At 39.5% G+C, this 72,089-nt stretch overlaps 1 protein-coding gene across 5 annotated transcripts; it reads left to right on the forward strand.

Annotated features, from left to right (window-relative positions):
- The first annotated feature begins 37,724 nt into the window (after positions 1–37,724).
- LOC130738171 (uncharacterized) lies at positions 37,725–40,032 on the forward strand. 5 transcript variants are annotated; one of them, XM_057590094.1, is made up of 4 exons: positions 37,725–37,853; positions 38,145–38,250; positions 38,326–38,445; positions 39,630–40,032. In XM_057590094.1, exons 2-4 carry the CDS (start codon positions 38,194–38,196, stop codon positions 39,891–39,893), a joined length of 441 nt encoding a protein of 146 aa, XP_057446077.1. In that variant the 5' UTR covers positions 37,725–37,853; positions 38,145–38,193; the 3' UTR covers positions 39,894–40,032. The 5 variants fall into 5 exon arrangements, with proteins under 5 accessions (XP_057446077.1, XP_057446080.1, XP_057446076.1 ...); XM_057590097.1 differs by having other exon boundaries at positions 37,726–37,853; positions 38,329–38,445; XM_057590093.1 differs by having other exon boundaries at positions 37,733–37,905.
- The last annotated feature ends 32,057 nt before the right edge of the window (positions 40,033–72,089 follow it).

Below are 72,089 nucleotides of genomic sequence, written 5' to 3' on the forward strand. Positions count from 1 at the left end.
ACAAATTTAGATTCACTATCAATAGAAGAAGTAAACGATATATCAGACATAGTTTCATTAGACGGTTCACTGCTGTCAAAACCCAGACCACTTTTATCATATAAGTCTCTACTGTTTCCACATAGTTTAACTAAGTTGTCATGCCCTATTGTGAAAGTAGATAAATCATCAATCAAAACTTTGATTCTTTTCTTTAAAGCAGATACTTCCATTGTGGAGTCTTGTTTCTTTAAAAACTCATTTTCATGAATAATGGAATCTTTTTCTTTTAAAACTTTCTCATGTTCTTTTTGCAACTTGGAAAACTGTTTCTTCAGGTTCTTGTATTTTTCAGATAAAGTGTAAGAATGTTCAAGCAGTTCATTAAACTCTTCTTCAAGGTTTTCAGATCTTACCTCATCATCTTCATCATCATCTGATCCATCTACTGAAGCCATGAGAGCGAATAGAGATTCTTCATCTTCTTCTTCCTCGTCATCTTCAGAGTTGTTTTCAGAATCATCCCAGCCAGTTACTAGAGCTTTCTTCTTCTTGTAGAATGGTTTCCTGACAGGCTTTTTTGCTAGTCTAGGACAGTCTGGTTTGATGTGACCTGGCTTTTTGCATTCGAAACATGTAATGTTGCTTTTGTCTGCAGTTGAGGTGCTTTCACCTCTGTGTGGAAAGGATTTCTTTTTCTGACTTGATTCTCTTTTGTTGTCCTTCTTCAGGCCTTTTCCTCTTTATTGTTTGATCCACGTCTTTTTGAACTTTCTGTTGAACAGTGCTTGCTCATCATCGGACAGTTCTTCTGAGGAATCTTCTTCATCAGACATTTCTTTCGTCTGGCTGTTCTTGGAGATGTTAGCTTTGAAGGCGATGCTTTTCTGCTTCTTTAGGCTTTCATCTTGAGAAAGTTCAATCTCATGAACCTTCAGAGATCCCAGGAGATCTTCAAGTTTTAGTGTGCTAAGATCTCTTGCTTCTTGGATAGCAGTAACTTTGGGTCTCCATCTTTTAGGAAGGCACCTCAGTATTTTTGTGATTTGATCAATGTGTGCGTATGTGCGATCGAGATTTCGAAGACCATTGATAATGGTTTGAAATCTTGCGAACATTTCATCAATGGTTTCATTTTCCTTCATTTTGAAGGTTTCATATTCAGCCACTAGTAAACTTACTTTGGCTTGACGTACATTTGATGTACCTTCATAGGCAAGCCCTAGAGCTTCCCATACTTCTTTGGCAGTTGCGAGTCCATCAACTTTGTCCAACTGAGCTTTGCTTAAGGCACATAAGAGAAATAGTTTTGCCTTTGAATTGAGTTGATAGTCTTTGTGTTGAGCTTCTGTCAGCTGATCTTTCTTGATGGGTTCACCAGCGTCATCTTTATAGACGATGTTGCCATTTTCAATGATATCCCACAACTTGTAGCTTGAGGATTCTATGAAAAGTTGCATGTGCGTCTTCCAGTAGGGATATTCGGTTCCATCAAAGAAAGGAGGCTTGTTGGTGGATGAGCCCGTAGCGATAGCTTGATCTTCTGCCATGGATCTTTACTCTACACCTGTTAAGATGTTAGTTCTAGAGCCTAAGCTCTGATGCCAATTGATATGTAAATAAGTAACACAAGAAATGGGGGTTTGAATTGTGTTCTTAAAAAATTACTTGTCAATAATTTAGTTTATGAAAAGAAGATAAGTTCTTAAGAAAACTGTTCTGGTGACTTTTCAAAAACCGTTTAGTGCAGCGGAAGTAAGTAAATAAAGCAGAACGATCAGCACACAGAAATTTATACTGGTTCACCCTAAACGATTGGGCTACATCCAGTACTTGGCCACCACCAAGATTTTCACTAGCAAGTATCAAGGACTTCTCCAATACAAGTATTAGACAGGACTTCTCCAAGTATTATCACGGACTTCTCCAAGTATTGTACAGGACTCCTCCTAGTATTATCACGGACTTCTCCAAGTATTGTACAGGACTCCTCCTACAATCAACAAGATTGTTTGGCTCTACAAGAAATCTCTTCTCAAAAGAGTTAGTGTAGACAATTTATGGCACTGGAACTCTCAAGTGTTTTGGGTTCTGAAAGGACGTTGGAACACACAAGAGTTCAGAATCTAAGAGAGAAGTAAGAGAAGAGATTTGACTCTTTTAAGGTTTGGTATTCTCTCTTGATTTAGCAGAGGTATGAGATCGAATTTGACTCTTAGGAAATCTGCTGTGAGCTTTTAATGCTTTGAAGAATGTTTGGAGTAATTGCTCTGAGTTCTTTCTTTTCTTGCAATAACTTTTTCTCTTCTCCTTTCTTCAATCTTCAGATATGTCCTTTATATATGATCTTGCTAGTTGTGTAGCCGTTGAGACACAAAATCTGGCCGTTGTTTGTAGCCGTTGTGAGTGTCATCTAACCGTTGATTCAAATCTCCGGTTGGTAGCTTCATTAAATGCATGCTGCTGTTCAAAGCTATCCTTTAGCCAAAAAGGTGTACTTTGTCAGCTAGTAGGTGGTGATAGCTTTGGGCTACTTTGCAGAAGAGAGACATTTTGGAAATGTGATGTTGACGTGTTGTCCTTTTTCCTTTTCATTGGTCAACGAGACTTCTCTCTTCAAAGGTAAATCAGTTTGCACGTGACCGGATTAGTTTCCTTCTGACTAAGCCATGGGGCAAATAGTTGAGATACAATTTTGACTTTCCCGCTCAAAGGCTTCTTCTGAAATTCTGAGGTATGACGTGGCATGAAACGATACAGAACAAGTGTCTTCCTCGTTTACTGGACGATGCGGTCATATCTTGCGTAAACTTCTTTTTCCTTATAAGGCTTAGACATATTCGTTGAAGCATGTGACCTTATAATATATATTTCCTGAAAAATGTCATTAACATCTGGAATTAGATTTTAGTAGAGAAAAGTATTTATAAAAATTGTTAGGATCAAAATAAGATTGAAACACGTTGTAACACGTTTGAACTTAACACTTATTACTTATTGCACAAGTAAAGATAGAAACCAATCTTTTAACAAAGATTGTTTCAACAAATAACAACCCATAAACAAAACCCTTCTGGAATAGCTACTTGACTCTCAAGTAACACGGAAAACATATCTTCAGATAATCTTCAGAGGGCCCACAACAAAAACTCAAGCTAAGGACTGATATCCTAGCCTCGCAGAATCAGATGCCACGACATCTGCTTCGACAATCGGTTGTTTTGACAAAATGCAAGACAACATGTACCAACAATCTCCCCCTTTGTCAAATTTTGTCTAAAACAACACACAACCACAGAGGATAAAAATAGAGAATCTCAATTCTCCCCCTTAAGTATAGCTCCCCTCAAATGATGCATCCATTCCAACAACTAGCATAGTTGGAACATAACACTTAGCAGCAGAAACACAAACAGAATTACTATCAGACTTTAGCATATGATGACTTCACAGTAGATCAGCTTGAATATCAACATACCAGAAATGCTATCAGAAGCTATAAGCTATCCACATAAAACCAGACGATGCAACTTGACACAAAACATAGCCATTGTCTTGAACTTGTCTTCAGACCAAAGCTAACACTTGCAAAACACACATAGTCTTCACAACAACTACATTCTTCACAGTAGCAGCACAAATTACTACAGACCATAGCAGATAGAATCTTCAAACTTCATACTACTCCCCCTTATGCACATGTCATGCAAAAGAACAACTATCGTGAACAATAAGCTTAATTCATATTCACATACAAGTCTCAAGTTAGGCATGCAACATGGCATCAAAACATAACATAGCATCATTGCATTATCATATCCTCAAAGCATCTTAGCATCATTGATAATCATCATGCATCATAGCTTAATCGTCACATATCTTAGCATAGATCACAAGCATCTCAACAGAACAATGTTATTGTAATATTTCAGCATAACATATCATCATCATGCAAATACACAAAGCATTAAACATAGCATGATCTCAAATAAAACATAGCACACGCCACACACAAGAGACGCTTTAAGACCGAAGTTCCCTCACCTTTATTTCTTTCCTTCCAAGTTCACGTTCTAAATGGGTGAATGGTCACTTTGGTCCCTAAAGTTGTAGGTGTCGGGCATATTAGTCCCTATTCTAAGGAAATGTCGCCCGTAGTCCCTGAAGTTGGCAAACGTCGATCACGTTGGTCCCTGCCTCTGCTCCCGTTAGTGAACGTTAACGGAGACGATGATTTGGCACGTTACGTGTGCATCTCTCCTAGCCACGTGGATTGGAACATTGGGGGAAACTTTGAAAATTCAATTTAGTCCTTTTTTTTTCCTTCTTCTTCGTTCCATTTTCTTTTTCCTGCAGAACAAAACCAACATCACCCACATTCCCTTCTCCCTTTCAATGAGCAGCACCTCACAATCCTCACCATAATTCCTTCTTCATCCTTAACAACAAAAGACCATCATCCTCACCTCCTCAACGTTGCAACAGCCACGCATACTCCCTCTCACCACCATCATTTTCTTCTACTTCCATCCACAACGCACCAGCCATCACCACCGTGACGCCTCTTCCTTGTCCAGTCCAGAGCCGCGAGCACCACCACCTTCAGGAGCGGCGAGAAGCTACATAGAACAGAGGAGAAACAAAACCCTAGCCGCCACCGGTGTCTTCTCCGGCGAGCTTCGTTCTGAAAATCAAGGGCAATTTCTTGAAGCTTTCGACCTCCTCTTCTCAAATCCGAGGCCAAACCACTGCTAAGAGGTGTTTCCTCTTGTCAATTTTGGATCTAATAGTCTAGGGTTTTTATGTTTTCTGATTTGGGTAAAAAGAATTTAATGGAGTTAAATTGATACTGATTGTTCTTTCTTGAATATGGTTGGTTTTATTCCAATTTGTTTTTTGATTCTGGGTAGGTGTGGGATTTATTGATTGGGTTTTCTGGAGTAGGAAGTTTTGATCTTGATTTTGGAGGTGAATTTATTGGGTTTGCTAGGCTTCCCAAACAAAATTGCATATACACTAGCATCCAGTTCCCTTTGCATATACACTAGCATCCATCATAACAAAATTGATGTTTCAATGTTCTAGGGTTCTAGGGTTCTTGTTCTTATAAGGAAGAAAGGGACTAAATTGATGTTTCAATGTTTCCCCCAACGTTCAGATCCACGTGGCAACGCCATTAGGGCACTTAACGTGCCAAATCATTATTTCTGTTAATGTTCACTAACGGGAAAACGGCCAAGGACCAACGTGGTCGACGTTTGCAAACATTAGGGACTACGGGAGACATTTCTGAAGAATAGGGACTAATATGCCCGACACCTACAACTTTAGGGACCAAAGTGACCATTCACCCCGTTCTAAATCCTTAAGATTCCCACTAACCGAAACCTTCAGTTATGCACAAGTAACTATGTTACTAAATTAAGCCATCTCACAAGACTAGATCTAAAGAATTCATACGAATAAGGCTTAACCAAAAAAAAGATAAGGATTTAAAACACTTGGAAAACACGACTAGATCCTTTTTTAAAAAAGAGTTCGCAACAAGTCCTTTAACTTTGGTACTCAAAGAACTTATTAATTACAAAAAGGTCCTTTATAAAACCATATTTAGAAAAGTATTATTTGTTTCCAAACTGAAACTTTTATGCTCTATATTTAGGCACCGAAAGAAGCTAATCAGAATTTAAAAGCACTACCATGTAACATAAGCAATTTGAGAAAACATGAATTATTAAAATAAAAGGCTACAAATTAACGAGTAAACAACCATTTTGGTCCCTGACTGTGTTCACTTATGACAGAAAATTCCTCATACTTTGGAAATTATCTTTTTTCATCCCTGAATGTTGTTGTCGTCGGTCAAGTTCGTCCTTGGTGTTGTTTTCCGTTCATCCATGAGACGGAAAATGCCAAATAGCTTATTATTTTCCCAAGTAAGCATCCTAGGTGGCAAGTTTTTTTTCCCTTCCAAAAAAATAGCTGAATTTCGTCCCTGGCTTCATCATCATCAATTCATCATCATATTATCTTCTCCAGACTTCATCACTATCAATCTTCATCTTCTTTATCATTTTACCCAGAAGAAGAAGAAAAATCATCTCCCACAGACCCAAGCTTTCCTACCAAAATCTCCAACCATAACCATTCAGGGACCAAGACCATCAGAGCCCAAATCCAAAACAAACAATGAGCAGAAAAGGGAACATACAGGGAGAGGGAGAATCTGGGTATTTATAAATATGTGATTTTTCATCGTCTTGGTTCGCACCCTTGTTGACGCACCGTTTTTTGCGCTGTTTCAGGATCTGGGTTTGAAGGAAATCGTTGTATTGATTCGAATAAATATGAGGAAATGAGAGAGGGAGAATCCTTGTGCGGTGTCTGGGAACTATCACAAATATGAAGAAGGGGAAGTGTGTGGGATTTGAAATTCTAATTTGCAAGCACATGAAGGGGATGGACAAGGAGACTAGTGTAACACCCCGATTTCCAGGTGCCACTTTAGTAACTCAAAAATAAACTTTACGCGGAAAACAGGTATATTTTTTTCTTTTTAATAAAGCGATAGAAAATTAAAGACATGACCCAGCAAACTAAACTAACCGATGTACAACATATATAAACATGTACAGCCTCAGCTGCACTCCCACGTCACGCGCACTTGCAGTGACTCCAAAGTAGTGTGCCCTTAGGCAAATATGTACAGATCCATAAGTGTGAGTACGAAAGTCATAATTACAATCCTCCAAGAGTAAGTCGGCCTCAAAATGGTCTAAGCAAAGACCCCTATGGTCCGAATGACTCACTGTGGTCCCTCCGTAAGAGAACCACACAAAAAGCCATGCGTCGGGAACCTACCCTGTCCCAAAACAAACGAATCAGAGCTCTATACAAAATATGGTGCCTGCCTAAACCTACCCTACCTGTACCGCTCAAAGCTCCTCCTCCTTCTTCTCCTCGTTGCTCCCGACGTAGTAGTCGACATCAGTGTCAGAGTCAGAGTCCAAGTCCACAGCGAACTGAAGTCGGCAAGTTGAAGCTCAGCTCCATGCGTCGTAGAACTCCCTTCGTCAGACTTCCACGCTCGTCAGTACGGTCCTCCATGACCCTTCCCCAATACGTCGCCCGATGATCCACAAGATCGATCACCCAAGCGGTGGGGGCATGTCGGTCAACCAGCTCAAACCTGATCCCCCCGAGGGAGAGACCATCGAAACCCAATCCGCCATCGACATCTGGCAGCAGGCCGACCGCCCAAACACAAACATGAAATCAAAGCCAAGGCGCTAGGGTCAACTCACGGAATAGAGTAATTATACAGACAACATGTGACTGGGGTATAGATATATATGTTCATGTATATATATATATATATATATATATGTATATATATATATATATATATATTCCTAGCATGTTATCGGCTCTAACAATAATTCGATAATTCAAACAGCACACAATTCCAGTCAGGGTGAATGTATGCGTGAAATGCAATTCAATATGATCCGGATAGTTGTTTGGGATGGGCACCACGAGTCTGCCCTACACCGGCCTAGTGTCGACAACTCTGCTCGGGTGTCGCTTACAAACTCATGCATAGTCAGATCAGTCCCAACCACCCTAGGTCGTACCACTCTGCCCGCTATGCCGAAGATACATCCAAGTGTTCTTCGATGAATGCCGTCCCAACCTTCGTGAAGCCGTCCCAACTTCATCGAGGCCCAATCTTTCGATCGTAAAAACCTCGAATGTATGCATGATGCAATATGGTTAGCCAAACATCGAATCGTCCTCACAACGCAAGTGTTTAGCTTAAAGAAGATCCCAATGTAAAAACCCAAGTGTTTAATGTCGACCAAGACGACATAAACCCCAATGAAAGAGTACCAGAGTACTCGGTGACCGCCTCTCTTCACCGTAGATCGCCTCTGTGGCTTCCACCAATTCCCAAATAGCTACAAGACTTGTTGACATTTCCCCCCGTCTTTCGCAATCATAACCCATTCAAGTTCCCTATGGTTTATTCGTTAATGAAAACATTTCAAATTGAATTCGTCAAGTTATGAGTTTAATTCTTGAAGTCTAAGTTTCTTAAAGTCTCTAGTTCCAAGATTCTATTCATTCTAAGTTTGCGAAAATCCCCCCAAATGTAACCCCCGGGGAAAGTCTAAGTATACAAACGATGGCTAGGTCTCAAACCTCGGGTTTGGACTTGCCTAGGGTTGTTCATCCAACCCGAAAGACCAAAATGAATCAGTTCAGTGATTCTTCGCTCCGAAATCGCGTCAAGGCGCACAATTTAATACAACATCAACAACACATGTTATGAAAACAACATAGCAATAATTCATCATCATATACAATATCAAAGTAATATACAAGTCAAATTTATCAACGCCTATCATGCAATATTAGCTAATAGGTAAGTTGCCCTAACCTCGAGTTGTTCCAGCCTCGCGGTATAGGTTCTCCTCACAAAGTTGCTCCGTAGTACCCAAAGTTCCTTCAACAGAACCTCGGAGAAAACAAAGCAGAAATCCATACAAAATGGATTAGCTCGATCACAACACAACCAATTAACGATATACAAAGCATTTAAAGCTTCAGAGTACAACAATCGAGCACGAGAGGACGAGTTATCGCAAAAATGAAAACCTCCCCCCCCCCCTCAAAACATGCTCTCGGCCACTATGGGAGAAAAGGGTTCCGGCGCTTTTTCTTCGATCTAATTTAATTCCTAGGTAGTTTTAGGGTAAAACTAAGGTAAAGAAACTGTCGGAAAAATTTTAGAATGACCGGGTCGAAATACGACTAGTTAGGGGCATTTTGGTCCAAAATTAAAGCTCAAAAACTCAAAGTTAAAACTTCGGAAAACAAATTTGATGGGAACGTTCACAACGACATTTGTAGCAACTAATCCTAAAGGCACTAAGTCGGATTGTGACTTTTCGACATAAAAGTTTCAATATGTGCGAAAAAGGGTTTTTATACAGTTTTTCAGATCCTCGGCGACTCGATCGAAATCGGCGCACAACGGCGAGTGTTCTAGGTTGTTGGGCAAGCATGGAAGGTATTTCAAAAGAAAAATCGGGAAAATCGGACAGTTTTACGAAAAGCTCGAAACTTTGAGCACAGAAAGAGATAAAGAAACGCGACAAAAAGAACGATCAAAGGTAAGAATCAAGCAAGTTACCTCGATGCCGTGAAATAGAGACAAACTGCTCGAAGATCGGTCAAGAAACGACAAAGTTCTTCTCCTCTCCTTGCTCCTCCAAACCCACGGCCTCCAATGGGTGAATGGGTAAGATATTTTGATTTTTCCACTATTTATAGGAGAGTGAAATCGCGGAAAAATGAATATTTCGCAATTCCGATTTTTGCAGCACGTTCATCGGTGAATTCTAAGCGAGATTCTGGCGACAGAATTCCAGAACTCAAAACAGGTTTCTTGAATTTGGGAAAAACGATCCAAAAGCGGTGTAAGTTAATTTGCCCCGAAAAACTACTTTTTGCTGTGAAGGTCAGACGACAAAACTTCGTTCTGAAGAAAGATTGGAAACGTCGAAAGCTCCGAAAAGAAAAAGTCTTCATTCAGTGATTGAATTTAGGGTTTTTAAAGCAAAGAAATTAGCGTCGTCGGACTTCCGAGAAGTGAATCCTATCGTGCGTACAGTTCAGGGTTCCGAAATGAAACACTGGTCGAAGGAAAAATAAAGAGAATGTAAGACCTGGATTTTCAGAACAAGCTAATTTCCGACTCACGCGTAGAATCAGTGTAAGCGTGACAGGAGTTTGATATTTGAGAAAGATTAATGAAGAAGAAAGTCCAGGAATTGCTTGAGGAATGTTGCGTAGTCGTTTTCGGAGTTAGTGCGAGTCGTCTGCACACCTGCCTTATGGCGAGCGTGTCCAGTATAGGCTATATCGCTTTTAGAGCAACGTTTTAAGTGAGATTTCGAACTCTTGGAAAATTTAAAGATTCTCTTTATTTTTCCTTCGACCAGCGTTTCATTTCGGAACTCTGGATTGTACGCACGATAGTATTCACTTTTCGGAAGTCCGCCGACGCTAATTTCGACGTTTCCAATCTTTCTTCAGTAGGAAGTTTTGTCGTTTGAGCATCACAGCAAAAAGTAGTTTTTCGGGACAGACTAACTTACACCGCTTTTGGGATTTTAGATATCATTTTTCCCAAATCTTAGGTGTTTGTTTTGAGTTCGGGAATTCTGACGCCAGAATCTCTCTTAGAATTCCTCGGTGAACGTGCTGCAAAAATCGGAATCGCGAAATTTTCATTTTCCCGCGATTTCACCCGCCTATAAATAGCTCGAAAAAGCAAAATCTTGCCATTTTCTTTCCTCCAAGGCCGCGAGTTCTAGGGAGCAAGGGAGAAGAAGATTTTTCGCGAAAACTTGACCAATCTTCGTGCAGTTCGTCCCTACTTCTAGGTATCGAGGTAACTAGCATGAATCCTACCTCTGATTAATGTTTCTGTTGCGTTTCTGAAGTCGTTTCTGTGCTCACAGTTTTGAGCTTTTTCTAAAACTGTCCGATTTCTCTGATTTCTTGGTTGGGTTATGTCCCTTACGTTCCCAAGAGTCTAAAACCTCTGTCAGTAATCGCCGATTGTGATCGAGCTGTCCAGGATCTGAAAAACTGTTTCAAAACCTTTTTGTCTCACATTTCGAAACTTTATGGTCGAAAAGTCATAATCTGACTTCGTGCCTTTAGGATTTGTTGTCACGGATGTCGTTAGGATCATTGCTGTCAAATTTGTTTTCCGAACTGATAACTTTGAGGTTTTGAGCTTTTATTTTGGACCAAAATGCCCCTGGATAGCCGTATTTCGACCCGATTGTCCGAAAATTGTTCCGACAGTTTCTTTGCCTTAGTTTTACCCTAAAACTACCTTGTGAATTGATTTGATCGAAGAAAAAGAGCCGGAGCTCTTTTTCCTTAAGGGTCGTGGGCTATTCCTTTAGGGGGGAGTTTTTCATTTTCGAAAACTTGTCTTTTCGTACCCGATGGTCGTATTCTGAAGCTTTAATGCTTTGTCTATCGTTTATGTGTTGTTTTGCAATCGAACTAATCGATTTTGGGTGGATTTTGCTTTGTTTTCTCCGAGGTTCAGTTGAAGGAACTTTGGAAGGTTCAGAGCACTTGAGTGAAGGAGCTTGTGATTTCGAAGCTGGATCAGCTCGAGGTTAGGGCAACTTACATATATTAGCTATGATTGCATGATAGGCGTCGATAAATTCGACTTATGCTTTATTTGATGTTGTTTATGATGATGATTTATTGTTATGATTGTTTTCATAACTTATGATATTGATGGTGTGTTGAATTGAGCATTTTGACGCAACTTCGGAGTGGAGATTCATTGATCTGGTGATCTTTGATATTTCGGGTTGGATGAACAACCCTAGGCAAGTTCAAACGAGGGGTTTGGGACTTAGCCATTTGTTGGTATTCGTTGGTTTACTTAGACTTTCCCCGGGAGACTTAGACTTTGAGAAATAAACTCATAATCTTTGGGACTTAGACTTATTCGTTGGTACTCAAATGATTAGAATTTTGAAAACTAGAGACTTTGGGAGACTTAGACTTTGAGAAATAAACTCATAATCTGACTAATCCAATTCGAAACGTTTTTACTAAACGAATAATCATAGGAGAACTAAAGGGGGAAATATTTACGAAAGACGGGGAAAAGTCGACTGTTGTTGTGGGTTTGGAGAGTTTTGGAATTGGGAAAGCCACTAAGGTGAGCTATGGTGATGATTGAAAGTCACCGAGTACTCTAGTACTCTTGGGAGTGATGTGGAGCCGTGTTGTATTGACCGACACTTAGCGCTCTTGTTGCTTGGGCTGTGTTGTATTGACCGACACTAGACCCTGGTGTACTCTTGTGGGTGGAGTTGTGTTGTATTGACCGACACTTACTCCGAGTTGTGTTGTATTGACCGACACTAACTCTTGGGTTGTTGAGATTGGGTTGTGAGCCAAACACTTTCGTGGTAAGGACGATTCGTTGTTTGGCTAACCATATTGCATCAATCGGGTGAATAACGGGAATGGTTCACCTGTGCATATCATGTTGAATAACGGGAATGGTTCACTTTGCATTTATGGTGAATAACGGGAATGGTTCACCAAGGATGAATAACGGGAATGGTTCATCCAGGATGAATAACGGGAATGGTTCATCCATAGTGAAGAACGAGAATGCTTCACTTGTGGCGAACGGGAACGCGTCACAAATCCGGATCATATTGTGCATTTCACGCATACATTCATTCTGACTTGAGTTGTGTGCTGTTTGTTTATTTAAGCATTGTTAGAGCCATAACATGCTAGGATTGTTTATATATGTATATATCAACATATATCTATACCCCCTATCACATGTTGAGTGTATATCTACTTATTTCCGTGAGTTGACCCTAGCGCCTTGGCTTTGGTTGCATGTTTGTGTTTGGGCGGTCGGCCTGCTGCCAGATGTCGATGGCCGACTGGTTTTCGATGGTCTCTCCCTCGGGGGGGGATCAGGTATGAGCTTGTGGACCGTGCTGCCCCCACCGCTTGGGTGATCGATGTTGTGGGTCATTGAGCGACGTACCGGGGAAGGGTCATGGAGGACCGGACTGACGAGCGTGGACACCTGACGAAAGGAGTTTTACGACGCATGGAGCTGAGCTTCAACTTGCCGTCTTCAGTTTGCCGAGGACTCGGTTATGTGAGCAGTTATGGGTTGGTAGAGTTAGGCAGGCGTCATATTTGTGTAGAGCTCTGATTCGTTTTACTTTTGGGACAGGGTAGGTTCCCGACGCATGGCTTTTGTGTGGTTCTCTTACTGAGGGATCACAGTGAGTCAGTCGGACCATAGGGGTCTTTGCTTAGGCCATTTTAGTGGGTTGTAATTATAAACTTTCTTACTCACACCTTTGGGTCTGTACATATTTGCCTACGGGCGTACTACTTTGGAGTCACTGCGAGTGCGCGTGACGTGGGAGTGCAGCTGAGGCTGTACATGTTTATATTTGATGTATGTTGGTTAGTTTAGTGGTTGGGTTATGTCTTTATTCTCTACTGCTTTAATTCAAAGGAATCAAACGAAAAAAAAATTACCTGTTTTTCCGCGTTAAGTTTATTTTTGGTTACTAAAGTGACACCCGGAAATCGGGGCGTTACATTGTGGTATCAGAGCTTAGTCGAGTCTTTCGGGAGTCTTTGGGGAATAGGCCTTCTGTGCTAGGTTGTGTGACTCTGCAAAGAGTGAAAATTGATTGTCTGCAGAGCGATTTTCGCTCTAATTGTTTGCGTTACTACTTAATCGGACTGAGTGGTTTGTCTAGTGCTACCGTATGGTTTGTACTAATCGGACGTTTGATGAGATATAGGATGGTGGACCTTAACCGGATGGCGGAGGCAATAGCTACACTGATCGAGGCAATGATGAACCAGGCTGCGGAAAACGCTTATATGCGCACTGAAGAGGTTGCACGTGAGCATCACCAACGACTGATGGCGACGGCGATGTATCAACAAAGAGGAATGAACCGAACAGGAGCTGGGGGACCAATGAGGTCAGGTTCCCAAGGCTACAACAGAAGAGAGAGTTACTATCAGTGGGGACCGTATCAGCGTCCCGAGAGAAGAGACCTTATCTCAAGAGCGTACGAACCAACAACTGCTGATACTGGAGGGAAGCCAGTTGGTGACAAAGGTGTGACATGTTTTCGATGCGGAAAGTTTGGGCATTTTGCTAACAAGTGCTCAGTGATTGGACGGAGATGCTTCAAGTGTAACCGAGAGGGGCATCTAGCTGTGAACTGCAAGACACTTCAGGGGGGGACGTCTGACAGTAAGATGAAAGGGAGTGATGCTACCGGAGGGACAGGAAACAAGACTTTGGGAAGAACAGTGACGTGTTACAGGTGCAGGGAAGTAGGGCACTATGCCAGTAAGTGCAAGATCAAGGGAAAACTATGCTTCAATTGCAACCAACCGGGACATTTCTCCAGAGATTGTAAGGCACCCAAGGGCGAATCATCAGGGAATGTTGGGAAAGGAAAACGACTTGCTACAGAGGAAAGGATTCATATCAAGGAAGGAGCAAGAGTTGAGGAGTTGAACGAGGAAGAACGTGGGAACGACGGTAATATTTTAACTGTTCTCTTATTCGAGAATAACTTACTCTTTTCTCTTCGAAGCGAGTGTGACGCGCCTAACTTGTATTTACTACTTAGACTATGATCTTATGATTATTATCCCTAGTAGGACCTTATTCGAAGTTGCTCGTGTTTTAACTATAGAAGTTACACGAGGTTGGGAATAGCACATTAAGTCTAGAAAGTAGTCTTCCACCGATGCGATTATGAGGAAGCTAGTAGCTGAAGAACGAATCTTAGGGACATTCCGTATGGGTAGTATACGCGATATGTTGAGGGTGTGTAGTTCCGTAGCGGGATCATTAAAGGATTTAGTATCAGGATATTTGTGACTACTGAAGGATAGGAACTCATTGACTGTTCCAGTGGGTTTTTCTAAATTTCCACCTTTGATGTATTAGGCCTGATCAACCTAATATTGAGGGGGTGATATTCGGAATCACAGCTGGTAATAGACCTTGATAGAAGGATGTGTAAGATGAATTTGAATTGATTGAGGATTAGTCGGATTTGGGAGGAAAGTTCGTGTTAAGCACTTGATTGTGAAAGATTAAGATTTAAATCTTTGAAAGTCGATGAGTGTCGTATAGACATTGATTGGTTAGTACGTGTGATTACTCCAAGTTGAGATAGACCAAGTCAAGAGATTTAGTGCTGGAAAAGTATTAAGTAGTTTCTCGGAAGTTGTGGAGTCGTAGGTTATGTGATTGCTGAGTGGAATTGTTAGAGACTAAATAAGTTGGATTTAATCAGGTTTTAGATGATAGCTTGATGGTAGCAAGAGTGAGAAGAATTAACTCTGAACTAGATTGTTATAGTCGAGTTCGAGGAATAAGTTTTGCTAAGCGTTTGATTAATATGTGGAGACATTATAGTCTTAAGAGATGAATTTTCATTTGAAAAGTGTTGAATTAATGATTAAGTTGGAGAAAGAAAGTTTTAGCATAAGTTGAATGCTTGAGGTTGTTGATATGGATTCCAAGGAAATATGCTAAGATTACTAAGTGAGATTTACTAAGTTGGTTTGAAATCTAAGGGTTAAGATTTATCTTGAGAGTCGAGGATCGCGTACGAGTAGGAGATCTTATGGTTGTAGGTGTGACAATAGGAGTTGAATCTTAGAAGATTGGAGATCTGAAGATGAGTTTCGGGTTAAATCCATTGAGGTATAATCTAAGAGTGATCTTGAAGTAAATGAACTTTGGGTGGTGTAGGGTGTTAAGGTTGGTTATAAGTTGGTGATCGATTGATGTTGATTATGAGGTTGCGGACATAATGACCATGTGATAAGATTTGAATGATGTTAGCATAATAAGTTATGATTATGGATAGCAGGATCAAGTGGTGAGTGTGGAAGCATGACGACACTTATCAGGTCGTTTGGGTAAGTGAAGGAGTTATAGTTTTAAGGAACGGATATTCATTTAAGAAGTATTGAAGGATTAAAGGTCATTAGAGGACCAAACTTGGTGAAGGTTTAGGTTTTAAATCTATGAATGTCTGTCTAAGGTGTGTAAGACTCGAAGTTTGTCAGAATTTGATTGAGAGATTAAGAAGTTGATTGATGAGATGGTGATTGAGTCACAAAAAGGAAGGTGTTAGTATTAAGATGAATACGTGAGGTTGTTATATTTTGACAAGTTTCTTAGAGCCTAAGAGTGAATGAAACTTTGTTATGGATTTTGATGGTGCATATTACGGGTAACAAGTGAATTTTACTAAAGTTGAATGAGAATCCTAGGGCTAAGGTTGACCTAGTGAGCTGAGATTCCTGTACACATAAGAGATTTGGTGGTGTTAGCGGTTACGATAAGAGTTAAATCACAGAATGTTGAAGGATCGGATGATAAGATGGCTAGTTAAGTCCCTTGAGGTATAGTTATGATTTAATCTTCTAGAGGATAAGTCTCGATTTGTGCGAATTGTTAGGGATTTCGGTAAGTGTAAATAGGTTTGAGTGAGGGAAGTTTTGAGGAAGAAGACGATAATAATGGATTGTTAGATATTAAGAGGAGGATTATCTTATAAGTTGTTGATAAATTGATGTTGAAGGGGATAAGATTAGTGAAGGACAAGAAATAAGGACATAAGTCGAGGTTTAATTCGAATGGTGACTAAGTAGAAGTTTGACTTCATGGTGCGAGTGATGATAGTTACGGAGTTGGGTGTGACGTTAATGGACTATTAGATTCCAACGCAATATTTCATCTAGGAGTTATCGAACGGACAAGTGGAGTTTTGGACTGTGGATGAAGATCACGAGGACGAGTTGAGTATTTACTTGGAGATGACAGAGAGGCACCGAGTTTAAGAAGAATTTCGGACGACCGAAAGTAAAGAAGTAAGTGGCTAAGATTGTGCGACTGCACGGAATGCCAACCGGTATCATTTCAAGCAAAGATCCGACGCAAGTGATCGAGCCAGACGACATGAAGTTGAATGATGGTTTGTCTTTTGAGACACCGACAGTTAGCAGTGGGGATAAAAGAGTGAAACAGTTAAGGGGAAAACAGCTTGCTTAAGTAAAGGTTATGAGGAACAATGACACGGGAAATGCTACATGGGAATTGGAAGATAAGATCAAGGAACTGTATCCCGTACTTTTCGCAGAACTCTGAGTTTCGAGGACGAAACTTTCTTTTTGGAGGGGAGTATTGTAAGACCTGGATTTTCAGAACAAGCTAATTTCCGACTCACGCGTAGAATCAGTGTAAGCGTGACAGGAGTTTGATATTTGAGAAAGATTAATGAAGAAGAAAGTCCAGGAAATGCTTGAGGAATGTTGCGTAGTCGTTTTCGGAGTTAGTGCGAGTCGTCTGCACACCTGCCTTATGGCGAGCGTGTCCAGTATAGGCTATATTGCTTTTAGAGCAACGTTTTAAGTGAGATTTCGAACTCTTGGAAAATTTAAAGATTCTCTTTATTTTTCCTTCGACCAGCGTTTCATTTCGGAACTCTGGACTGTACGCACGATAGTATTCACTTTTCGGAAGTCCGCCGACGCTAATTTCTTTGCTTCGGAACCCTAGATTCGAGCGATGGATGAAGACTTTTTCTATTCGGAACTTCTAACGAAGATTCCGTCCGCGATGCCAGATTTGTTTCGACGTTTCCAATCTTTCTTCAGTAGGAAGTTTTGTCGTTTGAGCATCACAGCAAAAAGTAGTTTTTCGGGACAGACTAACTTACACCGCTTTTGGGATTTTAGATATCGTTTTTCCCAAATCTTAGGTATTTGTTTTGAGTTCGGAAATTCTGATGCCAGAATCTCTCTTAGAATTCCTCGGTGAACGTGCTGCAAAAATCGGAATCGCGAAATTTTCATTTTCCCGCGATTTCACCCGCCTATAAATAGCTCGAAAAGCAAAATCTTGCCATTTTCTTTCCTCCAAGGCCGCGAGTTCTAGGGAGCAAGGGAGAAGAAGATTTTTCGCGAAAACTTGACCAATCTTCGTGCAGTTCGTCCCTACTTCTAGGTATCGAGGTAACTAGCATGAATCCTACCTCTGATTACTATTTCTGTTGCGTTTCTGAAGTCGTTTCTGTGCTCACAGTTTTGAGCTTTTTCTAAAACTGTCCGATTTCTCTGATTTCTTGGTTGGGTTATGTCCCTTACGTTCCCAAGAGTCTAAAACCTCTGTCAGTAATCGCCGATTGTGATCGAGCTGTCCAGGATCTGAAAAACTGTTTCAAAACCTTTTTGTCTCACATTTCGAAACTTTATGGTCGAAAAGTCATAATCTGACTTCGTGCCTTTAGGATTTGTTGTCACGGATGTCGTTAGGATCATTGCTGTCAAATTTGTTTTTCGAACTGATAACTTTGAGGTTTTGAGCTTTTATTTTGGACCAAAATGCCCCTGGATAGCCGTATTTCGACCCGATTGTCCGAAAATTGTTCCGACAGTTTCTTTGCCTTAGTTTTACCCTAAAACTACCTTGTGAATTGATTTGATCGAAGAAAAAGAGCCGGAGCTCTTTTTCCTTAAGGGTCGTGGGCTATTCCTTTAGGGGGGAGTTTTTCGTTTTCGAAAACTTGTCTTTTCGTACCCGATGGTCGTATTCTGAAGCTTTAATGCTTTGTCTATCGTTTATGTGTTGTTTTGCGATCGAACTAATCGATTTTGGGTGGATTCTGCTTTGTTTTCTCCGAGGTTCAGTTGAAGGAACTTTGGAAGGTTCAGAGCACTTGAGTGAAGGAGCTTGTGATTTCGAAGCTGGATCAGCTCGAGGTTAAGGCAACTTACATATATTAGCTATTATTGCATGATAGGCGTCGATAAATTCGACTTATGCTTTATTTGATGTTGTTTATGATGATGATTTATTGTTATGATTGTTTTCATAACTTATGATATTGATGGTGTGTTGAATTGAGCGTTTTGACGCAACTTCGGAGTGGAGATTCATTGATCTGGTGATCTTTGATATTTCGGGTTGGATGAACAACCCTAGGCAAGTTTAAACGAGGGGTTTGGGACTTAGCCATTTGTTGGTATTCGTTGGTTTACTTAGACTTTCCCCGGGAAACTTCTTTTGGGTGGTTAGTTTTCGGAAAACTTAGAATGATTAGAATTTTGAAAACTAGAGACTTTGGGAGACTTAGACTTTGAGAAATAAACTCATAATCTGACTAATCCAATTCGAAACGTTTTTACTAAACGAATAATCATAGGAGAACTAAAGGGGGAAATATTTACGAAAGACGGGGAAAAGTCGACTGTTGTTGTGGGTTTGGAGAGTTTTGGAATTGGGAAAGCCACTAAGGTGAGCTATGGTGATGATTGAAAGTCACCGAGTACTCTTGTAACACCCCGATTTCGGTGGCGTCACTTTAGTAACCAAAATAAACTTAATGCGGAAAAACATGAATATTTTTTTTTTATAATAATAACTAAGACAAGACGGAATTAAATAAAACCCAACAATAACAAAAATCAGAACTAATATACAATATATAAACAGCCCCCGCTGTAGTAGCAACCTCGTCACGAGTAACCTCCAGTGACGGAAAGAAAAGTGCAACGCCCGTAGGCAATATATACAAACCAAATGAAAAGGTGAAGTGCCCGCAACACTATCCCTCAAAACTGAGAATCAGCTGACCCAATGGCCTGAAATAAGACTTCCTAAGTCCAACCAACTCTCTGTGATTCCCGTAAGGAAACCACACAAAAAGCTATAGGCGGATCTACCCTGTCCCCTAAGTAACAGATGAAGCAAGACTGTCAGAGCTAAAACTCTACTCCTGCACTAATCCTAACTCGAGGAGCTCATACCAACACTCAAAACTATGTGCTAGCATGATCGTCGTCTGAATCAGAATCCAGAACGACCAAGTCTACTAACCCTATCCGTCCTCCCCTCGCAACCGCAGTGCGCTCCGATGCTGGACTCACGGGCTTAGGGCTCGAACCCTGATCATCGATGATCGCAACGGTGGGTGCACTAGACCCTGCCGAAGGCACTCCCACTGGAATCTCCTCTGAGGGATCCTCCTCGTCTGAAGACAATGGTGGTGGTGGTGGTCCTCCAAGTCCTGGTCCACAGTGAACGCCCGGTGGCAAGTTGAAGCTGATAGAGCATCGCCTCAACACTCCTGACCTCAGAAGTCCTCCGCTATCCACGTGATCCTCCATGATGCGCCCCGAATACGTCGCTCGATGGCTCGCGGGGTCAACCACCCACGACCCGGGGTCGTCCTGATCGATCATCTCATACCTAATCCCCCCCGAAGGGTGGACCATGGTGTACCAATCCGCAATATTCATCTGACAAAAGGCGTTGTCCGCCAAAACACACACAGAAGACGCGAGGGTCAACTCTAAAGAACTATGTAGATAATAAACCCAATAGGACAACAACAAACGCTGCTCCAACAGCACATCAACAACAGACTCAACACTTGGATCCGACGACACTTCTCGTTTTCCAAAACTATGATTTGCATCCAAGGCCTCCTTTCGAGATTTATACCATTACTTAAAGATTTAGAGGTTGTTTAATGTCTTATGAGTTTTCTTTACAAAATACTATCCTTTTAGTCTTATCGCAAATCCTATAAGTTCTCGGGATCTCCAAATCCCCAAATGACTCCAGAGAATGTCTCGATCCATAAACATCCTAACAAGGTCCGAATCTCATTCGTCCGATCAAACTTTCTTAAAACTCTCAAAATAAAATCGGCATGACCTGCCCGCTATTCTCACCATTCAGAATCTCAGATCTCATTGCATAAGTATAAATAACTCAGCACAACCAATCAACATGTCATATATCAATATATTAAGCAATAACCACATAGCACTTAGCATATAAGGCATGCACCACACATCCTAAATTACCCAATTAGCACTTAGCATGTCATTCACTCATCAAACCATTCAGTAGATGCATCATCTACATTGTCAGCCGAAGCCTCAGAAAACATTTTCCAATCACACACAATCCCAGTGCATAAACAGTAAACAATGTCGAAACATCGACCCTAAGCATTAACTAGAGATTCAGTGAGAAGCCCTCACCTGAAGGTTCTCCAGTAAGATCGTCAAGCGCTTCCTCGCACTCAAAGTGTTGTTCCTCAGAGAAATCCTCAAAAGCACCTTTACAACAAAATCACAGAATACTATAAGAATCTATCGAAAACTAAGCTATCGATACTTACTAAGGTTACTCGAAGTAATCTATACTCTAAGGTACGATAATCTAGCGCGAAAAGACAAGTTTTCGGAAAAGGAAATTTCTTCCTCCCCCTCTAATAGGCTCGGCCACTTTTCACAATTAAGGGGCTCGATTTTTCTTCGATCAAACTTGGTTCCTATGCTTTCATAAGCCGTAACTAAGGGTATTCTGAACTCGGAAAAATTATCGGATCAAAAACTGTCGCAGGGGTATTTTGGTCATGATTTTTAACTTAGGATTTTCAAAACTGAAATCCCAAAAATAAAATTTTGCAGGGACGTCACCAACGACGTTTATGACAACTAATCCTACTAGCACTAAGCTAAGGCGATAGTTTTCAGCCTAAAGGTTGAAGCTTTACTCCAAAAACTCCAAAATGGGTATTTTAGGCTAAAATTGATTCCGACGGAATTCCGGCGACATAACGGAAAATCTAATCCGGCAGAAGTGATCTTGGGCACATATAGAAGAGGTTTAGAATCAGAAATGAAAGATTCAGGATAGTTTTGCAAAAACCCATAAACTATCCACTCAGAAAACTCTACAGAAAAGCTATGGAAAAAGCAATCAGAGGTAAGGATTAGCGACTATACCTCGAAGCCTTGAAGTAGCAACTGATTGATCGACGATCAAGCAAACGATGAAGAAAATCTTCTCCTCCTTCTTCCTCTTTGTGGCCGCGGGTTTGGGTGGGGAAATGGGTAGTTTTTTTGGTTTTTTCTTCCTTTCTTTGCTATATATAGAAGTTGGCAAAACGCGGTAAAATGAAAGTTTCGCGAATCTGATTTTTCCGGCTTCATTCTCCATGAATTCTAAGATAGGTTTTGGCGAAAGAATTCCAAAACTAAAATGAGGTCTCCTTGTATTTTTGGCAACTAATGCATATGTAAGATCAAGTTTTGATCTAGTAGTACAACTCTATGTTTTGATGATTACAAGTTAACCTTTTGATATGAACAATTGTGGTACTCTAACGTGTTTTTCTGAGTGTGCTATTTACAGGCTCTGACCTCAACTCAATCTCACACAAATCAGAAGCACTGTGTATAAAGAGTGACCCAAGCAACGCTTTCGCATTCACCATGTTCAGTATGAACAGTGGAAAAGCTTCAGAAGTTCTGAAGCTATACAAACTCTGATGTGGACTCAGTCGCTAGAAGCTCTGAAGATCCAGAAGTTCTGATAACCAAGAAACACTGAAGGTTCAGATGTTCTGATGGTGTAGAAGACTCTGAAGATCCAGAAGCTGAATAGTGGAAACTCTGAAGTCCAGAAGCAAGAAACTCTGAAGGCCATGTTCTTCCCTCTGAGTTCAGAATCAGAAGATACAATGGTCAGAGGATCTGTGCTTTCCCTCTGACTCTGATCAACCGGCTTCACAAGTTCCAATATGAAGTATTCCCCTGATCAGAAGTCTCCTAGGTTAAAAGGTCAAGTCGCTATCCAAGTACAAAAGCAAGTGTACCTTCCTGACGACCTACCTAACGTTCTCAGCCACAGCAGAAGCTGGATTTTCCAGAACTGCCCTCCAACGGTAGCATTTCCCATGCAACGCTCAACCCTAATCCTTGGAGTATATATAAAGGCTGAAGATTGAAAGAAGCGGCGAAGAAACTAAGTAGAAGCAATACACACGCGCAAGACATATTCAAAATATTCTAAGCTTTCTTTCATCTTGAAATTCATTGTGTTTACTATAAGCTTTTTAGAAGCACTTTCTTTGTAAACAAGAACTTCATATACAGTTGTATAGTTTGCCTTTAGAAGATCAAGGTTGATCGGATCCTAGAGAAGACTAAGAGAGTGAATCTTAGTGTAAGCTAAGTCAGTGTAATTGTTAGTCACTTGTAGGTTTCAAGTGCAGTTGTAACTCTTACCTGATTAGTGGATTGCCTTCATTCTAAGAAGGAAGAAATCACCTTAACGGGTGGACTGGAGTAGCTTGAGTGATTTATCAAGTGAACCAGGATAAAATCCTTGTGTGCTTTTCTATCTCTTATCTTTAGCACTTAAGTTCTCGAAAGAATTGCCAAAATCTTTAAGGTGGAAGTCTTGTACTGAAAACGTTATTCAAACCCCCCCCCCCCTTTCTACCGTTTTTCATACCTTCAATTGGTATCAGAGCGCAAGTTCTGATTACCACACCTAACAGTGTTCAGTGATCCGGGCCGGTGTGAAAAACAATGGCTGCCACCACCAGTGAAACTCAAAGAGATGGTTACAACGCAAAGCCTCCTATGTTCGATGGTCAAAGGTTCGAATATTGGAAAGATAGACTGGAAAGTTTCTTTCTGGGTTTCGATGCAGATCTCTGGGATATTATTGTGGATGGCTATGAGCGTCCAGTTGATGCAGATGGCAAGAAGATCCCAAGGTCAGAGATGACTGCAGAACAAAAGAAGCTGTACTCACAACATCACAAAGCAAGAGCAATTCTTCTAAGTGCTATTTCCTATGAGGAGTACCAGAAGATTACCGATCGTGAGTTTGCTAAAGGCATTTTTGATTCTCTGAAGATGTCTCATGAAGGAAACAAGAAAGTCAAAGAATCAAAGGCATTGTCTTTGATCCAAAAGTATGAATCCTTCATCATGGAGCCAAATGAGTCCATTGAAGAAATGTTCTCCAGATTTCAATTGCTTGTAGCTGGCATACGACCTCTCAACAAGAGCTACACAACAAAAGATCATGTCATAAGGGTCATCAGGTGTCTTCCTGAAAGTTGGATGCCTTTGGTGACTTCAATAGAGCTCACGAGAGACGTTAAGAATATGAGTTTAGAAGAACTCATCAGCATTTTGAAATGCCATGAGCTGAAGCGCTCAGAGATGCAAGATCTGAGGAAAAAGTCCATAGCCTTGAAATCCAAATCTGAAAAGGCTAAGGTTGAGAAGTCAAAGGCTCTTCAAGCTGAAGAAGAAGAATCTGAAGAAGCATCAGAAGATTCTGATGAAGATGAGCTGACTCTGATCTCCAAGAGACTCAACCGCATCTGGAAGCATAGGCAGAGCAAGTTCAAAGGCTCTGGAAAGGCAAAAGGAAAGTATGAGTCCTCAGGCCAGAAGAAGTCTTCAATCAAGGAAGTCACATGTTTTGAGTGCAAAGAATCTGGGCACTACAAAAGTGATTGTCCAAAGTTGAAGAAAGACAAGAAGCCAAAGAAGCACTTCAAGACCAAGAAGAGTCTGATGGTGACATTCGATGAATCAGAGTCAGAAGATGTTGACTCTGATGGTGAAGTCCAAGGACTCATGGCCATTGTCAAAGACAAAGGAGCAGAGTCAAAGGAAGCTGTTGACTCTGACTCAGAATCAGAAGGAGATCCTAACTCAGACGATGAAAATGAGGTATTCGCTTCCTTCTCTACCTCTGAACTGAAACATGCTTTGTCTGATATCATGGATAAGTATAACTCTTTATTGTCTAAGCATAAAAAGTTGAAAAAGAACTTATCTGCTGTCTCTAAGACTCCTTCTGAACATGAGAAAATTATTTCTGATTTGAAAAATGAAAATCATGCTTTGGTAAATTCTAACTCTGTGCTTAAGAACCAGATTGCTAAGTTAGAAGAAATTGTTGCCTGTGATGCCTCTGATTGTAGAAATGAATCTAAGTATGAAAAGTCTTTTCAAAGATTCCTAGCTAAAAGCGTGGATAGAAGCTTATTGGCTTCAATGATCTATGGCGTAAGCAGAAATGGAATGCATGGCATTGGCTATTCTAAACCAATTAGAAATGAGCCTTCTGTGTCTAAAGCTAAATCCTTGTATGAATGCTTTGTTCCCTCTGGTACCATATTGCCTGATCCTGTACCTGCTAAAGTTGCTAAACATCCTCTTAAAAAGGGATCTTTCTCTATGACTAAATATCATGCAAATATTCCTTTAAAATATTATGTTGAGACACCCAAGGTGATCAGAACCTCTGGGGTAACTAACAAAAGAGGACCCAGAAAGTGGGTACCTAAGGACAAGATCATCTATGTTGCAGATATCCTTGATAGCTCCACTGAAACACCAATCATGGTATCTGGACAGTGGATGCTCGCGTCACATGACGGGAGAAAAGCGTATGTTCCGAGAGCTGAAACTTAAGCCTGGAGGCGAAGTTGGCTTCGGAGGAAATGAAAAGGGTAAAATTGTTGGTACTGGTACTATTTGTGTAGATAGTAGTCCATGCATTGATAATGTTTTATTGGTAGACGGCTTAACACATAACTTATTGTCTATAAGTCAATTAGCTGACAAGGGTTATGATGTTATATTCAATCAAAAGTCCTGCCGGGCTGTAAGTCAGATCGATGGCTCTGTTCTGTTTAACAGCAAGAGGAAGAACAACATTTATAAGATCAGATTATCTGAGTTGGAGACTCAGAATGTGAAGTGCCTTCTGTCTGTTAATGAAGAGCAGTGGGTATGGCATAGACGGTTAGGGCATGCCAGTATGAGAAAGATTTCTCAGCTGAGCAAGCTAAACCTTGTCAGGGGCTTACCCAATCTGAAGTTCGCTTCAGACGCTCTTTGTGAAGCATGTCAGAAAGGCAAATTCACAAAAGTCCCTTTCAAGGCAAAGAATGTTGTCTCAACCTCAAGGCCGTTGGAACTTCTGCATATCGACCTCTTTGGACCAGTGAAAACTGAGTCTATAGGTGGCAAGAGATATGGGATGGTTATCGTTGATGACTATAGCCGCTGGACATGGGTAAAGTTTCTAACCCGCAAGGATGAGTCTCATGCTGTGTTCTCTACCTTCATTGCTCAAGTGCAAAACGAGAAGGCTTGTAGGATTGTGCGTGTCAGAAGTGACCATGGTGGAGAGTTTGAGAATGACAAGTTTGAGAGTCTGTTTGATTCCTATGGAATTGCACATGATTTCTCTTGTCCCAGAACTCCTCAACAAAATGGTGTTGTTGAGAGGAAGAACAGAACTCTTCAGGAGATGGCTAGAACCATGCTCCAAGAAACTGGCATGGCTAAGCACTTTTGGGCAGAGGCAGTAAATACAGCATGTTACATTCAGAACGGAATCTCTGTGAGACCAATTCTGAATAAGACTCCTTATGAATTGTGGAAGAACATAAAACCCAACATTTCTTATTTTCATCCTTTTGGCTGTGTTTGTTATGTTCTCAATACTAAGGATAGATTGCATAAATTTGATGCTAAGTCTTCTAAGTGTCTATTACTTGGTTATTCTGATAGATCTAAAGGTTTTAGATTTTATAATACTGATGCTAAGACTATTGAAGAATCTATTCATGTTAGATTTGATGATAAGCTTGACTCTGACCAGTCAAAGCTAGTTGAAAAGTTTGCAGATTTAAGCATTAATGTTTCTGACAAAGGCAAAGCTCCAGAGGAAGTTGAGCCAGAGGAAGATGAACCAGAGGAAGAAGCTGGTCCCTCTAACTCACAAACTCTGAAGAAGAGCAGAATCACTGCAGCTCACCCTAAGGAATTGATTCTGGGCAACAAAGATGAACCAGTCAGAACCAGATCTGCCTTCAGACCCTCTGAAGAGACCTTGCTGAGTCTGAAAGGATTGGTGTCCTTAATTGAACCCAAGTCCATAGATGAAGCTCTTCAGGACAAGGATTGGATTCTGGCCATGGAAGAAGAACTGAATCAATTCTCCAAGAACGATGTTTGGAGCTTAGTGAAGAAGCCTGAGAGTGTCCATGTTATTGGAACGAAATGGGTATTCAGAAACAAGCTAAATGAGAAAGGAGAAGTAGTCAGAAACAAGGCAAGGCTAGTTGCTCAAGGCTACAGCCAGCAGGAAGGAATAGACTACACTGAAACATTTGCTCCGGTAGCAAGACTGGAGGCAATTAGACTGTTGATCTCCTTCTCAGTAAATCACAACATAGTTCTACATCAGATGGACGTAAAGAGTGCCTTCCTAAATGGTTATATCTCAGAGGAAGTCTATGTTCATCAACCCCCAGGTTTTGAAGATGAAAAGAAACCAGACCATGTGTTCAAATTGAAGAAATCACTCTACGGTCTGAAGCAAGCTCCCAGAGCATGGTATGAGAGACTTAGCTCATTCCTTCTGGAGAATGAGTTTGTAAGGGGTAAAGTAGATACAACTCTTTTTTGCAAGACTTATAAAGATGATATCTTAATTGTGCAAATTTATGTTGATGATATTATATTTGGTTCTGCTAATCAATCTCTATGCAAAGAATTTTCTGAGATGATGCAGGCTGAATTTGAGATGAGTATGATGGGAGAATTAAAGTACTTTCTGGGAATACAAGTTGATCAAACACCAGAAGGAACATATATCCATCAGAGCAAGTACACTAAAGAACTTCTGAAGAAGTTCAATATGCTGGAATCTACAGTGGCCAAGACTCCAATGCATCCTACATGCATTTTGGAGAAAGAAGATAAAAGTGGTAAAGTATGTCAGAAGCTCTATCGTGGAATGATAGGTTCACTTCTATACTTAACTGCATCTAGGCCAGACATATTATTTAGTGTTCACTTATGTGCTCGTTTCCAATCAGATCCAAGGGAAACCCACTTAACTGCTGTTAAGAGGATCCTAAGGTATCTGAAAGGCACCACTAACCTTGGCTTGATGTATAAGAAAACATCAGAGTATAAGCTTTCAGGTTATTGTGATGCTGATTATGCTGGAGATAGAACAGAGAGAAAAAGTACTTCTGGAAATTGTCAATTTCTGGGAAGCAATCTAGTCTCATGGGCAAGCAAGAGGCAATCAACCATTGCACTATCAACTGCAGAGGCAGAATATATCTCAGCAGCAATATGCAGCACTCAGATGCTCTGGATGAAACATCAGCTGGAGGATTATCAGATCCTTGAGAGCAATATCCCAATTTATTGTGATAACACTGCTGCAATCTCGTTGAGCAAGAATCTTATCTTGCATTCAAGGGCAAAGCACATTGAGGTAAAGTATCACTTCATTAGAGATTATGTGCAGAAGGGCGTACTTCTTCTGAAGTTTGTTGATACTGACCATCAATGGGCAGATATATTTACAAAGCCCTTAGCAGAGGATAGATTTAATTTTATTCTGAAAAATCTAAACATGGACTTTTGTCCAGAGTGAAGATGGATCAGAACCTCTGACTATGATACTTCTTGATCAGAAGATGTCTAGTCCAGAAGGTAACTCAATCAGAGTGTGTGTGCCCACTGGTACTGACTCTGAAGCTGAGACAACAACACGTGTGTCAGAATTTCTGATGCATAATTCCTTGTGCCCGTGTGACAGTCTGTTATGATTGCGTGTAGATATGCTTATCTCCCGTGTGTGATTGTGTATTTTACTGTTACTATCTATCTTTAATTTTCAACCGTTGATCTTACAGTGCTTTTTGAATCAACAACGGTTATTTGATAAAACCCACTATACACACACGTTCTCGTTCACTTCCGGTTTTCACTCTCGCACTCTCTGCTTTTCAAAACCGCCTCTTTCTTGATTTCTCTCTCGATCTCTCTTCATCCTTCAAACTTCATCTTCTACCTCAAACCTTCAACCTCTTCAAAATGGTGAGACAAACCAGAAGATCTACTGCAGATACACCTCAGTTCCCTCACATGGAAGTTGGTTTGGCAACGGGTCAAAGGGGCTCTGAGAACCCGGCACAAGAACAAGTTCAAGCTCAAGAGCAGATTGTTCCTATTGCAGAACGGGGCTGTGCCGTTCACTGCGTATTTGCTCCTGAGGAACTCCAAGTCCTGGCAGAATGGAGATTCAACCTCGACAACCTGGCTGCAAATGGGTTTGATCTTCGTCCTGAAGTCCAAGCTCAAGGTTGGGGAAACTATTTCAATCGACTTCGAGGACCGGTGTATGAGAAATTGGTAAAGGAATTCTGGAAGCACGCAGACTGCGATGACACTCAGGTGGTCTCTCACATTCTTGGCAGGAAGATCATTATCACTGAGAAGTCATTCGTGAATCTGCTAGGAGCAGAAACTGCTTATGGGTATCGGTTCCAACTGACGGAATCCAAGCTGAAACCCATCACCAAAGACAAAGTCAACAAGGCCCTGTACACCACCTTCAAACCGGGCAAGACGAGTTACAAGGTGATGGATCTTCACCCCAAACTCAGAATCTGGCACAAGATCCTGCTCAACTGCATCAATCAGAGACCGAAGGGCAGTTCCCCAGATTACATCAACTTCAACCAGAAGGCGATGTTGTTCTTCATTCAAGACAAGGAGAAGATCTGCCTTCCCTACTTCCTGTTCTCCTACTTAAAGGAATGCATCCGGAAGTCTCGCACCACCGCCTCCATCAAGTCTGCAATCAAATACATCCCTTTTGGGAGGCTGCTCTCAGACTTTCTCATTGAAAGCCACTTGGTGCAAGATTTGATCGATGCTGGTTGCACAGAGGATTTGAGCACAATTGTCAGTGATGTCTTCACTGCAAACTCCTTGAAGAAGATGGGCTTAATCCAGAAGAAGATTGCTCCTGCTCATGAAGACACATCTTCTGAGATCAGAGGAAGAAGAATGCCTCTGAATGACTACCCTCTGTGGACTCAAGCGGACAATCCTGACGCCATCAGATGCTATGTTGAAGATCTAAGGGCTCAAGGATTCGAAATTGACCTTGATGATTTCGTCAGCAGACTACCACCAGCTCCAGAGTTTCCTTCTCCTCCCAAGAGGAAAGCTCAGAGGAAGATGGTTCTGGACGAATCTTCTGAGGAATCTGATGTCCCTCTGGTCAAGAAGACGAAGAGAAAGCCTGATGATGGTGATGATGATGATAGTGAGGATGGTCCTCCAAAGAAGAAGCAGAAGAAGGTCCGAATCGTGGTGAAGCCTACTCGGGTGGAACCAGCTGCTGCAGTGGTCAGAAGGACTGAACCTCCTGCCAGAGTGACTCGATCATCAGCACATTCAAGTAAGCCTGCACTTGCTTCTGATGATGATTTGAATTTATTTGATGCACTCCCTATTTCTGCCTTGCTTCAACACTCCTCAAATCCCCTCACTCCTATTCCTGAATCCCAGCCAGCCGAACAAACCACCTCTCCACCACATTCCCCAAGATCTTCCTTCTTTCAACCTTCTCCTACTGAAGCACCTCTCTGGAATTTGCTTCAGAACCCAACCTCTAGGTCAGAAGAACCAACATCTCTCCTTACCATTCCGTACGACCCATTATCTTCTGAACCAATCGTCCAAGACCAACCCGAGCCCAACCAAACAGAACCACAACCCAGAACGTCTGATCACTCTGCTCTCAGAGCATCAGCACGTCCTGCTGCCAGAACCACGGATACAGACTCTTCAACAGCCTTCACACCTGTATCCTTCCCAACCAATGTTATTGACTCTCCTCCCTCCAATACCTCTGAATCAATTAGAAAATTCATGGAGGTTAGAAAAGAAAAGGTATCTGCCTTGGAAGAGTATTACCTTACTTGTCCAAGCCCTAGGAGATATCCTGACCCTAGACCTGAACGTCTAGTTGACCCAGATGAACCTATCTTGGCCAATCCTATCCAAGAGGCAGACCCCTTAGTTCAACAAGCTCACCCTGTCCCTGACCAACAAGAGCCCATTCAACCAGACCCTGAACCTGAACAATCAGTGTCTAACCAATCCTCGGTTAGATCACCTCACCCTCTGGTTGAAACTTCAGACCCTCACCTTGGAACCTCTGAACCCAATGCTCCCATGATTAACATTGGTTCTCCACAAGGTGCCTCTGAAGCCCATAGCAGCAATCACCCAGCCTCTCCTGAACCCAACCTCTCCATAATTCCCTATACTCACCGTCAACCCACATCTCTCTCTGAGTGCATCAATATCTTCTATCATGAAGCCTCTTTGAGGCTCCGCAATGTGCACGGTCAGACTGATCTCAGTGAGAATGCTGAAAATGTGGCTGATGAGTGGAACAATCTGAGCACTTGGCTAGTGGCTCAAGTTCCAATTATGATGCAGCTCCTGCATGCAGAGGGCAGTCAGAGCATTGAGGCTGCAAAGCAAAGGCTTGCTAGGAGGGTGACTCTTCACGAACTAGAACAGAGAAATAAGCTTCTTGAAGCTATTGAAGAAGCCAAGAGAAAGAAAGAACAAGCAGACGAAGTTGCACGTGAAGCAGCAGCTCAGGCTGAACAAGCCAGACTTGAGGCAGAGCGTCTTGAAGCTGAGGCTGAGGCAGAGCGACTTGCACCAGTTGTGTTTACTCCTGCTGCTTCTGCTTCCCTTCAAGAACCTCAAGCTGCTCAGAATGTTCCTTCCAGCTCTACTCAGACAAGTTCATCCAGACTCGACATCATGGAACAACGTCTTGACACTCATGAATCCATGCTGATTGAGATGAAGCAAATGATGATGGAACTTCTGAGACGCACTGACAAACCTTAGTTTTTAGGATCTCTTCTTTTTCTTCTTTTTCGTTAACTTTGTTTTCCTTTTGTTAAACTCTGTTTCTTTTTATTTATTTATTCTCTTTTATTCGTTTGTGATTATATATGCATATATATCTATATACTTATGTCACATATGTTTGCAAAAGTCTTTTTTATTCATTGTTCTATGTTTACATCATATTTCTTTACATCATATAATCTAGAATGGAGGATCCCTCCTCATTCTTCTGCACTCCTGGCGCTGCTCTGACCTATCCTTCTCCAGACGCTCCAGTACATGCTGGATGTTGTTGAGTCTGACCTTTAGCTCATCTTTCTCCAGAATCTCTTCTGAAGTCCTGAGCTTCTTTTCCAAGATTTCTTTTTCTTCCAGCAGCTTGAGTTCAAGCCGGCTGAGTTCTTGCACCTCCTCCACGAAGGCAAGAAATTCCTTCAGGTCTCTCTCCAACTCTGGACGCAGGTCCTCTTCCAGCAGTGTCCGTGTTAGCTCCGCGATGGTAGTTGCACCCTCTGGATGCCTGATGTTCAGGAACAAGTCCTCTTCAAAGGCCTTCTTCCTCAGCTCTTCTAGTGCTACGTTGTATGATGCCATTTTTTTCTTACTGAAAATTATTCGAGGTGTGAAGCTTACCTTTCTCTCCAACGCTTTTTATAGGCTTCACTTTCTCTCTGAAAGTTAATGCTATTACAGTTTCTCGAGGTTAAGTTCTTGGTAACTGACCCTTCTATTTACTCACTTGACCGGTGGTAAACGTTCATCCCTTGCATTAACTCTTCTATTTATTTTCGCCTAACTCTGATTCTTACATCGTTTTCATTTTCTTTAAACTTAGACCTTCTCTAAGGGGGAGTACCTTGTACTTCAAGCTAAGTTTTTCACACCCCAAGCTTTTTGCTTATGACAAAAAGGGGGAGTAAACCCAGTTTTTGATGTGTAAGATGTGTTAGTGTGATTTATTTTTCTTTTGGAGAATTTAAGAGTTCCACCTTCATGACCATAGATGTGTCACTGGGCAAATACAAGGAATACATTTCACTTCTTTTGAAGTGATTCTAAGTTGACTCTGATACCCAAGACACTGATACCTTGTCCATGACTCTGATCACTTATGCGCTCTGATTATTCGTTTTTCATCTATGTCATAAGCTTCTCACTCTGAACTCTTATATTTTTTAGCTCAGAATCTAGACTTTACTAACGTTTTCATCAAGTATTAGATTCAGGGGGAGCTAAGCTCAGAATCAAGCAGTGACTTGAATTCAGAATGAGCAAGATAAACTATTCACATCAGGATAAGTATTATTCTATATCTCTAAACTCTGAGTGAATTCAGTTTAATGTTTAAGAATTGTTCATCAAAAATCTTAGTTTTGTCATCATCAAAAAGGGGGAGATTGTAAGATCAAGTTTTGATCTAGTAGTACAACTCTATGTTTTGATGATTACAAGTTAACCTTTTGATATGAACAATTGTGGTACTCTAACGTGTTTTTCTGAGTGTGCTATTTACAGGCTCTAACCTCAACTCAATCTCACACAAATCAGAAGCACTGTTCAGTATGAACAGTGGAAAAGCTTCAGAAGTTCTGAAGCTATACAAACTCTGATGTGGACTCAGTCGCTAGAAGCTCTGAAGATCCAGAAGTTCTGATAACCAAGAAACACTGAAGGTTCAGATGTTCTGATGGTGTAGAAGACTCTGAAGATCCAGAAGCTGAATAGTGGAAACTCTGAAGTCCAGAAGCAAGAAACTCTGAAGGCCATGTTCTTCTCTCTGAGTTCAGAATCAGAAGATACAATGGTCAGAGGATCTGTGCTTTCCCTCTGACTCTGATCAACCGGCTTCACAAGTTCCAATATGAAGTATTCCCCTGATCAGAAGTCTCCTAGGTTAAAAGGTCAAGTCGCTATCCAAGTACAAAAGCAAGTGTACCTTCCTGACGACCTACCTAACGTTCTCAGCCACAGCAGAAGCTGGATTTTCCAGAACTGCCCTCCAACGGTAGCATTTCCCATGCAACGCTCAACCCTAATCCTTGGAGTATATATAAAGGCTGAAGATTGAAAGAAGCGGCGAAGAAACTAAGTAGAAGCAATACACACGCGCAAGACATATTCAAAATATTCTAAGCTTTCTTTCATCTTGAAATTCATTGTGTTTACTATAAGCTTTTTAGAAGCACTTTCTTTGTAAACAAGAACTTCATATACAGTTGTATAGTTTGCCTTTAGGAGATCAAGGTTGATCGGATCCTAGAGAAGACTAAGAGAGTGAATCTTAGTGTAAGCTAAGTCAGTGTAATTGTTAGTCACTTGTAGGTTTCAAGTGCAGTTGTAACTCTTACCTGATTAGTGGATTGCCTTCATTCTAAGAAGGAAGAAATCACCTTAACGGGTGGACTGGAGTAGCTTGAGTGATTTATCAAGTGAACCAGGATAAAATCCTTGTGTGCTTTTCTATCTCTTATCTTTAGCACTTAAGTTCTCGAAAGAATTGCCAAAATCTTTAAGGTGGAAGTCTTGTACTGAAAACGTTATTCAAACCCCCCCCCCTTTCTACCGTTTTTCATACCTTCAGCATAGTCGGTGTAAAACTATTTTACCCGATAAGTTGCTTTTTGCATCAAATGTCGGAATGGAAAACTTCCTTCTGAAGAAAGATTGAAATCATCAAGAGAAATGGGTGTACGCGTGTAGAATCTTCATTTGAAGCTCTGAATAGAAAAAGTCTTCATTGTCGGTTGATTCTAGGGTTTTGAAATACCAGGGATTCGGTTTCGGCAAACTTCCGATGATTGGAATCGGACGTTCGTAGATCCTAGAGTTTCGCCTCGAAACGATTGTGATATATGGAAAAAGAGAAGTTCTAACATTTCTCTGAAGATTTTTGGAATTAACTGCCATCGTGCCTAAAAGTGAAAATTAGCTATATACTAGGGTTTCTGACCTAGGTTTAAGCGTAAAACGTTCGTGCTATAACTTTTATCGATCATAATGAAATCCTTGAACTTTTCCTGAACTTTCTCCTTCATAAATATATTTCATTTAATAAACTTTCGTTCAGGTTTCCCTTCACATTACATCAAGCCTAATCGTGAATAAAAAGTTTATTCACTTAGCATGAACTTAAAAACTCGGGCCTTACAACTCTAGTACTCTTGGGAGTGATGTGGAGCCGTGTTGTATTGACCGACACTTAGCGCTCTTGTTGCTTGGGCTGTGTTGTATTGACCGACACTAGACCCTGGTGTACTCTTGTGGGTGGAGTTGTGTTGTATTGACCGACACTTACTCCGAGTTGTGTTGTATTGACCGACACTAACTCTTGGGTTGTTGAGATTGGGTTGTGAGCTAAAAACTTTCGTGGTAAGGACGATTCGTTGTTTGGCTAACCATATTGCATCAATCGGGTGAATAACGGGAATGGTTCACCTGTGCATATCATGGTGAATAACGGGAATGGTTCACTTTGCATTTATGGTGAATAACGGGAATGGTTCACCAAGGATGAATAACGGGAATGGTTCATCCAGGATGAATAACGGGAATGGTTCATCCATAGTGAAGAACGGGAATGCTTCACTTGTGGCGAACGGGAACGCGTCACAAATCCGGATCATATTGTGCATTTCACGCATACATTCATTCTGACTTGAGTTGTGTGATGTTTGTTTATTTAAGCATTGTTAGAGCCATAACATGCTAGGATTGTTTATATATGTATATATCAACATATATCTATACCCCCTATCACATGTTGAGTGTATATCTACTTATTTCCGTGAGTTGACCCTAGCGCCTTGGCTTTGGTTGCATTTTTGTGTTTGGGCGGTCGGCCAGCTGCCAGATGTCGATGGCCGACTGGTTTTCGATGGTCTCTCCCTCGGGGGGGATCAGGTATGAGCTTGTGGACCGTGCTGCCCCCACCGCTTGGGTGATCGATGTTGTGGGTCATCGAGCGACGTACCGGGGAAGGGTCATGGAGGACCGGACTGACGAGCGTGGACACCTGACGAAAAGAGTTTTACGACGCATGGAGCTGAGCTTCAACTTGCCGTCTTCAGTTCGCCGAGGATTCGGTTATGTGAGCAGTTATGGGTTGGTAGAGTTAGGCAGGCGTCATATTTGTGTAGAGCTCTGATTCGTTTTGCTTTTGGGACAGGGTAGGTTCCTGACGCATGGCTTTTGTGTGGTTCTCTTACTGAGGGATCACAGTGAGTCAGTCGGACCATAGGGGTCTTTGCTTAGGCCATTTTGAGGCCGACTTTCTCCTAGTGGGTTGTAATTATAAACTTTCTTACTCACACCTCTGGGTCTGTACATATTTGCCTACGGGCGTACTACTTTGGAGTCACTGCGAGTGCGCGTGACGTGGGAGTGCAACTGAGGCTGTACATGTTTATATTTGATGTATGTTGGTTAGTTTAGTGGTTGGGTTATGTCTTTATTTTCTACTGCTTTAATTCAAAGGAATCAAACGAAAAAAAATTACCTGTTTTTCCGCGTTAAGTTTATTTTTGGTTACTAAAGTGACACCCGGAAATCGGGGCGTTACAGAGAACTTCTTATTTTTCCAAGGATTTGAAATATCGCTTAAACATTGCTTTAAGAGCGGAATTAGCCTGTTCTGGACACTCTCACCATAAGGCGGGTGTGCAGACGACTCACACTAACTCCTAAAACGACTATGGTACTATCCTCAAGTAATTCCTGAACTTTCTTCTTCATTAAACTTTCCCAAACGGCAAACTCCTGTCACGCTTACACTGATTCTATGCGTGAGTCGGAAATTAAACTTTAAATCCAGTTCTGCAAATCCGGGTCTTACAACTAGCGGCGATGATAACATTGGGTCTTGTGTTTGAAAGAATCAATTCAGAGAGTTTTGATGCTTATTAGTTATTATGGGTTAAATACAATAGAAAGAATCATGTGGAAATGGAAATTGAAAGGGGGAAATTAAGATCTGAAAAATAAGAGAATAAATGGGAATTAAAAGGAGAGGATAAGATCTGATGGTGTTATTGGAGAAATTAAGATATGGAAAATATGGGTTTTTCAGGATTTTATTTAAGATGATGATGAAGATGTTTGAGGATGAAGACTCTATAATGATGAATATATTTGAAGATGAGGAATAAGGTTGGGTCTTGTGTTTGCATTAGGGTGGTTTCTGGGATGAGATGATGGTGAAGAAGAAGGAGGAGGAGGGAGAGAGAGAGAGAGAGGAAAAGTGAGGGATGATTTTGGTACCACGAAGGACGAAATTGACCTATTTTTTGGAAGGGAAAAAAAACTTGCCACGTAGGATGCTTACTTGGGAAAAAAAATAAGTCATTTGACATTTTTCGCCTTAGGGACGAACGGAAAACACAACCAAGGACAAACTTGATCGACGACAACACATTCAGGGACGAAAAAATACAATTTTCAAAGTATGAGAACTTATTCGTCATAAGTGGACACAGTCAGGTACCAAATTGCTTGTTTACTCCAAATTAACATTAACCCAACTCAAACATTATTCAAAAAAGTACTACTGATCGATTTATAGTTTAATAAATAATGATATCAAACTAGTAACTACACTAGATGTGTGAAAAAGTCTTTTTTTTTTTTTTTTGATAATGTGAGGGGCGAAAGCTCAGTGTGAAAAAGTCTTTGTCCTCGGTGCTGGTTCTTCAAGCATATACATGGGCCGGGTCAACCTAATGAAACCATCCAACTCAATCTGATCCAATGGTAAAAATGGGAGTTGGATTGGGCAAACGGGTCAATCGGATGGATTTTATTACGACCCAATCATCTTTGGATCGGATGTCGGATTCCATTATAATCCATCAAATCCAACCCGAAATCCAATCATATAATAATAATATACTATTAATATATATTTTTAATAATTTTAATTTTTACCTAACCTACCAGTAGGGTATATATGTGATTTATGGAGACTTTGAGTCCTACTACTAGAGTGATTTTTAGGAGATTTTGGAGACTAATTTGTTTGTAATTATTTGTCATATTTAAAAACTTAGAGGACTTGTTTAGTTATGTGTTGTTGTACGGATGTGTGTAGACGGTAGTTATGAATTTATGATGTAATTGCATGTTGGAGACTTGGAGTACTTGTTTTTTAATATTTTTTCATATTTCAGATTTATTTTTATTTTAATATAGCGATCCAATCAATTCATCCAAACCAACCCGAAGATTGTCGGATTGGTTTGGTTCGGGTTCGTAGGTGAAATTCATGAAATCCAACTCAACTCAACCCAAGCAATTTTGATTGGTTCGGATCTTAATTAGCCGAAAAATCCATCCAACCCAACCCATGTGCAGTTCTAAGTACTAATATGAAGCACGTTTATGTTTTATTATAATTAAGAGTACTACATATACATGATTTCATTTCTCATTTGATTAAAGTATTCTGAGAACGCGGTTTACAGCGAGTCATCTTGAACTATGAACAGTGATTCATATTCCTTTATATAGCAAGGTGGTGCCGTGTGCATTTCACTGCCAAGTTTTCAAGGGTTCTTCTTTCGCTCATATCAATTTATACTTTTACTATGTTTCTACTTAGCTAGCCTCTCATATTTTCAAGCCACTTTATTCGAAGCTTCAATATTGTACATATTTGCCACTTGGATTTGCAAGTTTTCCCATTTGGATTTTAATTAAGTAATCCATTACCTTGATTGTTGTACCAATTAAAATAATATTTGGTATTATTAAGCATAAGATAATGTATTAATTTTCCAAATCAATATTTCACCACATATTTCGTCTTATTTTAAAAAATGCTTATCTTGTTTTTTGGATATATAACATATGTTAGACATTAAATTTTGATGCAATGATAGATCTGATATTTTACTTGAATATTTTGCTTAATTTTAACTGGTACGCCCAATCTACAGCAAATTAAAAGGAGGACAATCGAGCGTTGAACAAAGATCCTTCGCCACCATGGAGGTTATTAGCAATGGAAAGCAGGAGGAGGGGACTTCAAAAGATCCTTCGCAAGTAATTATTAAAAGTTTCCTTCTATAAATGCTTTCTACCTTTTGGATTTTTATTTTTATTTTCATGGTTTTTTAGCAGGATAAAGTACTAGAGATAGCTGACAAGGTGTGCGAAATAGTAAAGAAGATACGAGAAGACTCTAGTAATGTTACGAAGGAGACAAACTTTGATGATTGTCTTGATGAAACAAAAATGGTAATAAGGCATTCTGTGAGCATTTTTTTTAAGGCAAAAGATGTACATATATAGAATAACAGAACTATAACCCAAATAATTTTATAAATCTATTAACTAGTTATATTGTATTAATGATAATTTTATAGGATCCCTCTACGGTAAACAAGAAAAAGCTTGTGCAAATGTTTTGCACAAGGGTGCAATTTTCAAATTTTTTAAATCATTTTCAATTTTCTAAATAATTAAAAAACATTTATTCTTAAACAAAAATCTCCTCTATCAAGTCTGATGCAGTCACGCTCCCACACATATCTAAGCTGCGTTTTTCCTGGGTTTGAAGAGACAGAGAAGTAGGAGGTAGGAGTGATATGGGTTTACTGTGTTGAAAAGCTTCAAGTTTCAACCTTCCTAATTAAATTTGGGTTGAAAAGTTTGAAACTTTTGTTCATAGGTTAATTTGAAGGAAAACAGAAGGAGAAGGTAGATGTGATGAACTTAATTTGCTGGGTTTGATGTAAAAGCTTGAAGCTTTTATTCAAGGTGCCTTTGAATAAAAAGAGAAGTGAGAAGGTAGAAAGAGTGATGGGTTTGTGGGTTTGCTGGATTTTAAAGCTTGAAGATTTTGTTCTGGGTTTAACGGTGGCACTGTGCTGAAGATGAAGATGAAGATGAAGATGAGGAAGTTTGATGAATGTGGCTAAAATGCTAAATATTAATCTAATTAAATTTAATTTTCAGAAAATATTATTTCAATTTTTATTTTTCAAAAAGAAAAAAAAACAGGTAACCCAACATAGCAGGTGAGATTCCCCATGTGTAACTTTACACAGTAAAAAATTGTGCATGGTAGGTAAACCCCTTGTATCTATTACATCACATTCTACTCACTTTTTTCTATCTATACATTAAGTTAATAATTTTTCTACGTTAATTTAATAATTTTTCTCTCCCTACCATATTTTATATTAACACCAACCACATCTCACTACTATTTATACGTTTTCTTTCTCGATGAAAATATTTATTATTTCTTACCAGAAAAATATAAATAAGGACATTTTAGTCAAATTACAGTATCATTAAATGTCATCTGACCATGTATCATAATATTAAACAAAAATATTTATTAAACGAAGATGATGCCATGAAGCCTACATCAATTATTGTGGATTTTAATTTAAATTATATTCCATGTGTTTTAGTTGGAGATCTACGACGCCATTGAGGAGCAATTTGGGATTAGTTTTAATGACTACCATCTTGACAAAGTTGTCACACTTTATGATATTGCAAAACTTATTGAAGACCCGAGCAAATATCGTCGTAATCGAAAGCAGAGAATAATGGGTGAAGGTTTGAAAATGGGAGAAGCACGTGGTTTTCAAATTACAGCTGCCAGAAGAAAATCGAAGAAGGCAGCTCCTGCAAAAAATGATGCGGGAAGTAGGTCTATCTCTTTCGAATAATATTTTAGAATTGTGAAATTCAGTCTTTTAATATGTCAGTCAATTTCTTATCATCATATTTTAAATATTTGAAATGTTTCTGTAATTTTCTTACAGTTTGCTTCCCATCATCAATAAATTGTATTTCTTTTTGTAATAACTCGAATAGTAGCTGAAGTGTAATAAGTTAGAGGATTGAAGGGGAGAGGTCAAGGGATTAATTGCCGCAGGGTGTAATCTTTTCGGTGTACCAAAAAATAATTATATTTCTACTTCTTGCCAACAAGTCGATCGGTAACTTCTAAATGTTAGATTTAAGACTATAGTTTTACATAATTCTTGATTGTCCCCGAATGATAGCTCAAGTGGTAAGCAAAAATAAAAGATTGAAAAAAAAGAAAAAATGGCAGTCCCATTTGCGCAAGCCAAGGCCTCAGACTCAGACGAAGGAGCACAAGTCCAAGGAACTCCAATGTTCCCGCTAGAGTACTAGCCCAGACAAAGAAAGTCGAAAGGCAGACTCAGACGAAGGAGCACAAGTCCGACGACCACTGATGTTCCCGCTGGAGTGCAAGGCATAGACAAAAAAAAATGGAGTCCCAATTGAGGGGGAGTAATAGAGATAATAAAGTGGTGGCTCAAAGAAGTCTCACATTACCTAGATTAGCGAGTGCACAAGTGCATATATAATAAAGAACACACACACTCATTGCCTTAAGCCTAAGGTTTTGTGGTGTTGTGTGGTTCTAACTTATGATTTCTAACAAACTATAACGGTTAGAAGATATTTTCTGTTTCAGTTTTTTGTTTTCAAATTAAAAAAAAAAAAAAATTGAAGTTGGAAAGCATCTTATTTAAACAAAATTTTCCTCGAAAAACTATTTTTAAAAACAGTTTCTTAAAACAATTTTTGATTCAAAAACTTCAATCTAGCAGGCTCTAAAAATACTCTACCATTCTTCTCTTGTTCGAGCATAATATTAGAGATAAAGCATGAGAGGAATTGTTGTGTGTCGCAATTAGAATTAGAGAGGGATGTTTTGCGTAGCTATTTCCATCCTCCGGACCATTAATTTCACATTTTATTACACCTCTATAACAGCTTCAGCACGAAACTGAGGTATACATGTGTATGAGCTCAATTACAACAGTTATGTGTCCAACTGTTGAAACTGAACAGCTTTGTTCTCACAATTCACTTTTAACCACAATAAATACGCAAAAACAATATTTTCTTAGGAAAAAACTTCTTGTTGATTTGGTGCTTTACGACAGGATTTTTCAGAGTAGTTGTAACAAGCATTTTGACAAGTGGTTTGAAGCGGTTCAAGGCGGTAGAGACGTGTATGAGTTGTGTCAGTTATTTAAGACATGTGTAAGGTCAAGAGTTTTTCACCGCGTTAGTTGACACTTTATATTTTTACTTATAAAAAGCCAAATTGTAATCTAATTTGGGGTTCGCAAACTTTTGCTCGAAATATTTCTATGAGAATGCTCAAAGACCAATAGAAATTCCTGAACTTTTGAGTATGTTCAATGCGAAAACACCTTTAAATTAATGCGAACTTCATCCTATATTTTACCCACCTTTAAATTAATGCGAACTTCATCCTATATTTTACCGTATGATTTTGTTCAAACTTGTTTCCATTACCTTTACAATGCCTTTATTTTGAGTTGAATCCTTTAACTTTAAATCACTTAAATTTTATATTTTGAGCAAAATAATTTCTGTTAAAGAACTCAATAAGGGGATTTAAATCAAGCCTCTTTGTCAAGATTTGAATTATTACAGTTTACCAAATTTGTAGGTAAACAAATTGGCACACCTGGTGGGACTTCTTTACCTGAAATCCTGATGTCCAATAAATGGTTATGGTTAAATAATTCGTCCACCATTGCATGATTTTGAGAAGTGGTAGACAATTGAGCATAACTAACGGATCAAGAAATAACCAGTCTTCTCAAAGATCAGTTCTTGGTCCTAATGGTAATAATCCCCAAGATCCACTGCCAGTTGTATGAATACTGGTCAAAATGTTTGTAGTATTGGGCAAGGGTAATATATATAACCGCCTAGGAGGCCTAAACTTCAAATCCTGGGACATCTGGACCAGTAGTGGTTCAAATTTCTGCCCCAATTTCAATACGATCGAATCAAGCTTCAATACCATCTAGGCCTATTTTGTTGAGAATTCCAGTGTAGAGTTGGAGTTCCCCAATGGTTGAGTATGGGTGATGGGGACTTTATAAAAGATGTACCCATAAACCTAATGCCTTAAGGTTTTGAATAAAATTGTGGCATTTACACTCATTTTCATAATAGCAGATCTCTCTACTCATGCCCTCTTGAGATTCTGCTGTAATGGATCCCTATTTGTGTGAAGGTTCCTTTCATGTGCTATTCATACTCTAACTATTAAATACATACGTGTGTGAATTGAATTTTCTTAGCTCCTAACTGCTGAATATTTTAATCTTCTATTCTAGGTCACTTCTCTGCCTATTGCATTGGTACATATAAAAAGTTATTTTATACTCATTTCTCTACTTATTGCTTTAAATTTAAAGGTTTTGTTTTTTTCTTCTCCCTCATCCAGCCATATATCCCTGTCCGGCTGTCCTCTACGTCATCATCATGACTCAACAACTCATTCACGCTGACGCAGGCATTCTTGTGCAACATTTTCTTAATACCAAATTGGTACCATGTTAAATAAAGTATAACACCGTTCATCATATCACATGCTTGCAAGCTGGAAAAGACATGTTTATTTTATTTAATCTCAAGTGGCTATTGTGTCTCTGAGGGTTAGCTCAAGTGGTAAGAGTTAGAGACATGAGGGTTGGGGAGGGGAAGGTTCAGGGTTCGAATCTTGGAAGGGATATTTGAAGAGATTTTCTGACTTACTAACAACTAACTACTAACATTTGCCTATAAAAAAAAAGTGGCTATTGTTGTAAGACCCAAGTTTTTCAGTTTATACCAAGTGAATAAATTCTATTCACGATTAGGGTTGATGTATCGTGAAAGGAAAACCTAAACGAGAGTTTGCTAAATGAAATAAATTTATGAAGGAGAAAGTTCAGGAAAAGTCTAAGGATTGTATCAAAATCGATAAAAGGGATAGCACGATCGATATACGCTTAAACCTAGGGCAGAAACCCTAGCAAATAGCTAGTTTACACTTAAAGTCACGTTGGAAATTAATTCCAAAAATCTTCAGAGAAATGTTAGAACTTCTCTTATTCCTTATACGACAATCGTTTCGAGGCGAAACCTTAGAATCTACGAACGTCCGATTCCAATCATCGGAAGTTTGCCGAAACTAAAACCCTGATAGTTCAAAAACCCTAAAATCAACCGACAATGAAGACTTTTTCTATTCGAAGCTTCAAATGAAGGTTCTACACGCGTACACCCATTTCTCTTGATGATTTCAATATTTCTTCAGAAGGAAGTTTTCTCTTCCGACATTCAATGCAAAAAGTAACTTATCGGGTAAAATAGTTTTACACCGACTTTGCATTAGTCACCTAAAATATAAGGAAACCTCTTTTGAGTTTTGGAATTATGTTGCCAAAACCTATCTTAGAATTCACGGAGAATGAAGCCGGAAAAATCTGAATCGCGAAACTTTCATTTTCCCGCGTTTTTTCCAACCTCTATATATAGCAAGAAAATGAGAAAAAATGGCAAAACTTCACCATTTTCTCTCCCAAAACCCGCGAGCTTCACAAGAGGAGGAGGAGAAGAGATTTTCTTCATTTCTTGCTTGATCGTTGATTCAACAGTTGCTACTTGAAGGTATCGAGGTATAGTCGCTAATCCTTACCTCTGATCGTCTTTTCCGTAGCTTTTCACTATGTCTTTCTGTGCTCATAGTTTTGAGGTTTTTGCAAAACTATCCTGATAATTCCATTTTTCTATCTAAACATCTTCCCTATGTACCCAAGAGCATGTTTAGCTAATAATACTCCGCCGATTCTCGAAAAACTACCGTCGAGTTTCAATTCTGCTTAAAATACCCATTTTGGGGCAAAGCTTCGTCCTTTGGGCTGAAAACTATCGCCTTAGCTTAGTGCTAGTAGGATTAGTTGTCATAAACGTCGTTGGTGACGTCCCCATCCAATTTGTTTTTTGAAATTTCAGTTTTGAATTTATGAGCTAAAAATATTGACCAAAATACCCCTGCGACAGTTTTTGATCCGATAATTTTTCCGAGTTTAGAATACCCTTAGTTACTACTAATAATGACCTAGGAACTAAGTTTGATCGAAGAAAAATCGACCCACCTAATTACCAATAGTGGCCGAGCACCCTAGGGGGGGAGGAAGAAAATTCTTGTTTCAAAAACTTGTCCTTTCGCGCTAGATTATCGTACCTCGGAGTATATGCTACTTCGTGTAATCTTAGTGAGTATTGATTGCTTAGTTTCTGATAGTTTTTGATAGAATTCTGTGGTTTTACTCTAAAGGTTCTTTTGAAGAATTTCCTGAAGAACTAGGAGCGGATTGTGAAGAACATTCGAGGAGAATCCTGGAGAATCTACAGGTGAGGGCTACTCACTGAATCCTTAATTAATGCTTAGGTGTCGATGCTTTCGACTTGATTTACTGTTTATGCACTTGTTTGTGTTTGACTGGAAAAATGTTTTCTGAGGCTTCGACTGACAATGTAGATGATTCATCTACTGAATGTTTTTGAGATTGAATTACATGGTACGTGCTAAGTGGGTAATCTAGGATGTGTGATGTATGCTTTAAATGCTAAGTGCTAAGTGGTTATGTTAGGATGTGTTGATATATATGACATGTTGGATGATTGTGCTGAATTAACTATGCCTTTTCATATATACTGTGGTTCTGAGGAGTGAGGATAGCGGGCAAGTCATGCCGATTTTATTTTGAGATTTTGAGGAAGTTGATAGGACGAACGAGGATTCGGGCCTTGTATGGTTTTTCATGGATCGAGACATTCTCTGGAGTCATTTGAGATTAGAAGATCCCGAGAACTTATAAGATTTGCGATAAGACAAAGTGGAAACTATTTTGTAAGAAAAAAACTCATAAGACATTAAACAACCTTTAAACCTTTTAATAATGATAATAATCTCGAAGGAAAGCTTAGGAGTCAAATCTTAGTTTTCGGAAAACGAGAAGTGTCGTCGGATCCAAGTGTTGAGAAAATTATAAAGTTTCGAGTATGTTGATACTCTTGTGCTCTGGGAGTAGTTGTGTTGTTGGGCTATCCGAGGGATAAGCCGGGAAACAGGTAGTTTCCGAGTATGTTGATACTCTTTGCTCGTTGAGCAGTTTTGACCATCGGATTGAGATGAGTCGGATGATTTGGAGATCATCATGAGTTATTGTGTTCTTGTAAAGAAGTGTCTTTTGTCGCAGAATCGACTTTACCTTAGGGTAAGCTTTTAGAGACATTAATTTAGCTAGAACACGTGGCGACGTGTCGAGTGAGGTCGGAGACGTTATTTGGCTAATCACTGCATTGCATGCACTCATTAAGTGGTTTAAACACGGTGAGATGCCGGACCACGGCGGATTCCAAAATGGTTATAAGACCCGGATTTCCGCGTAAGAGCGTTGTTAGGTGACTCTTAGTAGCAGACCGAAATGGCAGGCCTTCGGGTTTTATGCTGATCTGACTACCGTTGTTGTTGGAGTAAGAGGCACGCGGGCCGAAATGGTCCCACCATGGCTAATGCTAGGGCTGATCCGTTGATGTCCATCCGTTCCGGAATGCATTTGGTTAACTGGGTTAACCCGCATTGCATATCATGCAACATGCATACTAACTTAGTTGCTGAGTGTGATTGTTACTTGTTAATCCTACTTGGAGCATGCTAATTGTTATTACTGTTGTTTATATTCATTGTGGAATACACAACCCTAGGATGTTATCTCTAGCTATAAGCCTAAGTGGCTAATCTCTTATCTGTATCTATTGGTGATATTATTTACATAATTCTTTGGAGTTGACCCTCGCGTCTTCTGTGTGTGTTTTGGCGGACAACGCCCTTTGTCAGATGTCCATATCGGACTGGTTCACAATGGTCCACCCTTCGGGGGGGATTAGATACGAGATGATAGACCAGGATGACCCCGGTTCGTGGGTGGTTGACCCCGCTAGCCATCGAGCGACGTACTCGGGGCGGATCATGTAGATAGAGTAGGATACTTGACGGCAGGAGTGCTGCGGAGATGCACTGTCAGTTTCAACTTGCGACCCGGTGTGCATTGCGGACCAGGAGTGGGAGCACCACCACCACCGTCGTCTTCGGATGATGAGGACCCCTCAGAGGAGGAGCCTGTGGGAGGGACTTCTGCAGAGTCCAGTTCACCCACCGTTGCTGTTATAGATGATCATGGTTCGGGCCCTAAGCCCGAGAGACCAGCACCGGAGCGCATCGCGGTTGCGAGAGGAGGACGGGTATTGTACATAGACTTGGTCGTTCTGGATTCAGATTCAGACGGCGATCATGCTAGCATGTAGGTTTTAGTGCTGGTGTGAGCTCCTCGAGATAGGATTAGTGTAGGAGTAGAGTCTTAGCTCTGACTGTCATTTGTTTCCTTGGGGACAGGGTAGTTTCCCGCCTATAGCTTTTTGTGTGTTTTCTTTACGGGAATCACAGAGAGTTGGTTGGACTTAGGAGGTCTTCTTTTAGGCCGATTGGGCTAACTTATTCTCATTTTTGAGGTTTGTGTTGCGGACACTTAACCTTTACTTTTAGTCTGTACATATTGCCTACGGGCGTTACACTTTTCTACTTTCTGTCACTGGAGGTTACTCGTGACGAGGTTGCTAATTACAGCGGGGGCTGTAATTATTATTGTATATTAGTTCTGTTATCTTTCGCATTAGAGTTTTATTTATTTCAGTCTTGTTTATATTATCAAAAAAAAAATATTCACGTTTTTCCGCATTAAGTTTCGTTTTGGTTACTAAAGTGACGCCACCGAAATCGGGGTGTTACAATTGTATTTCATGTTGACTTCATTCTTGGTCTTTCTTTACTTTTCATGTTCACATGGTTCGTAATGAGAATTAAGGTTCCTAATTCCTAATAAATACTAGTTGGAGTTAAGGTTCCAAAGGAAAACTAAGAACTAGGGACATAAGTGTTAGGTGAGATGAAGAGTGAAGGGTCTAGGGTTCGAACCCTGAGGATGACTAATTTACTAACCTTACAAACAACTAACATTTACCTATAAAAAAAAAATAATCCTTGATTTTAATGAAGGAGTTTACATATATAATCGTCTACAACATAGCTTTAACACATTCTATTGCAACACTTTATTGGTGTGGCTATTGTATTTCATGTTGACTTCATTCTTGGTCTTTCTTTACTTTTCATGTTCACATGGTTCGTAATGAGTCCTAATTCCTAATAAATACTAATTGGAGTTAAGGTTCCAAAGGATAACTAAGAACTAGGGACATAAGTGTTAGGCGGGATGAAGAGTGAAGGGTCTAGGGTTCGAACCCTGAGGATGACTAATTTACTAACATTACTAACAACTAATATTTACCTATAAAAAAAAATAATCCTTGATTTTAATAAAGGAGTTTACATATATAATCGTCTACAACAGCTTTAACACATTCTATTGCAACACTTCGTCGGTGTTGCTACTCACCAACACAACTAGTTTTGTAATAATTGAACACGTATAATGCAAAAAGTAAGTTTTTTCTTAAGTCTTAATATAATTATGTTTTAGGTATTGACTTGAATTTAATAAGGATCCTAATCAATTTGAATTTGACACAGGGACCCAATAACATTAAAAAAAAAAATCTAGAATTTCGTCTATTTTTTTTACTTTTTATTACAAAACTGTTTTTTTAGGGTTGTCTAAATGACCTATATGAAAAATTGAACTAATTATATTTAGGTGTACCAATTAAATTAAAACATGTGCCCTTATATTATCCACCTCACTTAATTAAAATATTTTACATTTTCATAATACTTATTTTTAAAAAATAAGTTAATTGCAAAATAAACCTAACAATTTAAAAAATAACATAGGACTCAATTTCTCCTTTTCTAATATGAATCCCTAACCCCATTTGTACCTATTTTCCGGCATCAATTTCATAGGCGAGGTACATGAGCGTACGGGAATTGGGTTTAACGCCCCACCCTTTAGGTTCCCTGCCCCACCTTTTTTTTTATCCCAAAAGTACCCCACGGTTAATCATTAACCATATTCAATATATGGAACACGGTTAATGATTAACCGTATTTTTTCCCACAGTGTGAACACCTTTGCCACCGTTACTCCTCCTTCCACCAAAGAACAAATACGGTTAATGATTAACCGTAATGAATATATATAATACTGTTAATCATTAACTGTATTATGTCCTGACAGTGTGATCACCTTTTCCACCATTACTCCTCCCTCCACCAACTCCTCCCAGGCCCCCTGTACTTTATCTAACAAGCAGCAGGTCACGGACCTTTCCCACATTACTCATTTCCATCACCATTACTCCTCAACTCCCTCACATTTCTTCTTCCCACCACCACCAACATCTCCACTTTCCTTCTTTCCATCACCACCACCACCACCACCACCACCACCACCAAGTGAAGCTTTAAACTCCTGGTAAGTGTTGTTAGTTTTTAGTACTTTATTTATAATTAGTTTAAGTAGTTAGTTGTTAGTTGTGAGACCCAAGTTTTTAAGCTTAGTATAAATTAGTGAAATCTTTTATTCACGAATAAATTCGATGTAACGTGAAGTAAGGAAACTGGATAAACGTTTATTAAATGGAATAAATGTATGGAGAAGATATTTCACGAGAAGGTTAAGGACAAGATTCGAATCGACGAAACTTATGGCGCAAGTATTATTCGTTTACACCTAGGACAAAAACCTTAGGAAAAGATTAATTTAACCCTTGGAACACTATAGGAATAAATTCCAAAAATCTTCAAGAGGAATATAAGAATTTCTCTTATTCCTTTCTATGACAAGCGTTTCGATATGAAACCCTGGAATGTTCGAAGGTCAAATTCCAATACTCGGAAGTTTGCCAAAACTAAATCACTGATAGTTCAAGAAACATAAAATCAGGGGACGATGAAGACTTTTTCTATTCGGAGCTTCAAACGAAGATTCCACACGCGAACACCTATTTCTCTTGATATTTCTAATCTTTCTTCAGAACGAAGTTTTGTCATCCGACATCAACTGCAAAAAGTTGTTTTTCGGGTAAAATCGATTTACACCGACTTTGGATCGTTTGCTTTAATTCCAAGAAACCTGTTTTGAGTTCTGGAATTCTGTCGCCAGAACCTATCTTAGAATTCACAGAGGAATACGCAGGAAAAATCGGAATCGCGAAATTTTCATTTTTCCGCATTTTCCAAAACCTATAAATAGCAAGAAAATGAAAAATTTTGCAAAACCCTTCACCATTTCTTACCCAAACCCGCGAGCACCATAGGAGGAGGAGGAAGAAAAAGTTTTTCGCCGTTTCTTGCCTGATCGTTGCACCGTTCATTGCTATTCGAAGACATTGAGGTATAGATACTATCTCTCACTTCTGATCGTCAATTCTGTCATCTTACTCTATGTCTTTCTGTGCTCAAAGTTTTGAGCTTTTTGTAAAACTGTCCAAATAGCTTGATTTTAGTGTCTAAACATATTCCCTACGTACCCAAGAGTACTTCTAGCGGATTACCTTTTGCCGAATGTCGCCGAAATGCCGCCGGAATTCATTTCTGCTTGAAAAACCCATTTTTAGCCAAAGTTTCGTTCTTTCGGTTTAAAACTCTCGACTTAGCTTAGCGCTAGTAGGATTAGTTGTCGTAAACGTCGTTGGTAACGTCCCCATCCAATTTATTTTTCGAAATTCCAATTTTGAAATTTTGAGCTAAAAATATTGACCAAAATACCCCTGCGACAGTTTCTGATCCGAAAATTTTTCTGAGCTTTGATTCGTCTTAGTTACGACTAATGATAACTTAGGAACCAAGTTTGATGTGTGGCCGAGAGCTCCTCCTTAGGGGGAGGAAAATTTTGTTTTTCGAAAACTTGTCTTAACGCGTTAGATTACCGTACTTCGAAGTTTATAATGCTTCGTGTAACCCTAGTACTTATTGTTTGCTGAGTTTCTGACTCATTGTGATTGAATTCTGTGATTTTTCTCTAAGGTTCGTTTGAGGAATTATGTGGAGCGGAGGAGGAAGATTGTGAAGGAAAGGTTGAGGAACACGCTGGAAGAACTACAGGTGAGGGCTACTCACTGAATACTAGCTAATGTTTTAGGTGTCGACGAATTTGACTTGATTTATTGTTTATGCACTTGATTGTGTTTGACTGGAAAAAATGTTTTCTGAGGCTACGGCTGACAATTGATAATCATTTATCGCTTGAATTGTTTTTGAGATTGATTCACATGCTATGTGCTAAATGGTTAATTTAGGATGTGTTAATATTGATTCACATGCTATGTGTTAAATGGTTAATCTAGGATGTGTTGATATATGTGCCATGACTGTTGGATTGTGTTTCTTTGGTTATGAAATTACACATATAACTGTTGTACGTCAGAGAGGATAAACAGGCAGTATTGCCAGAACTTATCATGAGACTTTGGGAAAGATTGACGGGACGGACCGAGGTTCGAGCCCTTAGTAATATTTTAGGGGATCGAGACCTTCCCTGGGAATTAATTGGGATTATGAGATCTTTTCAACTCATAAGATTAGAGACAAAACTAAATGCAAACCATTTCACAAGGAAAATTCATAATACATTAAACAACCTCTGAACCCTTTAAATAATGATAACAATCTCAGACGGAAGCTTAGGGTTGGATATTAGCTTTGGAAAATGAGAAGTGTCGCCGAATCCAAGATTTAGGAAAACTAATAAGTTTCTAAGTATTTTATACTCTTTGCTCGATGAGCAGTTTATTTATTGGACTATCTAAATGATAAGTCAAGGAACTATAAGTTTCCAAGTACATTGTTACTCTTCGCTCGCTGAGCAGAGTTTGACCATCGGATGGAGATGAGTCAGATGACTCGAGAAGTTATCATGAGTGATTACACTCTTTTTATATTTAATTGTCTTTTGTCGCAGCATCGACTTTTACCTTAGGGTATTCTTTTTAGAGACAATAAGTTAGCTAGAACACGTGACGACGTGACGAGTGAGGTCGGAGACGTTGTTTGGCTAATCACGTTGCATTCATTCACACATTTTGAGGTATTAACACGGCAGGAAGTCGGACCTCGATGGATTCCAAAATGGTCATAAGACCCGGATTTCCATATAAGAACACTACGGTGATTCTTAGTAGCAGACGGAAATGGCAGACCTACGGGTTCACTGTTGATCTGACTACATTTTGTTTGGTATAAGAGACGCCCGAGCAGAAATGGTCCCACCTTGGCCGGTGTTAGGGCTGACTCGATGGTGCCCATCCCTCCGGATTGCATCTTGTTCCTTAGCATTGCATTCATGCAACATGCATACTGACTTAGTTGCCGAGTGTGATTGATACTTGTTAAACTTACTTGATGCATGTTAATTGTTATTATTGTCATTTATATTCATTGGGAGATATACAATGTTATGACGCTATCGCTAACTATTAAGCCTAAGTAGCTATTCCTTAAACTTTATCTACTGGGTGTATTACTTATGTAATTCTTTGGAGTTGACCCTCGCGCCTTCTGTGTGTGTTTGGGCGGACTACGCCTTTTGCCAGATGTTTATGCCGGATTGGTTCGAGATGGTCGTCCCTTCGGGGGGGACTAGGTTCGAGATGTTGGATCAGGACACCCCGGGCTCATGGGTGGTCGACCCCGCCGGTCACCGAGCTATCTATTCGGGGCGAATAATGGAGGACCGCGTCGATAGGATGGGAAACTTGACGCATGGAGTTTTGAGACGCTGCACCGTCAGCTTCAACTTACCACCAGGTGTGCACTGTGGACCTAGAGTCGTAGTACCACCACCACCGTCGCCTTCGGACGACGAGGACCCCTCAGAGGAGGTGCCTGTGGGAGGGACTTCGTCGGACTCTAGCTCACCCACTGTAGCAGCTGCTGTTGATTTGGGATCGGGTTCCATACCCGCAGGACCAGCTGTGGAGACAGATGCTGTCATAGACTTGATCGTCTTGGATTCAGATTCAGACAACGACCATGGTGATGCATAGTTGGGAGTGCTGTGGTGTGCTCCTCTAGTCAGGATTAGGGTAGGAGTAGCGTCGTAGCTCTGGTCTTCAGTTTCTCATTTTGGGGCAGGGTAGGTCCCTGACCTTTAGCTTTTTGTGTGGTTCTCTTTACGGGAATCACAGAGAGTTGGTCGGACTAGGAGGTCTTCGGGTTGTTTTTGGGCTGACCTACTTTCGTTGGAGGATTGTATTCAGAATACTTGACCTTTTATTTTGGTTTGTACATATTTTCCCACGGGCACTACTTTTCCGTCACTGGAGGTTACTCGTGACGTGACATGCTACTTACAGTGGGGGCTGTAAATATATCTGTACATTAGTTGTTTTTATTTTTCGTCGATAAGTTTTATTTCGTCAAGTCTTTATTTACTTAGAACAAATATCGAAAAAAAAAAATATATTCACGTTTTTCCGCTTTATTTTCTTTTTGGTTACTAAAGTGACGCCACCGAAATCGGGGTGTTACATTAGTTTAAGTAGTTAGTTTAGGTAGTAAGTCGTTAGTTTAAGGCCTCTGTATCGCGAACAAATACGACAAATGAAAGTTCATACTCAATATGATCTTCTGAAATGGGTTCACGACATTTCTATTAGAAATAAACATGTTCTGGTGATCACAAAGTCTGATAGTGGTGCGAATGGAAGAAAAGAATATGTTTATCTGAGGTATGAGAAGCATGGTCTGTATGCTCCCTACAAAGAACCTGATCTTGTTGAAGGAACAACAGCACAAAAGATAGGTTTTCCTTTTAGACTAAAAGGACGACCTTCGAAAAATGGTAGAGATTGGTGGTTGAAGGTGATGGACGGTAGACACATCCATCAACCAACTAGGTCACTACTTGGCCACAATTACGTTGGTCGACTAACTAGTGTTGAGAAGGAGTAAGTGATAAAACAGGCTAAGATTTGGGTTCCACCGAGAAAGATGCTGTTGGATTTGAAGGAAAAAAATCCTGCAAACTTGTCTACCATCCGACAAATTTATGGTGTTTGCAAGAGGTTTAGGCAATCCGTTCGTGGGTCATTGATAGAGATGCAACACTTGCTGAAGAAGTTGGACGGTGACAAGTATGTTCATTTTGAAAGACATGAACCCGGAACGGAAGTCATTAGAGATGTATTTTGGGCTCTGTAACACCCTGATTTCGGTGGCGTCACTTTAGTAATCAAAAGTAAACTTAATGCGGAAAAACATGAATATTTTTTTTTCTTTTCGATAATAATATTAAAGACTAAAGAAATGAAACTCACAAATAAGAGATAACAGGACTAATATACAATAATAATTACAGCCCCCGCTGTAAGTAGCTAACCACGTCACGAGTAAACCTCCAGTGACGGTAATAAGAAGAGTAGCGCCCGTAGGCAATATGTACAAACCAAATATAAAGGTGAAGTGTCCGCAACACCATCCCTCAAAACTGAGAATAAGCTGGCCCAATGGCCTCAAACAAGACCTCCTAAGTCCAACCAACTCTCTGTGATTCCCGTAAAGAAACCACACAAAAAGCTATAGGCGGGAAACTACCTTGTCCCCAAAGAAACAAATGAAGCAATGACTGTCAGAGCTAAGACTCTACTCCTACACTAATCCTATCTCGAGGAGCTCACACTAACACTCAGTCCTACGTGCTAGCATGATCGTCGTCTGAATCAGAATCCAGAACGACCAAGTCTACATACACTACCCGTCCTCCTCTCGCTACAGCGATGCGCTCCGGTGCTGGTCTCACGGGCTTAGGGCCCGAACCATGATCATCAATGATCGCAACGGTGGGTGAACTGGAGTCTGAAGAAGTCACGCCCACTGGCTCCTCCTCTGAGGGGTCCTCCTCATCCGAAGATAACGGTGGTGGTGGTGGTCCTCCTACTCCTGGTCTGCAATGCACACCAGGTGGCAAGTTGAAACTGACAGTGCATCTCCGCAGCACTCCTGCCGTCAAGTGTCCTACTCTATCCACATGATTCTCCATGATCCGCCCCGTGTACGTCGCACGATGGCTAGCGGGGTCTACCACCCACGAACCGGGGTCGTCCTGGTCTATCATCTCGTATCTAATCCCCCCCGAAGGGTGGACCATTGTGAACCAGTCCGCAATGGACATCTGACAAAAGGCGTTGTCCGCCAAAACACACACAGAAGACGCGAGGGTCAACTCCAAAGAATTATGTAAATAATAGCACCGATAGATACAGATAATAGAATAGCCACTTAGGCTTATAGCTAGGGATAACATCCTAGGGTTGCATATTTCACAATGAATATAAAAGACGATAATAACAATTAGCATGCATCAAATAGGATTAACAATTGTCAATCACACTCAACAACTAAGTCAGTATGCATGTTGCATGAAATACAGATGGCGGTTAACCCAGTTAACCAAATGCATTCCGGAAAGGGATGGACATCAAACGGATCAATCCTAGCACCAGCAACGGTGGGACCATTTCCGCCCGCGTGCCTCTTACACCAAACAAAGGTAGCCAGATCAGCAGTAAACCCGAAGGCCTGCCATTTCGGTCTGCTACTAAGAGTCACCTAGCAGCGCTCTTACGCGGAAATCCGGGTCTTATGACCATTTTGGAATCCACCGAGGTCCGGTAATCACGCCGTGTATTAACCTCCTATGTGTGCATGAATGCAATGTGATTAGCCAAACAACGTCTCCGACCTCACTCGACACGTCGCCACGTGTTCTAGCTAACTTAATGTCTCTAAAAGCTTACCCTAAGGTAAAGTCGATTCTGCGACAAAAGACACTTCTTCACAACAACATAGTAACTCATGATGATCTCCGAATCATCCGACTCATCTCAATCCGATGGTCACAACTGCTCAACGAGCAAAGAGTATCACATACTCGGAAACTACCTGTTTCCCGGACTTATCCCCAGGATAGCCCCACAACACAACTGCTCCCAGAGCACAAGAGTATCAACATACTCAAAACTTATCAACTTTCTCAACACTTGGATCCGACGACACTTCTCGTTTTCCGAAACTAAGATTTGCATCCTAAGCTTCCTTTCGAGTTTATTATCATTAATTGAAGATTTAGAGGTTGTTTAATGTCTTATGAGTTTTCTTTACAAAATATATCCTTTTAGTCTTATCGCAAAATCTTATAAGTTCTCGGGATCTCCAAATCCCCAAATGACTCCAGAGAATGTCTCGATCCATGAAACACCATAACAAGGCCCGAATCTCATTCGTCCTATCAAACTTTCTCAAAACTCTCAAAATAAAATCGGCATGACCTGCCCGCTATTCTCACTACTCAGAATCACAGATATCAGCGAAAGACATAATTACATCATCACAGTCAACAAACATGTCATATATCAATACATCTCAGAATAAACACGTAGCACTTAGCATATAAAGCATGCACCACACATCCTAGATTACCCACATAGCACATAGCATGTAAGTCAATCTCAAAAACAGTCAGTAGATGAATCATCTACATTGTCAGCCGAAGCCTCAGAAAACATTTTTCCAATCAACCACAAACAAGTGCATAAACAGTAAATCAATGTCGAAAGCATCGACCCTAAGCATTAACTAGAGATTCAGTGAGTAGCCCTCACCTGTAGATTCTCCAGGATGGTCCTCTATCACTTCCTCACAATCAAAGCCTTGCTCCTCAGGAAAATCCTCAAAAGCACCTTTAAAGTAAAACCACAGAATTCTATCAAAATCTATCGGAAACTAAGCTATCAATACTCACCAAGGTTACACGAAGTAGTACATACTCCGAGGTACGATAATCTAGCGCGAAAGGACAAGTTTTCGAAAAACGAATTTTCCTCCCTCCCCCTTAGGGTGCTCGGCCACTATTGGTAATTGTGGGGTTCGATTTTTCTTCGATCAAACTTGGTTCCTATGCTATCATTAGCCGTAACTAAGGGTATTCTAAATTCGGAAAAATTATCGGATCAAAAACTGTCGCAGGGGTATTTTGGTCAATATTTTTAGCTCAGAAATTCAAAACTGAAATTTCAAAAAGCAAATTGGACGGGGACGTCACCAACGACGTTTATGACAACTAATCCTACTAGCACTAAGCTAAGGCGATAGTTTTCAGCCCAAAGGACGAAGCTTTGCCCCAAAATGGGTATTTTCACCAGAATTGAAACTCGACGGTAGTTTTTCGAGAATCGGCGAGGTATTATTAGCTAAACATACTCAGGAGAACGTAGGGAAGATGTTTAGAATCAAAAATGAAGTATTCATGATAGTTTTGCAAAAACCTCAAAACTATGAGCACAGAAAGACATAGAGAAAAGCTATGGAAAAAGCGATCAGAGGTAAGGATTAGCGACTATACCTCGAAACCTTGAAGTAGCAACTGTTGGATCAACGATCAAGCAAGAAATGAACAAAAGCTCTTCTTCCTCCTCTCTTGGTGAAGCTCGCGGATTTGGAGAGAAAATGGTCAAGTTTTTGCCATTTTTTCTCCTTTTCTTGCTATATATAGAGGTTGGAAAAACGCGGTAAAATGAAAGTTTCGCGAATCTGATTTTTCCGGCTTCATTCTCCGTGAATTCTAAGATAGGTTTTGGCGACATAAATTCAAAACTCAAAAGAGGTTTCCTTGTATTTTTGGTAACTAATGCAAAGTCGGTGTAAAACTATTTTACCCGATAAGTTGCTTTTTGCATCGGATGTCGGAATAGAAAACTTCCTTCTGAAGAAAGATTGAGATCATCAAGAGAAATGGGTGTACGCGTGTAGAATCTTCATTTGATGCTCTGAATAGAAAAAGTCTTCATCGTCGGTTGATTCTAGGGTTTTTGGAATACCAGGGTTTCAGTTTCGGCAAACTTCCGATGATTGGAATCGGACGTTCGTAGATTCTAGAGTTTCGCCTCGAAACGATTGTCGTATAATGAATAAGAGAAGTTCTAACATTTCTCTGAAGATTTTTGGAATTAATTTCCATCGTGACTTTAAGCGTAAACTAGCTATTTACTAGGGTTTTCACCCTAGGTCTAAGCGTATATCGATCGTGCTATAACTTTTATCGATCATGATGCAATCCTTAGACTTTTCCTGAACTTTCCCCTTCATAAATTTATTTCATTTGGTAAACTCTTGTTCAGGTTTCCCTTCACGATACATCAACCCTAATCGTGAATAAGAAGTTTATTCACTTAGCATAAGCTTAAAAACTTGGGTCTTACAGGCTCATCTGAATGCTGTCAAACTGTTCAACACATTTCCTTATGTAGTGATCATGGATTGAACTTACAAGACAAGCAAATATAAACTCCCCTTGCTCGAGATTTTATGCCTGACTTCCACAAATAAGACATACTCCATAGCATTATGCTACATTGGCAGTGAGGGCACATATGACTACATTTGGGTATTGGAGTGTATGAAGTCTCTTATTGCCGACCAATCCAGGTTGCCTACAGTGATTGTGACTGACCGAGATCTGGCCTTATTGAGTGTTGCTAAACAAAGCCTTCCTACCACTACCCATTTATTATGCTTGTGGCACATCAACAAGTGTGTTTTGGCAAGCTACAAATTGTATGTTGGCACGGATAATTTTGCTGCAGAGGTTATGGAGAAGTGGGCCGACTTGGTAGATGCTTCAACAGTTGAAGAATTTGAAGGTCATTGGATGAAATTGTTTAAAATGTGCAAGGATAAATACAACAACTTTATCACTTATTGTTCTACAACATGGTTGGTCCACAAGGACAAATTTGCCAAGACAGGGACAAATCATGTGTTGCATTTTGGAACAACAACAAGCAACAGGTACAAGAAATATGTTTTTACATGCTATATGTTTTTCATTTGATAGATTATTACAGTATTAATTCTTATATGTTTTAAAGTAGAAAGTAATAAGGCGCGTTGTTCGTATGCAGGGTCGAAGGTGCACATGCCAGCTTGAAGAGGATGTTGCGGAACAGCAAGGGTGACCTGGCCACTTCATGGGATGCGTCGCATTGTTTGACCATGAATCGTCACACTGAGATAGTAGCATCGTTTGAGCGCAGTATTAACAAAATTGATCACATTTTCAAGACCCCATTTTACATAAATATTAGAGGATTTGTGTCAAGCACATGCTTGCAACTCATTGATGCTAAACTGACAAGAATGAAGTCCTACGGAAGATGCGATTGCTTATTGAGAGAGACTCATGGACTACCTTGCGGTTGTCAACTTGCAGGTTACCGGTCAACCACTCTCCTGTCAATTATTTCTATTTGTTATTGAATGTGACACGTTTGTGAGCAATTCATCCATTCTGGAAGAGCCTAAGTTGGGAGCAAGAGTAAGTTGTCAACTTGCTTGGCTATCAGCCCTGCAAGAGTGGGGATTTTCCACTTCGCTGGGCTCAATGACAGCGAACGTTGAGAGAGTGGAGAATGTTGTTGCTGTTATCAAATCTTGCACTCCCAATGGTTTCGGAGATGCGAAAGTTACCCTCAAGGTATGTCCTTGCTTTTGTCCCCCTTCTCTAACCGTACATCGTTCCTATTTATTTCTCTCACGATTGCTATAATTTAGGACCCTACGGGTACCGTTGATGCTAGCATCCATCGCAAGGCCTTCACTCACAGTGAATTTGCGAATGACATAACTGTTGGATCTGTTCTCGTTCTCCAAAAGGTCTATCCTCTAGAACCTAAATATTAAGCTTGCTTCATTTGGACAACTATGCATGGTTGGATTAAAGTCTGCAATTTACTTGCAGGTTGCTCGGTTTGTACCTAGAAGATCTGTTTGTTATCTTAATATAACATTGCCCAACATAGTCAAGGTATTTCCAAAGGATTGCGGACCCCATGACTTCATCGATATCACAGAGGAATAATTTTGTTTTTCGTGTTGCTTCTGGTTAATTTGGTTGTGTAACCTTCGAACTGTTTGTCATGGATTATTTATGTTATTTTACCTGCATTGGATTATTTATGTTGTAGTTGTTACTATTTTTTTCATTATAAGAGTCTTAATATTAAGACTAAAAATAGAAAGCATGTAAATAAAAAGAGTCATAATATAAAGAGTCTCATATGGTCCACATAAAAATATACATAACATACAAGAGTCATAAAATCACTCTCCCCGACCCCGACCCCTACGACCTCCTCTAGGTCCACAAGCTCTACCTCCATGAGAACCCTCTCCAGAAGCACCCTCTCCACGAGCTCTGCCCACGGGCTCTGCCTCCACGAGCTCTGCCTCCCGCAGCTGCGGCTCCTCGAACAGCAGCAAAGGCAACTCCCTAGGTACTCGATCTAAAAAGTTCGAGCGCCCTCTCAGTGAGGAGTCGGGCCTGTGTGCCTACTGCAGGAGCACCTGGAACCTCCAGTGACTACTCCAACATCTCCACACCCCTACGCATAGCAGACTGCAAAAAATAATATACATGTTTAGTTACAAAGAAAATGTCATTAACAAAAATCACAATTGAATGGATAAAATAATATACAAGTTTATAAAATCATTTACCATATTGAAAATGGAAAATGAATAACCGAATTTACAGTGAAACCCATTCACGACCTAGCAGTGAAACCCACTCGTACCCATACTCATTTCATGCAATTTCAGACAACACAACCTACCTCTAATCATCAATCGACTACCCTAGTGTTGAATCATTCACCTAATTTAAACTTAAATGAAATCAAAAGGGTTCAAATCAAAACTTACTTATTTGATTGAATGAGGGTCTGATTCAGCTTTGATGGAGGTTGGATGATGATGAGATAAGACCTTTGAAGGAGTTCTGGTGCAGGAACGAAGGATTGGAAGCGATTTGGGGAGGGAAAGGTGAGGGTTTGAAAATGGTGAAATGGGTCGCGGTTCCCCCTGTTATATGTTTAAAAAAATTACGGTAAATGATTGGTCGTATTGAAAACGGTTTATCATTTACCGTATTCTAGTCAGGAGGGACTTTACGGTAATTTCCCCACTTTAAGTGGGGTGGGGAGCCTAAGGGGTGGGGCGCCAAACCCAATTCCCTGAGCATACAGAGAAGATAAAAACAAAAGGTTTAATCCAGTTTTTGGTCCCTAACCTTTGTCATAAATATGACTTTAGTCCCTCGCCGGAGTAAAGTTGGGGATTGGTCCCCAGTTTTTGCCAAAATGATTGGCTTTGGTCCTTCCGGCCAGTTAGGTCAACGCCGGAGCTCCGGGAATCACATGTGGCATTGCCACGTCATTTAATGAGTCCGCTTGGATTTCTTTTTCTTTTTTATTTAAAAAAAATTAAAACAGAAATTATTAATTTAGTTAACAACATCATTCATTCATTACATCTTGTTCATCATTATCAACATCATCTTCAACCATCATCATCATTAAAAAAGCTCAACCAGATGCATATTCAAATATTCCAAAGTAATTAACTCAGCAAAACTTGAAGCAAAAACATACACTTTAACTTCATTCTACATCTTGATTTCACATTCATCCAAAACATTTTTGAAATCAAAACCTATTAATACAAAGTTCATGAACTCCATAAACACTAAACCACGAGACCTTCATCATCTTCAACCCTCATCAATCCAAGAAACCACCAGACCTTCAAACAACCACAACACTCGAATCGACCAAACCCAACACCCACATCACCAATAACAACAACCATCGTCAAAACACGACCCCGACTTCATCAATCCAAAACTGTGGCCACAACCAGATTGGAGCCACCGCAACGCTCCATCGTCGCGTCTTCAGCCACCACAGCCAGATCTAAAAATACAGTGGCTTCGCGATTTGGATCTGGAAGAGGAATGGGGGTGACGATGTGATTTGGGGAAGAGGAGAAGGTCCCGATTTGGGTTGGAGCCTTGAGGTTGGAGGTGGTTGGGTGAGGTTGCGGCGGCGCTGGAAAGGGAGTACGGAGCTTTGTGTGTTGCATGCGCGCAGTGCCTCTGTTGCCCACTTTTTTTCCTTTGTGTATCAGAAGCTATTTGTTCCAAAGACACAACTATAGTGCAGTCCAATGCTACAATTTTCACAATACCCAGATCTGGTCCAACCTTGTGCTCCGACAACCATGGTTACTGTTAAACAAAATTCCACTGTTACCAACAACAGCACAGGAGGAGTACATTTTCTCACCAGAAGTCCAGCCAGTACCGGTAGAACAGCGGCGATCGGAGATTCGCCGGGAGGCCTTTCCTGTTGCTGATGAGGAAGGATGATGGTGTTGATGATGATGAAGAAGAAATCTGGGTGGGTGACGGTTTTAATTAATTAAAAAAGAGGTTAATTAATGAGAGTTAATTAATGTTTTAATTTTTGTGTCTCTTAATTTTATTTTAATTTAATGAAAAAAGAAAAAAAAAATTCCAACAAGGCTCACTAATTGACGTGGCAAGGGCCACGTCAACTGGCAGAGCTCCGGCATTGACCTAACCGGCCGAAAGGACCAGAACCAATCTTTTTGCCAAAAACTGGGAATCAATCCCCACCTTTACTCCGACGAGGGACTAAAGCCATATTTATGACAAAGGTTAGGGACCAAAAACTGGATTAAGCCAAAAGAAAATGAACCTCAAGTGTGTGTACCCACAAACCAATTGGAACTCACTCACGGATAGAAAACTTGAAAAGAAATCATGGAGAAATGGAGGGATTGAAGAATTCGGAAGAACCACAAACGACATGGAGATGATATGAAATGGATGTCAAAAATCGATCCAGCAATTTTAATGAAAATCTAAAAGAATGAAGAGAACCAGCAAAACCAACAAAAAATTTCAATCTCTGAAAACCACCTTCGAAGAGAATTCAATTCGATCAAAAGCTACAAAGAATTTCAATCTTTCCGAGTTGGCCCTCTCCTCTATGCTAGAAAATTTAAGAAATGAAGAGACGATATAAAATCAAGTCGAACATATGTACTTGGAACGATCACTACAGTGTTGTAGCAAAATTAATATCTACCTCGCCTATAAGGTTGCTGCCGGACAAGAGCACACAGAGAAGATGAACATCAAGAAAATGGAGATTAAGGTAGTGTTTGACCCAACTTTTTTGTAGCTTAAAAGTTACTTAAAAGTAGAAGTTGGGCCAAACAGTTTTTTAAAAAAGCTCCTAAAAATAAAAGTAACTTATTTTTTATGAAGGAAAACACAATAAAAGATCTTAAAATAAAAGTTAATCCGAGTAACTTTTATCTTAAAAGCTACTTATTTTACGGGCTCTGTTGTCTTCCTCTGTAACAATCATCCAGTTCTTGGGTCCGTCGTCCGTCGTATAAAACCGGTTTTAATTTATCCATTTTTTAAAGTGGATACCTATTTTGATATCCAGTTTTTGAATTTGGATAAAAAACCAGTTTACCATATCCAAAACCAAATTCAATATTTAAAAATTTAATATTCCCCTATTCAATCATAACCGGTTTCCAAAATCCAAACTCAACTTTCAACCATGAACTCCAAGTCTCTAACCCTAATTCCCAAATCAACTCGCCGCCGCCAATGATCTCGCCGCCGTCGCCGCCACCGCGTGACCAGATGTGGAACCCTCAATCGTGAACCAATTCGAGAATCACGAAGAGGAAGAGAGTGAGATGAGAGCAACAAACAACACTAACCTGAATCTGCCAATTTGAACCATTCTTCCAAGCTCCAAGCTTCAAGCTTTGTGGAATCACCCAGCTGGGCCAAAAACTAGTGAGTCACTCTGCATTTCGTTTTCTCAATCCCTCGTTTTGTTGCTGTTTTCTTTCTGATATAGCGATTCCGATCTTCATTCCTCATATGTTGTTGTGTTATCTGAATAAATTTCTTTGCTTTTATGTGTGTAAAGCAACAAATAGCGTTTGATTAGATTGGATTGCTGATTTTTGGTTTAGGGTATTGTCAGTGTTTGATTTACAACCCTTATCAAAGAAAAAAATGATGTTTGATTTATAACCTAGGTTTTTGTCAGTTGAATTAATCTGGCTTTTGTTTGCGCCTTACGGTTTGGTTAGATATTGGGAATTGTTGGGATTCATTTGTTGGTCTCAGTCTTAATTCACTTTACTTGAGTTTCCTTCACCAGCAGGAGGAAGTTATGGTATGTTAAGATTCTTTCTTTGTTAATCTTGGTAATATTTGTCTGTGATATAAAACATCACTATAAACTTACTTTCTGAAATAATTGTTGGACCTTGTAGATGAAGTATGTTTGGTAATTTGTGAAGTTTGACCAAGAAAAGTGTCGGGAAGCACTCGTGAAGATGTTTGTAGCAATGGAGCTTCCTTTTAGAGCAGTGGAACATGAAGCTTTTCCAGAATTTCTTCATGTTTTTGAGCCGAGGTTTAAATGTATCTCGCGCTCCACACTGACTCGTGATACGTTGTCGCTTTGGATTATGGAGAAGATCAAACTGAAGAGCTATCTTACCCATCATTCTAGCAAAGTTTGCCTCACCACTGATACATGGACATGCCAAACCTACTGCTATATGTGTTTGACAGTCCACTTCATTGACAATAATTGGAATTTGCATAAGAAGGTTCTAAATTTTAGCCAAGTCACTAGTCATAAAGGAGAGGTGATGTCTAAGGCCATTGAGGCGTGTTTGAGTGATTGGGAGTTGAGTCATATTTTATCTATTACCGTTGATAATGCCACCTCAAATGATGTTGGGGTGGGACATCTCAAGAAGAGGCTACAATCTTGGAGTAACTTGGTCCTAGACGGAGACCACCTTCACATGTGTTGTGCTGCGCATATATTGAATCTGGTTGTGAAGAATGGTCTTAAGGTGATTGGTGATTCTGTTTTGAAGATCCGTGCAGCTGTAAAATATGTTAGAGCTTCCGCTGGTAGAATGAGAAAGTTTAAAGCATGTGTTGAAAAGGCAAAGATCGAGTACAAGGGCCTTGTTTTTATAGATTGTGAAACGAGGTGGAACTCAACTTATCTCATGTTAGAAGCAGCACCAAAACACCAAAAAGCTTTTGAAGAGCTTGAATTGAATGATCCCAAGTTTGTTGAGGAATTAGTAAAGGGGAAAGATGACAACTTGGAGGCGTGGAGGGGGCCGCCTACAAACTCAGATTGGGACCATGCGCGTTTAGTCATGCCATTTTTTAGGACTTTCTATGAAGCTACTATGTGCATTTCTGGTTCATCTTATGTGACTAGTAATATATACATCTTAGAGGTTCTTGGAGTTGGAAAAAAGATCAGGGAAATGTCTTGGTCAAATGATACAAGTTTAAAGCGGATTGCTGAAAAAATGAAGACAAAATATGATAAGTATTGGGAAACAACTGATAATTTTAACATGTTAATGTTTGTTGCTTTGGTGTTAGACCCCAGATACAAATTAGAATTTCAAAAGCGTTTGATTAGTGACTCTTTTGACTATAGTGAGTCAACTTATCTTATAAATAAGTTGGAGGTGTGTTTAAAAGCAATTTTTGAGGAGTTTAAAGGTGTGGTAGATGGGTCTCAAGGAGATAACTCACAAGGAAGAGTGCAATTTTATGCTGAAAGCAGTGATGATCGTTATGGATATAACCAATACTTTGATTCAAGTGGAAGTAAAAATGAATTAACTAAATACTTTAATATATTATAGTGTTGTAAGCCAGAGCCAATTTCATGGTTGTCTTATGGAATGGAAAACATAACATGACTATTGTTGATGACGATATGAGATCCATTTTAGACAAATTTGACCGTATATCATATTAGATAAATGAAATGACCAAATATAGTTTCAAAATCCAGTTTTAAAATCCGGTTTGAGCCAAATCCAATTTTAAAATTCGGTTTTCAACCAAATCCGGTTTTTCAATCAAATCCAGTTTTAAAAACTGATTCTAAACTAAATCCGGATTTTAAAACTGGTTTAAAACCGGTTTTAAACATAACCGGTTTTAACTTAAAACCGATTTAAATCCGGATCCAGATTAAAAACCGGTTTTATAACCGGTTTGAGATATCAAAACTGGATCGGTTAAAAAATCCAAATTGTAAAACTGGTTTTAAAGTGGATATGGTTTGGTTTTAACCATATCCAGTTTTTGAACACCTCTAATTCTAACTTGGAGTTTGGTCTTGTTCGATACATTGATTGTAGGCACAGAGGAAATTTTGCTTTGTTAAGGGTTTGGTTCGCATGGTCCAATTATGTGGGTCACACTATGTCTGGTGCCATTGGTAGAGGATAGCAAGCTTAAGGTCATCTTGGGTTTTATGCAGCATTGTGTAGGAACCTTTTTGATGGTAGAAATAACTAGTTAATCCTTAGAACATTTACAATGGTTGTTGAAAATTTGTGTTGAAGATTGTTGAAAATTGTTGAGAGGTTGTAATGGTTGTTGAAGATTGTTGAGGGTGAGGTCGAGGGGAGAGAGAGGGGAGAAATGTTGAAGAGTTTCAACATTGTTGAGGGACCTGCGGTGTGCCACGTGGCGCGAGGCCAGTGGCCACCGACAGGCGCGTGTATGACACGCGCAGACGCGCCTTGTCTCAGGAGAGAGAAATTCTTTTTTTTGCAGCGACACGTGGCATTATCTGATTAGTTCGTCGGATTTCTTTTACCCTTATCTTTTGAACTCAATTATTTCATCAAAAAAAATATTTTCTGAAAAAAAAAATTATACCAAAATTCATGATTTTTTTTTTCTCTATAAATAGAGACTTGGTTCGTTTGATTTAGACACAGAAAAAAAAAACAAGTTTTTCACCATCTTATTATCTCTTTCACCATCTTATTATCTTTCTATTAGCCTTTGTTTTGAAATGAATCCCAACAATCACCATTACAACACCCAGAATTCTTCTAACTACCCAAATAACTATCAAAATCCCAACAATTATCCAGATCCAAATCATTTTCCCAACCGACGCCAGTGGTATCAAGTCTGTAGTGTTTGATTTAATAATTTGTCAGTGGTGTCAAGTCTGTAGTGTTTGGCTTTAATGTATGGGTTATTGTGTTTGAATATGTTCCACTCAATTCGAATCTTGTCCTTTTCCGATTATTAACTCTAGTTGATAACTTATTTCGAATCCGCCAGTGTCCACCATTCAATGTACTTATATATATGGATTCATAGATCCATTGCTGTACCAATATCCCAAATCTCTTCCAATCTACTTCGAATTCTTGTGAAAATCACAACAACCAATATCCCAAATCTCTTCCAATTTCCAAACAAATGGATCATTTTGAAAATCCAGTTCAAAATCCTTTTGATATGGCAACATACCTTCAAAATTCTAAACTTGAAGAATCTTATATACTCAACCGAGTTAGGGAGCGTCGAAACAAAATATTGGAAGATAGGGCATCTCGTAGCAGAAAATATGTCAGTAGAGATCATGCAGCGGCAAACCAAAGGCTAATTGACGACTACTTTGCCAATAAGCCTACATATGACGATGCAATCTTTCGTCGTCGGTACCGGATGCAAAAACATGTTTTCCTTCGAATCGTTGCGGACCTTTCAAGTAGTGATAACTACTTCACCCAGCGAGTTGATGCAGCCAATAAAGATGGTATATCACCCTTAGCAAAATGTACCACAACAATGCGAATGTTAGCATATGGTGTGGCAGCAGATGCAGTCGATGAGTACATCAAAATAGGAGGTACTACAGCACTGGAGTGTTTACGTAGATTCTGTAACGAAATCATACGATTGTATGAGCAAGAGTACCTTAGAGCACCAACTGAAGATGACCTGCAAAAAATACTACATGTTAGTGAAATGCGGGGGTTCCCAGGCATTATCGGGACTATTGACTGCATGCACTGGGAGTGGAAAAATTGTCCTAAAGCATGAGAAGGTCAATTTACTAGAGGGGATAAGGGAACCACAACGGTTATTCTTGAAGCAGTTGCATCTCATGATCTATGGATCTGGCATGCCTTTTTTGGATGTCCGGGAACGTTGAACGACATAAACGTTCTAGATCGGTCACCAGTGTTTGATAACGTGGAACAGGGAAAGGCTCCAACTGTGAATTTCTTTGTGAATCAACATCCCTATAATATGGCATACTATCTAGCTGATGGTATCTACCCTTCTTATCCAACTTTCGTCAAATCGATTAGACTTCCTCAAAGTGAACCCGATAAGTTGTTTGCACAAGTTCAGGAGGGATGTCGGAAGGACATCGAACGTGCATTTGGAGTGTTTCAATTTAAAATCATCCGTGAACCAGCTCGTTTGTGGGACATAGCTGATTTGGGTATCATTATGAGGTCATGCATCATATTACATAATATGATTGTTGAGGATGAACGAGATTTATATGCTCAACGTTGGAGCGATTTTGAGCAATCTGGGGAAGGTGGATCTAGTACACCGCAACCATACTCGACCGAGGTGTTACCCGCTTTTGCAAATCATGTGCGTGCTAGATCCGAGTTGCGTGATTCAAATGTTTATCACGAACTGCAAGCAGATCTAGTGAAGCACATATGGACAAAGTTTGCAAATGCTTCGTGATTGAAGATGATTTGTATCGTACTAATTACGTTATTTGTGTGTTGTGTGCTTAGTTTGTTGTCTTGCATTTTAAGTTAAGAAAATAAAATAAATTATTGTGTGCTTAGTTTGTCGTCTTCCATTTTTAAGTTAAGGAAATAAAATAAATTATTGTCTATATTTAAAAAAAAATTAAATTTTTAAGTGTTTATTGTTTTAATTTAATTTAAAATAATAATTGTAATTTTATGTAAATAATAAAAAAAATATATAAAATTAAATAAAAATATGAAATAAAAAAGTGGTGGGGTAGGGTGAGTGGTGGAGTAGGGTGTTGAATGAAAATCATTGAAGTGAGTAATTGTTGAGAGTTTGTTGAATTGGAGAGAGAAGATGATGTGGAGTGTTGGGAAGAGAAAAAGTGGTGTTGAGAGGGGGTAAATTGTTGAAACCATTGTAAATGGTCTTATAGGAACTTGATCTTGAACTCTGTACATCGGTCCTTCCTGTTTCATTATCATGTTTTTTGTGTATTGGGTTGTATTTCAATTTAGTAATTTGATTTTGACAAACAACTTTTAACTATTATTTTCAGCTCTTATTTTTTACTTTTTCTTTTAAGTAACTTTTAAGCTATAAGAAAGTTGGGTCAAACACTACCTAAAGGCTTGTTTGGTTTATTCGTTTACTGTTTTCATTTTAACTAAAAATAAAAAATAGACGTAAAAATATGGTTTCTTAAAAAATATTTTCGGAAATGGGTTCAAATCTGAAAAAAAAAAAAGACGTTTTGATTTTTTTCTTTGAAAATCCGTGAAAATGGAAACAATACGGATCATTTCCTAAAAAGGGCTTGTTTGGCTGTCTCATAAATAAGTGGTATTTGCTTTAAGTACTTTATTTGGTTCCGTGCCATCTATTACTGCATCACGAGAAATTTGGCCCCGTTTGGAAAAACAGCTTAATTAAGCACTTATGGTCATAAGCGCTTATGTCATAAGCGCTTATTCATGAGCTATTTTTGAAAATTTATTGAAATAAATTAAAACTAAGTTGTATATAAGCATAAGCTGTTTTTCATAAGCTATCCTGAGTAGCTTATGAAAATAAGCTGAAAATAGCTTATGGCAGGTCATAAGCTGTTTGCATAAGCCCTCCCAAACACTGACATAAGAGTTTATGCTGTCAGATAAGCTCAAATAAGCTCTTCCAAACTGGGCGTGTCATCATCCATATTTTATTAAAATCATTTTTATATATACTTTTGTTTTATTCAATTTGTGATTAGTCATGTACTCAAGTCAAACTACTCATGTTTATCCACATTTACGTTTTCTTTTTTTGCTACATCGGAAAATAAAATTGAAGAACACATTTACGTTATCTATTCCAACAAACATAACGTCAATATTTTTTTATCCATATTTAATACTCTTTTGTTCAGTATGTTTTGTACTACTTTTATATTTTTTTATTCAATTCTCGTTTTTATTTTTTTTAGATGTTATAAAATCAAATTTTATTATCATTAATAACCCACATAATAAAATTTGTTCTTAAATTATTCATATATAAAAGTTTAGATATACTCTTTTATAATTTAAAAGTTATTTTTATAATCATTTGAAAATAGTTTAACCAAACACATTTTCATTTCCAGAAAATGAAAAATATGAAGTTTAACCAAACATATTTTCTTAATTTCAAAAATTTGAAAATGAAAATCATTTTCAGAATATGAAAAAAGAAAATGAAAATAATTTTTTTTTCTCAAACCAAACAAGCCCTAAGGTTTCCTATTAGAAAAGGAGTTCTATGCCATTATCGAAATTGTTATGTTTATTTTGCAATTAAATTATTTAATAAAATAAATACTACAAAAATGTAACATAATTTTTTTTAATTAAGTGAGGTGGATAGTATAAGGACACATTTATAATCTAATTGGTACACCTAGATATGGGTTGTTTAACCCAATTTTTCTAATGGGTTATAATTTCGACAACCCCTTTTACAAACTAAAAAATTTAAAAACCTGTTTCTAAAAATAGTTCTCAATTTACTAAAAAACCCAAACAGTTAAAAGATTTTTTTTTTTTCAGTTTTTAGTTTTCCAATTAAAACAATTTAAAGTTGGAAAACATCCTATTTAAACAATTTTTTCCTTGAAAAACAGTTTCTAATAACAATTTTTGAATACAATTTTCAAAAACTACAATCTAGCAAGCCCAAAAAATACTCTACCGTTCTTCTCTTTGTTCGAGCATAAAATATGAGATGAAGCATGAGAGGAATTGTTGTGTGTCGCAATTAGAATTAGAGAGGGATGTTTTGCATAGCTATTACAATAAGAAATTTCCATCCGTGGAATAGATTGTTCACTACCATTAATTTCACATTTATTACGCCTCTATAAAAGCTTCAGCACGGAAGGAAAACAAAGATGGTACTAGCTACTCATCTCAGAATATCCTATCTAAGTTCACAAACACTAGACTATATACCAAGCTGTACAAAGGCCTTAGCCCACCAAGCAATTTAAACAATCTCACTACATTGCTCAGCCTATGTAACGAGATCAGTAACAAAAGAAAGATAGTCTCCATACTGTCAAAACTCAAAACTAGTTCCTGAGCAACCAGCAAGTGTAACAGAGACTTACTGCGGTCAAACAATGCATTGCAGCAGCTTCATCAGAGAACAAAAGCCAGATCAGCAACAATTTTCAATAAAACCTTCACCTCCAACTTTCCAATGACTCCATGGAGCCTGCAATTTACCACGAAATACCTCAGCCATCCTGCTCCTCAACATAAATCAGATGCTCTCCAAACAGATTTTGGGTTGTGTGAGCAATCATATAATGAGTATGTAAAGCTGTTGTTTCTCACCCTTAACCAATTCCAGGCTCTTACTTGGGCTATCTCTACCACTCTCCCTTCCTCCTTTTGCTTATTCTTGAAGAGGATTTTGTTCCGGTGTAACCACAAGGACCAAGCTATTGCTAGCCACACTATCTTTGCTGCCCCTTGTTGTTTCAGTGTTCTTTGATTAGTTCCAAACTGCAAAAAATGCAATGAACCATTTATAACACATTGACCAGACATTATAAACGTGTGTATGAGCTCATTACAACAGTTATTTTTTTTAGGTAAGCCAAAATTGATATATATGGGACAGTTATGTGTCCAATTGTTGAAACTGAACAGCTCTGGTCTCACACTTCACTTTTAACCACAATAAATAAGTAAAACCAAGATTTTTTAGGAAACAAATTCTTGTTGATTCGGTGCCTTCCAAATGGATCTTTCAGAGTAGTTGTAACTAGCTTATTGAGTTTGAAGCGGTTCAAGGCTGTAGAGACGTGCAAGAGTTGCGTGGGTTATTTAAGACATGTGTAAGGTAAAGAGTTCTTCACCTTTAGTCGGCACTTTATATTTTTGCTTATAAAAAGCCAAATTGTAATCTAATTGGGGTTCGCAAACTTTTGCTCAAAATAGTTCTCTGAGAATGCTCAAAGTCCAATAGCAATTCCTGAACTTTTGAGTATGTTCAATGCGAAACCGTAAATTAATGCGAACTTCGTCCTATCTTTTACTGTATGATTTTGTTCAAACTTATTTTCATTACCTTTACAATTGCCATTATTTTGAGTTGCAATCCTTTTAAATTTAAATCACTTAAAGTTTATCTTTTGAGCACAATAATTTTAGCTAAAGAACTCAATAAGAGGATTTAAATTCAGCCTCGTTGTCAAGATTCGAAGTTCTTACGGTTTACCAAATTTCTAGTTAAACAAATTGACACACCTGGTGGGATCAGACTTCTTTACCTGAAATTCTAGTGTCCAATAAATGGTTATGGTTAGTTAATCTGTCCACCATTGCATGATTTTGAGAAATGGTAGACAATTGAGCATAACTAACGGTTCAAGAAATAACCAGTCTTCTCAAAGACCAGTTCCTGGTCCTAATGGTAATAATCCCCAAGATCCATTGCCAGTTTGTATGAATACTGGTCAAAATGTTTGTAGTATTGGGCAAGGGTAATATCTATAACCGCCTCGGAGGCCTAAACTTCAAATCATGGGACATCTGGACCAATAGTAGTTCAAATTTCTGCCCCAATTTCAATAAGGCTGAATCAGGATTCAATACCATTTGGGCCTATTTTGTTGAGAATTCAAGTGCGGAGTTGGAGTCCCACGTTGGTTAAGTATGGGTGAAGATGACTTTATAAGAGATGTGACTCATAAACCTTATGCTTTAAGGTTTTGGGTTAAGATGTGGTGTCTATGTCGCTTGGTGTCTTACTCCATAATAATGTGGAGGTAACTCGCGCTTGACGGGGGAATTGTTGAGAATTCATGTGCGGAGTTGGAGTCCCACATTGGTTAAGTACGGGTGATGAGAATACTTTATAAGAGATGTGACCCATAAACCTAATGCCTTAAGGTTTTGGATAAAGTTGTGGCGTCGATATCTCTTGGTGTCTTGTTCATCGGTCTTTCGACTCCTCTGTCTCCTCCAACATATTTTGAGTCCGGGA

Source organism: Lotus japonicus, chromosome 2 (assembly GCF_012489685.1).
Source record: "Lotus japonicus ecotype B-129 chromosome 2, LjGifu_v1.2".
In the NCBI taxonomy this organism is placed as follows: domain Eukaryota; kingdom Viridiplantae; phylum Streptophyta; class Magnoliopsida; order Fabales; family Fabaceae; genus Lotus; species Lotus japonicus.

Coding starts and splice junctions, on each gene's coding strand:
- LOC130738171 (XM_057590094.1), top strand. CDS start 38,194: ATGGAGGTTATTAGCAATGGAAAGCAGGAGGAGGGGACTTCAAAAGAT. Junction 38,251..38,325: donor CTTCAAAAGATCCTTCGCAA/GTAATTATTAAA, acceptor ATGGTTTTTTAG/CAGGATAAAGTACTAGAGAT. Junction 38,446..39,629: donor GTCTTGATGAAACAAAAATG/GTAATAAGGCAT, acceptor CATGTGTTTTAG/TTGGAGATCTACGACGCCAT.